The sequence below is a fragment of the Chlorocebus sabaeus genome, chromosome 13, assembly GCF_047675955.1.
Source record: "Chlorocebus sabaeus isolate Y175 chromosome 13, mChlSab1.0.hap1, whole genome shotgun sequence".
NCBI lineage: Eukaryota > Metazoa > Chordata > Mammalia > Primates > Cercopithecidae > Chlorocebus > Chlorocebus sabaeus.
The window spans coordinates 46,950,851-47,022,939 of record NC_132916.1 but is presented as its reverse complement, the minus strand read 5'-3'; the positions used below and the strand labels follow the sequence as shown (position 1 = coordinate 47,022,939).

Below are 72,089 nucleotides of genomic sequence, written 5' to 3'. Positions count from 1 at the left end.
TCTTAGATCACTGGATCCCACCCCCAGAGTAGATGAGGGTGCAGTCTGAGAATTGCATGTCCAACAAGTCCCCAGGTGATGCCGATTATGCTAGTCCAGGAACCACACTTTGAGAACCACTGCTCCAAAACACGCTCTTCTCTTCCTTCTGTGTTCCCAATCTTAGTTGGAAAACCACCACTATCTATCTAGGCACCTAAGCAAAAACCCAGATCATCCTTGACTCCTCACTATCTCTCACCCCCATATTAATCAACCACCAAGTCTAATCAAGTTTGCCTTATCCGCATCTTGGAAATATAATTCCTCTTTACTGTCCTCATTGCCCATGAATTAGTTCAGGCCAGGGTTTTCACACTTTCCACATAAAAGGGAAATTATTTTCATTTTAGAAAATAATTATATTCTGTAAGTATAGGCTATGGGGGTAAAAGATTTTTTTTTTTTTCTAGACAGAGTCTCGCTGTGTTGCCCAGGCTGGAGTGCAGTGGCATGATCTCGGCTCACTGAAACCTCTGCCTCCTAGGTTCAAGCTATTTTCCGCCTCAGCCTCCCAAGTAGCTGGGATTACAGGCACCTGCCACCACATCTGGCTATTTTTTTGTATTTTAGTAGAGATGAGGTATTGCCATGTTGGTCAGGCTGCTCTCGAACTTCTGACCTCAGGTGATCCACCTGCCTCAGTCCCCCAAAGTGGCTGGGGTTACAGGTGTGAGCCACCGAGCCTGGCCAAAAAGATCTGATTGTATAAGTTACTGGAAACAAGACTCAGACGCCTTCAACCATCCCGAGGTGTGAGGGGTCCATATTCCTGTACAGCTATTCTCCATTCATTCAGTAGGGAACCCTTGACTTAGGCCCTCATCATCACCTGTCTAGGCATTCTACAGATTCTAGATCTAGCACTTCACTCTTTCTACCAAAGTTATTTTTTTAATTACTGTATAAGATAACCAAATAGTCTAAGAACAAACATGTTATTTCTCCTCGTGCACCTCAAAAATGAAATTCAAATTCATTTATCTTTGCACACACTGTGTATCAGTCACTAATTCCAACAGGATACAGATGTCATACTTAAAATATGATAATTCAAGGAAGGTTTATTTACAAAGGTGAGAGTGGAGGGCAGTGCTTCTCAAGGAACAGTGATTTTACTCTTGGGACATTTGTTGATGTCTGGAGACATTATTAAGACTGAGGGTGGTTGAGCGTACCCCTGGCATCTAGTGAGTGAATGCCAGGAATATTGCTAAACATCCTACAATGTGCAGGACAGCACAGCATAGCACAGCATAGAATTAGACAACAAAATGTCAAGGCAAAATGTCAAGAGTGCCAAGGTTGAGAAACCTTGCTACAGAGTAAGGTCTTGTTAAATGCTTGTCAAACTGAATTAAATGAGAAGCGCAAGCAAAGTTCCCAGGTGCAACTAACTCTGCTTGAGTCAACTGAAGAGGAATCATGATGGGTAACCTGTGTGGAAAGGTGGAAACTCCACCTCACATTGGGCCCTTGTATTAGTCAGGGATCTCCAGAAAAACAGAACCAATAGGATGGATATAAATTCTATATTAGAGCAGATACATTATGGGAATTGACTCAGAAATTATGAAGGTCCAGAAGTCCCATAATCTAACATCTGCAACTGGAGACCCTGGCATGACGGTTAATATTTGGTGTCACCTTGACTGGATTGAGGGATGCCTAGATGGCTGGTAAAGTATTGTTTCTGGGTGTGTCTGTGAGGGTGTTGTCAGAGGAGACTGACATTTGAGTCAGTGGACTGGGAAAGGAAGAACTGTTCTCAATGTGGGTGGCCACCATCCAATCGGCTGCCAGCACTGCTAGAACAAAGCAGGTGGAAGAAGGTGGGGTAAGTTTGGCTACTAAGTCTCCTGGCTCTCTTTGTTCTTCTTGTGCCAGATGCTTGCTTTCACTCCCCCTGTCCTCTGAGATCAGATTCCAGGTTCTTTGGTCTTTGAACTCTAAGACTTGCACCAGCAGATTCCTGGGGACTTTTAGGCCTTTGGCCACAGACTGAAGGCTGCATTGTCAGCTTCCTTGGTTTTGAGGCTTTCAGACTTAGATTGAGCCTCTACCAACTTCTCTATTTCCCCAGCTTGCAGACAGCCTAACATGGGACTTCACCATGTAAACGTGTGAGCTAAATCTCCATAATAAACTTCCTTTTATATATACATATATCCTATTGATTCTGTCCCTTGGGAGAAGTCTGACTAATAACACCAGGAAACTGAGTGGCAGAACTCCCAGTCTAAAAACCAGGGAAGCGGAAATGAGGGTGGTGGTGTAAGCCCCAGAGTCCAGGAACTCTGCCGTCCAAGAGCAGGAGAAGATGGGTGTCCCAATTCAATGGGAAATAGAGAGAGAATTTGCCCTTCCTCCACTTTTGTATTCTATCTTGGCATTCAATGGATTGAACGATGCCTGCCCACATTAGTAAAGAGGATCTTCTTTACTTAATTCACTGATTCAAATACTGATGTCTTCCAGAAACTCCCCGACAAGCACCCCTATAAAAACCAAAAAACAATGTTTTACCAGCTATCTGGGCATTCCTTAACCCAGTCAGGTCGACATATAAAATTAACTATCATGACCCTGTTTTCTGGATTAAATTCACCCTTTTGAAGGTATTGATCAGCCACAATTAGTGTCTTTTCTGTGGCTGAGGTCTTTCAAGACTTGCCTGAGGTGTTCTGTGATCCCAGAGTGTCAACATTTGGCTACAAGGAAAGATCTCAGCAGTAAGTTTAGGTATGTGATATGGTTTGGATTTGTGTCCTCGCCCAAATCTCATGTCAAATTGTAACTCCAGTGTTGGAGAAGGAAACTGGTGGGAGGTAACTGGATCATGGGGGCAGATTACCCCTTTGCTTTTCTCTTGATAGTGAGTGAGTTCTCAAGAGATCTGGTTGTTTAAAACTGTGTAGCACCTACTGCTTTGCTCTCTTCCTCCTTCTCTGGCCATGTAAAATGTTCTCTTCATCTTCTGCCATGATTGTACGTTTCCTGCCCCCACCCCCCGCCCCCAGCCATGCTTCCTGTACAGCCTGTGGAAGTGTGAGTTAATTAAACCTCTTTTCTTTATAAATTACCCAGTCTCAGGTATTTCTTTATAGCAGTGTAAGAATGGACTAATACAGTATCCATTCAAGGTTGAAAATAGAAAAGTCACTTAAGGCATTCACAAATTGTTTATTGAAAGCCTACTATATTCCAAATATCATTTGAGTAAACTTGAAAATACAATTCAATATAATCTAAAGAAGGTTTACCTCTGATGTTCCAGGTAGAGCTTTTCTTAACTTCCAGTTTAAAAAAGTATGATTTTTTTTTCTTCTAGATTTCCCCTTATATAGGAAAGACAGCTGATAAACCCTATAACATGAAAAAGAGAGAGAAGAGATTTCCTTTGCCTGTGGCCAACACCCTCCAATATATCAAATGAAGCCACTGTTAAGAGAAAAATTTGGGGTTGTAATGTTCCCCCCTTTCAAACTGGGAAGGTACCAAGAGACCAAAGAATGGCTCACACAAGTCCAGATTGAAGAGTAGATGAGTTTATTTTGACTTACATACAGGGCACTCCTGGATGGCGGCATGCTTTTAAGCTAGTTTTTTGGCTCTTTGCTGGCTGTGTTTGAGCAATGAGACTGTTTTTCTTGGTATGTTTTCAGATATTCTCTAGGTTGTTAAGTTTCTCAGGGACACCTGGTTTGGGTGCCATGGCCTTGGCTCACTGCCCAGCCTTCAGGGTTCAGGTGGCAGACATATGCCCTTAGGTAGCCTGGTGAGGGACCTGACACATTACAATCACCTATGATTTGCATAAGGAGATGTTCTATTTTCTAACCACATTGTACTAGAAAAAAATCCAACATGAATTTGTGTTCTTAACTAATTTGGGGCTGGGAATATATGTTTATGAGCTATTCTACAGAAATAACTAGCTAATACCTTTCTCAATAAAAGCAAAATGGTTGATAGTCTATATTGTGTTGTTTATATATCACTTGCCCCAAATATATCCATTTATTGTTTTACACCAAAACAGGCAGCATAACACATGGTACAGTTATCTCTATTCTCCTTCCTGCTTCCGCAACAGAAATAAGTAATCAGTCATAGCACTCTTTCCCTGGGCATGGCCTCAGATTTCTTCTATATATAGCACTTCAGGAAGCCACTATTAATGGAAAAGAATTGACAGTTCAGGTAAAATCTATTTATGTTTGGTTGGCAAGAATATTGAGTTGGGTAGGCCTTATTAACAAATAAATACGTACCTGGAAACAGTGACTCAGTGACACTATTACCTCATTTTATTTAGTCTATCTCCTTAGTGACACCTGATAAGATAGAATGTGTAGCAATTTAGTTCTGATAAGAGGGATGAGGCCATTGGGAAGAAATTTTCCAAAGCAATATGTGATTAAATGTATATAACAAACATGTATCTCTGATCTGGATCTCTTTCCTGATCACCAAACACATATATCTAAATGCCTACATGACATCAGTACTTGCATGTTCAACAGACACATCCGCAAATTAAAATGCCCTAAGAGTTTCTGCTTTCTACCAATTTGGAATAACAGAAATTGGATTTAACCACCACCTGCAGCATCCTACTGTATCAGACAACATATATGAAACAATAATTTTCAGCCATTGCACACTGGTAGTATGCACAGTGATTCCCCAAGAGAAGAAAAAAAAAAAAAACGAGTAAGGTGAGCCCTATCCTTACCATCAGCTTACTGCCTGGACAGATTCCAGACTGTAGAGGAGACAGAAGAAACCCAGAGCCAAGTTATCTCACTGAGTAGAGAAGAAGAGATCTGAGTTGAGAAAGGCCAAAGCCCCTAGAAATCTGTGAGGCAGAGAGGAGGGAGCTACACAGAAAGGATTCAAGAACTGCAGAGGAGCACCTCAAGTCATTGTCTGAGTACTGACTGATGTGAGCATACATGACAGAAAACTATCTGAAACTGGAGAAGACCCCTTTAAAGATCAGCAGGCAGAAAAATTCTAAATACACAGGGTGGAAAATAGTCAGTGTTTCCACCTGCCAAAAGAGAAAGACCTTGAAATAGGTGGAGCATAGGGTAAAATCCTCAAAGGAGTGTCCGCTTAGTTTTGGAGACAAGTTAAATTTGAACCAAAAAGTGCCCTGGATTAACCCTAAGAAAGCTTAAGGCAGGCCTCAGAAGGATCAAACTGAATCCAAGCAGCTTAACTAACTGCATGCCAGAACAATGTTCAGCACTATTTAAAAGAATATAACAAAATACAGCCCCTGACAACACAAAGTGTATGTCTGTCTTCAAATTAAAAATAACAGACATCAAGCCAGATGCAGTGGCTCATGCCTGTAATCCCAGCACTTTGGGAGGCCAAGGCGCTCGTATCACTTGGGGTCAGGAGTTCAAGACCAGCCTGGTCAACATGGTGAAACCGCATCTCTACTAAAAATACAAAAATTAGCCAGGTGTGTGTGTGGTGGTACATGCCTGTAGTCCCAGCTACTTGGGAGGCTGAGACAGGAGAATGGTTTGAACCCGGGAGGCAGAGGTTGCAGTGAGTGGAGATCATGCCATTGCACTCCAGCCTGGGTAAGACAGTGAGACTCTGTCTCAAAAATAATGACAATAATTTTAAAAACAATAATAATAACAGACATCAAAGAAGGAGGATACATGACCTATAACCAGGAAGAAAGCCACTCAACAGCAGCAGAACCAGATTTACAGAGATGAGGAAATTAGCAGACAGAAAATTTCAAATTCTATAATTATACTCCATACACTCAGGGAAGTGGGAGAAAATATTAACATTATGAGGGAAGAAGTGGTAGATATATTATAAAAATTACACATAGTTTGCAGAGATAAAATATAATATCAGAGATTAAAAATATAATGGAAAAGATTAACAACAGATTAAACTCTACAAAATTGAACTTAAAAATATTAAACTTAAAGCAATAGAAAATGTCCAAAATAAAGCACAGAGAAAAAAAAAAGACTTTTTAAAAAATGAACAAAGCATCATGACCTTGTCAATGATATTATTTGACACTATCAAGCAATCTAACAGCATATAGTTGAAGACTCAGTAAAGGGAATTGACAGAAGAAAAAAAAAAACCCTTAAAAAATAATGATAAAAAATGTTCTTAATTTGATGAAAACATATACCCACATATCCCAGAACCTCTAAGAACCCCAAACAGAAGAAAGAACAAACAGAAACAAAGAAAACCACACCAGGGGCACATGTTCTCAGGCCCCCCCTGAAGCTTTGTCACAGACTACATGTATATATGCACACATATATATGTGCATAATGTATATGTGTGTATATAATTTTTAAAAAGAAAGAAAACACTGGGTTCCAGTGATAAGCCCTATAAAATGGAAAGGAGAGAAAAAACATTTCCTTTGCCTATTGGCAATACCCTCCAGCATATCAAGTAAAACTACTGCTATGAGAAAAACTTAGGACTATAACATTCTCTCCCGTAAACTAGGAAGGTGCTGACAGACCAGAGAATGACTTAGACGAGTCCAGCTTGACAACTAGATAAGTCTATTAGGACTTACATACAGGACGCCATACCAAGGCATACCATAATCAAATTGCTGAAAACATGACGAAGCGAAAAGTCTAAGCTTGACCAGGAAATAAAAGCATATTAAATTCAGAGGACAAAGATCAGTATGACAACAGAATTCTTGTCAGAAATTATAAAAGTCAGCAGACACTGAAGCAACCAAACTTATGGATTGGGGTAGGGGTAGGAGGTTGGGGGAGGCAGGAACTGCTGACCCAGAATTCCGTATTCAGTGAAAATATCATTCAAAATTGAAAGTGAAATGAAGATGTTTTCAGAAAATGCTGAGGGGATTAGTCACCAGCAGATGTGGACTAAAAGAAATGTTAAAGGAAGTTCTTCTGATAGAAGGAAAATTATACCAGATGCTAATTTGGATCTACAAGAGGGAAGGAACAGCACTATAAGTAATCAATACATAAATAAATAGGAATATTAACGCGCTCTAAACTGAGCTCCTCGTCTTCTTCTGAGAATCTGCTTCTCACTGAGCCTTTTCTTATCACATTTAACGGCCACTCCATTTGTTCATGTTCAGGTAGAATATTTGGGGTGAACATTGATGTGTGTCTTTCCCACACCTCCTACATCACATCATCAGCAAAGGCTCTAACTTCAGGATGTGCGCAGGGTCTCGCCTCACACCTGTCTCCTCAGTCCTCACAGCCATTGTTTTGTCTCAGTTACTGCAATGGCCTCATGCTAGGCCTCTCTACTTCCACCATGGTCCCCACTCCAGCGTATTCGCAATGCAGCAGTCAGAGGACTCTAAAAGCTTCCGAAAGTTAGTGTCATACCTCTACTCACGAAAGGCCAGTGGTCCCCATATCCAGAGAAAAACCAAACTCTTGCTCCAGCCCACAGGCCCCACTGGTCCTTCGCCTCTCTGCCTTTGCATGGCTCCGTGCTTGTCTCTATTCTCCGCATCTCACTAAGCTCAGAGCACAGTGACCTCTTTACCATTCCTCAGAACCAGCAGATGCCCTCTTGATCCTTGGCATCTTCACATTTCCGCTGCCCAGGCCTTGCTTCTCCTAGCACCAACACGGCTTATGCCCTCACTTCCTTTAAGTCTTTTCTCAAACATCTTATTTCCAGAGAGGCCAAATTAGAAACACATGATTTAAAGTTGCAGGTCTCCAGCCACATATGCCTGTCCCTTCTCTGATTTATCATCTCCATAGCTTTATGTGTTATTTAATGTGTTTGACAGAGATACTGCGTTGCTTTTCTACTACTGAAACTCCAGTGTCTAGAAGGGGGCTGGCATAGTGTAGATCTCAATAAATATTTGTCAGCTGAATGAATACAGAGGGAGGAGCATGCTTAGGCCAAATTCTGTAGCTGTAGTGGATAATCCTTGTCACCAGGGGGCAGCACAACAGCATTAAGGGTTTGATGAAAGCTGGGGAAGCTGTTACAACCCAGGTGCACACAGAGATGGGTTTTCCAAACTCAGACAGTGAAGAAGAGCCTACATGGAAGAGGAAATCAGGGGTAGCAGAATCAACCTCTGTTTTGCTATGCGACTTCACTCTCTGGACCTTGGTTTCAGCATATTTTAATTCAAGGGAGTATTAGTCAAGGTTCTCTACAGGGACAGAACTAATGGAATATATATATAAAGGGGAGTTTATTAAATATTAACTCACATGATCACGATGTCCCACAATAGGCTGTCTGTAGGTTGAGGAGAAAGGAAAGCCAGTCGGAGTTTCAAAACTGAAGAATTTGGAGTCCAATATTCGAGGGCAGAAAGCATCCAGCACGGGAGAAAGATGTACGCTGGGAGGCTAGGCCAGGCTCTCTTTTCACATTTTTCTGCCTGCTTATATTCTAGCCATGCTGGCAGCTGATTAGAGTGAGCCCACCCAGTTGAAGGGTGGATCTGCCTTTCCCAGCCCACTGACTCAAATGTGAATCTCCTTTGGCAACACCCTCACAGACACACCTGGAAGCAATATTTTGTATTCTTCAACCCAATCAAGTTGACACTCGGTATTAACCATCACAAAGGGCTAGCACTTAGTTTGTTAGCTCTCATTTACTTCTGGTTCTACCATTCCATGATTCTAAAACAAACAGAAATCACACTGAAGTACAAAGCCCTCAAACACCAGAAAGCAAAAACACAGCAGAAACTACAAAGCAAACACCTAACGATGTTGTGATAGAATCGAAATCTCATGTATCAATATTAAACTCGAATGTAAATGGTCTAACCGCCCCACTTAAACAGGACACCCTCTCAACTTCTCCTGCCTGTTTTAATTTCACATTCAGGTCGGAAGAAAGGGACAATGAATTTCCCATAAAGTTGTATTTAAGCTACTGGAATTCAGTTAACTACCCACAAGTTCAATAGAAAGGCCCTTTTGTGTGAAGTAAAACTATATCAGAGAGTGACTTTGACTTGATTTAGTTATTCCCATATCTACTTTTTTAATGAGAATAAGTAATATTTCCAGAAAGAGAAGAAAAGTTAGCACCACTCAGGAGATCCCAGGGCTCTAAGATAGCATCAACTAAATGCTATAGTTTCTTCTTATTACTTTTGGGGAGAAGCTAATGTATAGCAATATGAAACATAGGTGATATTGCATCCTAGAAAGAAGCCATTTGACTTTATCCATGGGATGAAAAGGCTAAATTTTCTTTTCTTAGTACTATCATTTTCTCCAACAGAAGCAGTATTTCCACAACAGATCAGGGGAGGGCAGTAAAGAGTTGCTGTCTGGTCAATAAAGTATTTGTACGACAGAGAAAAATTATAGTTTAAACTAATTTATTTTTATGTTGTATTGCCCCTAATAAAATTCACTCACCATTTTGTTGGCTTGAATTAAAGTGTCATCAAAGGGTTTGTGGAGATTAGTTTGGGAATTGACTTAACATGGCATCTAAAAATAAATACTCCTCAAATTGCATTTTACCATTGCATATGAAGCCTGCAACCACAGAAAATCATAGTGATTTTATCAGGATCAGGTATTTAAATGACTTTAACTAAATCCGTGTCTTGTATGGGGTTAATGATTTCTATTTTAGGGCAATTATTTTTCTTAATCCAAATATTTGACTTATTTCAGAATGTCTAATTCACATCCCTGTTTCACAGAATTTTACTTAAAGTAAAAATCAACCTAGGAGTTTTGTGTCTTTGTCCTAACTCTATGGACGTGTGTGGGTGTCTCTGGTTGGAATTGTACAGGGCTGCTAGAGAGACGGAGAAAGAAAGCATCCACACTGTGCATCTGAAGAGCACTATATAAACTCATCTGTCTTTCTGTCTAATGTTCTAAGCAATATCAGATAGGGTATCTGGAATGAATCAAACTGTTAGCAGTGGTGAGTATCCGAGTTACAAGCAGCGAATCCATAAGGGTCTGCAGCCACCTCAATTCTTGTCTTCTCAAAAGAAAAAAATCAACTGAGGGGCATAAGGCAGAAGAAGAGATTGAGGCAAGTTTTAGAGCACGAGTGAAAGTTGATTTAAAATTTTAGAGCAGGGGCCTGGCTCAGTGGCTTATGCCTGTAATCTCAGCACATTGGGAGGCTGAGGCGGGTGGATCATCTGAGCTCAGGAGTTTGAGACCAGCCTGGGCAACATAGTAAACCTCATCTCTACAAAAAACAACAACAACATCAAAAAAAATTACTCAGGAGGCTGAGGTGGGAGGATTGCTTGAGCCTGGAAGGTGGATGGTGCAGTGAGCCAACATCACGCTATTAAACTCCAGGCTCAGTGACAGCGTGAGACCCTGTCTTAAAAAAAAAAAAAAAAAAAAGAGAGAGAGAGAGAAAGAAAAAAGAAAGAAAGAAAAGGAAAGGAAAAAAAAAAAAAAGCTTCAGAGAAGGAACAAAAGGAAAAAAGTACACTTGGAAGAGGCCCAAGCAAGCGACTGGAAGGACAAGTACAGGGTTTGACCTTTTGACTTGGGTTTTTGCTTTTGTTTTTGTTTTGTTTGTTTTTTGTTTTTGTTTTTGTTTTGGTGACGGAGTCTCGCTCTGGGTAACTGATAGCCAAGCACAGAGTTGAAAGAACTGTCCCCTGAAGAGCGCAGAAGAGACTTCCAGACACGGGAGCAGCTCATGAAAAAGTCCTGCACAAGAGTTTGGCAGATTCAAAAGGCCAGTGAGGCCAGAAGGAATTGTTGAAGGAAGGCATGGCCATCCCTCTATGCCATTCCTTTCAATGAAAACCAAAGAAAAGTAGCTTGAAAAGAACAACCCAAGAAGTCCAGTAATAGAACAATCATTTAATAACAAACACAAAGGAACCTGCCCTAGCCATCCAAACCCATGGTGTTCAACAGTCTTAGCTTCTGATTTTGCAACATGATGTAAAGCTTAGGGAAAGATTCCTTCTGTAAAGCTAATTTGAGTATCAAGAGAAAAAATTGCTCAGGCAGGATAAGTTCAACTGGGCAAGGACTCTTGAAAGGTAACACTTGTTCATTAATGCACTATTTAACAAATATTGAATGGCTTCTAGTGTCAGACATTGTTCTTAATAGTACTGGGGACACAACAGTGAACAAAATAGAAAAAAAACACCTGTCCTCACGGAGCTTATGTATTAGTGGGGAGAGATAGCCAAAAATAAAAATAAAAATTTCACAAAGGACTAGATCACGCTTGTCCAACCCATGGCCCATGGGCTGTGTGCAGCCCAGGATGTCTTTGAATGTGGCTGAACACAAATTCCTAAACTTTGTTAAAACATTATGAGATCTCTTTTGCATTTTTTAAGCTTCTCAGCTATCATTAGTGTTAGTGTATTTTACATGTGACCCAAGACAATTCTTTTTCCCAGGTGGCCCAGAGAAGCCAAAGATTGAACACCCCTGAATTAGATCATTTCAGCTGTAACAAGTACTGAAAAAGAAAAGTGCCAAAATCAACTTGGATAGTTGGATGCTTTCCTTTTAGCAAATAACCTGTCAGCCAATCAATCATTTAATATTAAGAGGGGTTCCCTTTATGTAACAGAATAATGGAATGATTTTTCTCCATTATGTTTTCTGCATTTTCTAATTTTTTTTACAGTGACAATGCTACTTCACTTATCAAATAAAAAATTTATTAAATAAAACACATAAAGATATTCTTAACATTTCAGACATTAAAGACAAAGTGAAGGCTTCCTTTGCCAAAGGAAAGGTGACAGGTATAAACTCACATAATCAATCAGCTTTGTTAAAAGTGACAGAAAGATTTGAAGTGTGTGATTTGGTGCCTCTGCTTCATAACTGGAATAAATTTTCTCGGAAAGTTCTCTCTCTTCCCAGAAGAATAAGAAAATATACTTCATTATTTTTTAACACAAATTTCTCTTTCCTTTATTTTTAACACAAATTCCTCTTTCCTTTAATTTGTGAAAACAAGTAGTATCAGGAGGGGTACCATGGTTAGTCCCATGTGATCAAACAAATAATTTGCAATTCTCTTGTAGATAAGTAGCAAGAAATGCTTTAGGGTTTGGTTCACGTGTTCATATGGAGAAGTTAGTGGACCTCAGTAGAACCAGGCTCTTATTTTAAAAACCTCCTTGATGAGATGTTCAAACTGAGGGTCAAAACACTGTTGATTGCCATGAAACCTATTGTGAAAACGGCTTATCGATACCAACTAAAATTGCTTCCACAAGGCATATGGAATGTCCATGGTACAGTCCTCAGATAACAACACTGGTAAACCAATGTGTCACATTACTTTCAGATAAGCCTCCCCTGAACAATATGTGATATTGATGAGACATATGGGGACTAGCCTACTATATTTTTGAAGAATACAGTCTGTTTTAAGCAATGAAGTCTGAGGGAGAATAACCAGAACAGAAAGATAACAGAAGAAATATTCTCATTATGTTGATGCACCTTCCTCCCAACTGAAAGAAGTATTATTTTCTGCCTCTGCTCTGTTATTGTACATATTTCTAGATAAAAGTTAATATAACCATTACAAAAACCTAGGAACAAGTTGGGGCAGGGGGAAATTAATAAAGTACCAAAACAGATAAAACTGATATACCGCACCTGAGTTTCAATATACTATAAATTATTTCTTCCCCAAGATTCTATCCTTCTTCATTCCTCTCCTCCATTACAGAACTTCAATTTAAAAGAAAAAATGTGTTTTATAATAAATAGCATTTAGTAATTGTCAAAGAAAGGCAGGCGTATCTTGAGTCTCTTGCTCTTTTCCCAGGCTTTCTTATCTTTCCTTGAAAGATAAAAAAAAAAAAAAAAAAGAAAGAAAGAAAGGGCACCAAGAAAAGACTGTTTGGCACTGCCCGGTTCACCATCATGCGATGCTGACGTAATGGGCTGGGGCACACTGACTGGCTGCCTCGGAACTGGTCACTCTCTCTTTCCCTTCACATATGGAGCAGCAATCAGCTTACAACTAAATCACATCTGAGCACAAGCTGTCTCCACAAAGCCAACCAAAAAGGCAGCATTCACAGGCTGACAAAGCATCCCTAAAGCAGGAAAGAAAAGGAACCCCTGAGGCTGCTGCCGGGAGAAGGCTTTCAAAATTCATACCAGTCTTTAGGGCATTGTGCAGACCACAGAGGGAGAGTAACTGATGGAATACTCTCTGAAGTTCACACTTGGGTGAAGCTGCATGTTTAACATCAGGAGTGGGAGGAAAGTGCCAAGATGCAAAATAAACAAATAAAAAGACAGAGATATAAAAATAAGAAGGAAATGCAGGGTCAGTGTCGTAACGCCAGGGACTGGTGATGTCTGTTGCATTTTAATCTTCTGGTGAACTGTTAATTATTTCCAAGCAGAATTTTTGTGAATTTATAGTTTACATATAGTTTGCATGTCATTTATTTTTTAATGTAAGCAGTAGGAAGAGTCATTTCTTGGAAGTACAAATGACTTGTTTGGAAACACTTTAAAAACTCTAACACTGATGAAAGATGATCAAATGATATCTAAAATACAGATTAACTGTAATACATCTGTTCTCCCTGGGCAGATGATTAGTTAATCCTTTATAAATTAATTACAATAACATCATTGGTGATCTCACAAATGGATTGTACCAGAAGAAATATACCATCTCTGACTTAATGAGGCCCTGAGATCTGAGCCTTTTCTCTTTACTTATCTGTTAACCTCATCTCTACACTTGCTCCCCATCCCTACCTATGTATCTTTCTACCCATTCAGCACTCAACAAGGAGCAAGGAGCTCACTAACTTCTTCACTGTATTTACCTCTTTGTCATCACCTCCCTCCTCTTAAAAGACTTCAACAATACCAAGTCACATCCTTTTATGATACTCTTTCAAAAGGACACTTTTGGTAGATCCATATATGGAAGCTGCTGAACTCCAAGTTGATAGCATACAAATACCAATTTCCTTCTAACTGAGTAAACAAAATAATGAAAACATTGCCAGGCGTGGTGGCTCATGCCTATAATCCCAGCACTTTGGGAGGCTGAGGCAGGCAGATCACGAGGTCAGGAGATCGAGACTATCCTGGCTAACATGGTGAAACCCCGTCTCTACTAAAAATACAAAAAAAAAAATAGCAAGGCATGGGGCATGAGCCTGTAATCCCAGCTACTCGGGAGGCTGAGGCAGGAGAATCGCTTGAATCCGGGAAGTGGAGGTTGCAGTGAGCTGAGATCACGCCACTGCACTCTAGCCTGGGCAACAGAGCAAGACCCATCTCGAATAATAATAATAATAAACACTTTAAGCCTATCGTAATTTGAATGTGAGATATACATGTGAGATGTTTTAGAATGACACTTAGAATTTTAAAAGGTAAGAGATTAGTTTACATTTGCGCAGAGTTCACTTCATTTATTTAATAATGTAATTTATAGTTAGGTAGTACTCACTTTTTGTCAGATAACAATTTTATGGGTAAGGAAACTGAAGCCAAGAAAACTGCCAAATTCCTACAGGTAACTAGTAGTAAAGATGAGATTTAAACTGTAGCTGTCTAGATCTAGAAGTTGAGTTCTTAACCTCTGTGTCAGACAATGTATTATGCCATTTTGTATTAAAGTACATTTAAGATTTTCTATCAGTCCCTTTCAAGATGTTTTAACTCCTGAGGGTTTTTGTTTGTTTGTTTGTTTGTTTGTTTGGAGACAGAGTCTCGCTCTGTCGCCCAGACTGGAGTGTAGTGGCCGGATCTCAGCTCACTGCAAGCTCCGCCTCCCGGGTTTACGCCATTCTCCCGCCTCAGCCTCCCAAGTAGCTGGGACTACAGGCGCCCGCCACTTCGCCCGGCTAGTTTTTTTTGTTGTTGTTGTATTTTTTAGTAGAGACAGGGTTTCACCATGTTAGCCAGGATGGTCTCGATCTTCTGACCTTGTGATCCGCCCGTCTCGGCCTCTCAAAATGCTGGGATTACAGGTTTGAGCCACGGCGCCCGGCCTGTTTGTTTGTTTTTTAATTAAAAGGCTCCTATAACAAAGACAGATTAGATATACATTTATTTAATCCTTTTTTATGAGCTGGGACCTTCTGAAGCAAAGGCTCAATGAAACAGGTGAAACTGTGTGTTTCTTATGGTAGCTATGATGAAATGGATAGTTGAGAAGTATGATCAGACAAAGTAGGTATCATCTAATGGTTAACTACTGGGGGAAACCTAGTGAGACTTGTTTGCTCAGATTCTTCTCTGTGTCCCTGTGCCTTCAGAGATAAGGAAGTTCTTTCTTCTGGGCATGGGCAGGGCCCTTCTAGAATGAAGGTCCAGTGACCTGCTTCAGGGTAGAAAGGTGGAGGAAGGTCAGAGATTGACCTTTCTAGGTTTTATGACTTGCTTCAGAGAAGGGCAAGAGGAAGGTGAGAGTGATCTTCTGGCTTCCACCATTTTCTCAAATGTCAAGGTGCCATATTTTGGGGGTAACATGTTGTAAACCCCATCAGCATTTTAAAATAAATCTGTGAAAAACTCTTTAAAAGTATGATCACTCTACTGTGTCCATGAGATTAGGCCAAACTATTTTTTCTAGAATTCTCCTTACCGTATGTTTCTGGTAAGGGTGGCCACACAAGAAAACCTTGTGCGAAGTTGCAGGATAGAAGCGGTGGCCACTTTGTAGCTCATATATTTTGTTGCTTATCTGCCTGCTCACCTTGTTGGCATGGATCAGCTGCTTGATCTTCAACTGCTCTACCTGTCCCTGGATCTTCCTTCAGGTTCTCTAACTACTGGAACAAATGTGTGTATAGCTCTTTGATGAAGAGCACCAGCCTCTCTGCAGCATCTCCACATCATTACGGTTGGGGGCAGTAAGAACCAATGTGGATCCCAGTCTGTTCTTGATTAAGCTCATGCTTAAGGGATTCAACTTGTTCTAATTCTCTCTGACTTTACATTCAGTTCCCCTTCCAGACTGTCTGCCTTGTAGACTTGAAGCTTCAGCATCAGATGCAGAAGCTACCACCTTACAGAGATTGTTTAACCAGCTCCCAAAATTGCGTAAAATCAAATCTTTGTAACAAATCCTTTCTTTTACAAAAATAGATACATTGATTAACCAATTAATCAATTAGATAGATAGATAGATAGATAGATACCCCCCTAATGGTTTTGCATCTCTGATTGAAACCTAAGCACCATAGCAAAATGACGCCCACCATTACAGATCTTAAAAATACACCATCTAGACCGAGTGTGTTGGCTTACGCCTTTAATCCCAGCACTTTGGGAGGTCGAGGCGGGCAGATCACTTGAGGACAGGAGTTCAAGACTGGCCTGGCCAGCATGATGAAACCCTGTCTCTTAGTTACTAAAATAAAAAATTAGCCAGGTGTGGTGGTGAGTGCCTGAAATCCAAGCTACTCAGGAGGCTGAGCCAGGAAAATCACTTAAAAAGCACAGGAGACGGAAATTGCAGTGAGCCGAGATCATGTCACTGCACTCAAGCCTGGGCAACAAAGCAAGACTGTGTCTCAAAAATAAAAATAAAAATAAATATGTCATCTATTTTTTTCTTAATACTTTTCCATTTCTTGTATTCACATGCTTATTGCATTTTAATTCAAATGAGTTACATTTTTTATTTTACCCAAATGTGACCACCCATTAATATTTCTCTTCAACAAAAATAGGTACCTAAAATAATTTGTTAATTGTCTGTGGCCATAATGCTGTAAGACATGTAATAAAATATGTCTTATGGATTTTATTCTTATTTTTGTTATTAATAGTAAGCAAGTGATCAAAATTACAAGAATAATACATTGTTAACTATTAAATATCTATGTGAGTTAGCAATTGCTGCTACCCAAAACTCAATAGATTCAGTTTACTAGTTATTATTCTAATTTATGTGTCTGTAGGGCAGAGAGGAGTTAGCTCTCCTCTGGCTGGTTTCGGCTGGGGCAGATCATCTGGGCTAATTCTACTTCACCTGTCTCTCATCCTCTGTTTCCACAAGCTGCCTAGCCTGGTCACTTCTTTGCCACAGCTCTGGCAGATACATGAGGAAGAAAGCAGAAACATGTGAGGTCTGTTGAGCACTGTACCCAGAACTGGCACACTGTCTCTTCCGGCCAATTCTATTAGCTAAAGCAAGTCGCAAAGTCAAACCCAGAAGCGAGGAATTGGGAAACTGTAATATGGTAATTTATACTAAGAGGCATATACTTAGTCTTCATCCCAGTTCCTGGCAAAGGCTTCTAAAACCCTTGGAATTTTCCAAGTGATAAAGGTGAAATGACCATTTTTTGTTATTCATAGCGAGCCTCTTCAACCACACCTGAGTTTATGTTAATGAAGTGACTTTTGGAAAGCCCCTAAGCTTGGGGACTGGTTGCTAGAGGAACCATCCAAGTGATTAGAGGGCTAGAAATTTCAGCCCCACCCTCCTACTCCTTCTTTCAGAGAGGGAAAAAGGACTAGAGATTCACTTAATCATCAATGGTTGATGGTTTAATCAATTATGCCTATGTAATGAACCTCCATAAAAACCTAAAAGAATGCGGTTTAGAGAGCTTTCAGGCTGGTGGACACATTGAGATGCTAACAGGGTGGCAAGCCTGGAGACCTGGAGACGGTGTGGAAGCTGTGCCTCTTCCCATAGGCTTTACCCTATCCATCTCTTCCAGCTGGCTATTCTAGAGTCGCATCCTTTAACAATAAATTCTAATCTACCAAGTAAACTGTTTTCTTGAGTTCTGTGCGCTGTTCTAGCAAATGACCTAACCCGAGGAAGGGACAATGGGAACCTCTACTTTATAGGGGATCACTCAGAAGTGACAACATGGACTTGTGATTGACATCAGAAGAGGGGCCTTTCTTGTGGGACCTAAACTGTGGATCTAACGCTGTCTCCAGGTAGACACCATCAGCATTTAATTAAATTAAAGAAAACTCTGCTGGTATCAAAGAACTGGTCTGTGTAGGAAAAAAGCAATACATCTGGTGTCAGAAATGATGCATTGAGAACATTGTAAGAGTATAATAAAAGGAGATTTTCCTACTCAGAAACATAATCTGCTACTTTTGTGAAGAAAACTGCAAAGTTTCAAGGCAAAGAATGGAAAAAGTAAAGAATCAAGGCCAATAACATAGTTTACCATGGCATCTGTTAAGGATATTGATGGTACTGTAGGATTTTTTTCTTTCCAGTAAGCTTACATATTGTAGATATGTCATATTTCTAGAATAAGTCAGATGTGAGAATTTATTTTCTCCCTTAAATTTTTTTTTCGTGGATATACATGTTGAAAAACATTTACATAAATAATAATTGAGGTAAGTATATTAGTACTGAAATATCAATCTATTCTTTGCTTTTCTTGTTTTTTGAGACAGCGTCCTGCTCTGTCACCCTAGCTCAGGTAATCCTCCCACCTCAGCCTCCTGAGTAGCTGGGACTACAGGTGCATGCCACCACATCTGGCTAATTTTTAAATTATCCAAATGAGGTCTCCTCATATTGCCCCGGCTGGTCTTAAACTCCTGGGCTCAAGCAATCTGCCTACCTCAGCCTCTCCAAAATGTTGGGATATAGGCATGAGCATGCGGCCAATCCATTATTTGAATTGTTTCCAAGTTAATTGCAAACTCCTATAGTGATCAATCATCAAAATTATTTTAAATAATCTATCTGTATCATTAGAAGTCACCTGGCTTTCAAAAGGATTTGCTTACCAGTTATTAGAGTATTCACCTTCTCAACACTGTAATATTTCTAGTGTCCCTTTATTTTGTATCTGAGAAATTTTTACATGATGGGATCATCAGTCATATAAAGATACTAAATAGATAAGTAGAAAGGCTTTCTATGTAAAATGGGAGGAAAAAAATGGTTATGAATGGGGCAGAGAAACAGAATCATCCTTGTGCTTTCAATCCTAAGTGCTTCCTTAGGCATATAAATTTTAGAAAGTGTGCCCCTGAAAAATTCTTGCCATAATTACCTGGGCATGAAACTCTACTGTTTATAAGCTTTAATTGCTATGTTCACGTAATCCTAAAGATAGAATAAATATTAGGAATTTCATCAAGCACTTTCATCTATAATCAGGCAAACAAACACAAATAATGCTACATATGCAAAACAAAACAAAAACAAAAAAAGAAACACTTCTTGGATTTTCGAGCAAGGTGACAACTTATTAAGGTTTTTAGGTGATTACTCCTACCCCAAAAAAATTTCTTCATTTGCAACAAAAGCCAAATGTTTAAACCTTTCCTCTTCCAAATATAATAGTGTAAACCACTATAGTAGCCCCCACTTATCTGCAGTTTTGCTTTCTGTGGTTTCATTTACCCAACAGCAGTTCAAAAATATTAAATGCAAAATTCCAAAAATAAATAATTCGTAAGTTTTAAATTATGCACCATTCTGAATAAAGTGAAGAAATTTCATGCTGTCCTGCCTGGGAGATGGATTATCCCTTTGTCCAGCAGATCCACACGATATGCACTATTCATCCATTAGTCACTCAATAGCCATCTTAGTTATCAGATTGATTGTCTTGCTATGGCAGTGCTATGTTCCAGTAACTCTTATTTTAATTAATAAAGTGCAAGGGTAGTGATGCTGACAACTTGAATATACCAAAAGAAACCCAAGCATATGCCAAAGAGAAGTTGTTAATCTCTTACTGTTTCTAATTTATAAATTAAACTTTTTCATAGGTATGTATACATAGGAAAAACATAATATATATAGGATTCAGTATCTGTGGTTTCAGGTATCCACTTAAGAGTCTTGGAACTTATACCATGGATAAGGGAGGACTACATTATTTAATTATCAATTCAAAATACTTCAAAGAGAAATACAACCAAAGAGAAACATGCTTGTAGTAACTATGATAGTAAAAGAGACACAGTAGGACAATGTCTGCCTTATAACAAAATCCCCTGCGGCTAAAAGGCACTTTTCATTTAATGACGACTTAATAGCAGGAAGAAGCACCAGAAAATGATGACAATCCCAGGTCACTGATATTATGAAAATCCAGTTGACTCAAACAACACAGCCATCACCGATCCCTGTGCAGTTGAAAATCTGTGTATAAGTTTTGACTCTGCCAAAACTTACGTACTAATAGCTTATTGTTGACTGGAAGCCTTACTGATAACATAAACAGTTGATTAACACATATTTTGTAGGTTATATGTAGTGTATGTTCTATTTTTACAATAAAGTAAGTTAGAGAAAAATAAAATGCTATTAAGAAAATTATAAGGAAGAGAAAACATATTTACTATTCATTAAGTGCAAATGGATCGTCATAAGATCTTCATCCTCATCATCTTCATGCTGAGTAACCTGAGGAGGGATGGTCTTGCTGTCTTAGGAGTGGCAGAGGCAGAAGAAAACATGTGTATAAATGGACCCATATGTCCAGACGTGGTAGCTCACACCTGTAATCCCAGCACTTTGGGAAGCCAAGGTGGGTGGATCACCTGAGATCAGCAGTTTAAGACCAGCCTGGTCAACATGGTGAAACCCCGTCTATACTAAAAATACAAAAAAAATTAACCAGATGTGGTGGTGGGCGCCTGTAGTCTCAGCTACCCAGGAGGCTAAGGCAAGAGAATCACTTGAACCTGGGAGGTGGGGGTTGCAGTGAGCTGAGATCACACCACTGCCCTCCAGCCTGGGCAACAAGAGTGAAACTCCGTCTCAAAATAAATAAATAAATAAATAAATAAACAAACAAACAAAAAAATAAACCCATACAGTTCAAACCCATGTTGTTCACAGACGCCAAGGGGCAGCTGTGCTCTGTACAAGTGCTGAGTAAGCTTTTTCATTATAAACTGCCATTTTGTAACTTTGAAAATTTTGAAAGTATAAATTAATATATTTAATTGATTTTGCATAAGACAGTAGGTCATCACAACCACATACACAAAATAGAGCTTTATAGTTTTCTCTTCTAAGCTTCCAAGGTAAGCTAAGAGAAGCAGTCTCTTTTCTGCAAGGAAAATGTAACTTACCATTATACAGACTACTCATTGCAAAATTAATATATGAAAGAAAGAAATATTTTCTTCTAGACGATTTCTACAGAGGGACCAGAATCCCTTAAAGAGATGTTGAAAATGGAAAGCAGACATGTTAAGCAAGGTTGTCCATTTACAGGCTCAGGAAGAAGCTGAAAATGGCTGTGGGAAAGTAGCAACAACGATTTATACAAATCTTGAACTTGGCTTTTAGGAAAACGAATATATTCTGCTCTGTGTTTACAGCATCTAATCCCAATCACCTCTGCAAGAAAGCCTGTAATGAAAGCCGATTACCTCACAACATGCCACTAGAAAGAATGATCCATCTAATTTCCATTATTTACTGAGTTACAAGGGTTACCATGGTTCAGGAGGCCTCATTACAAGCGATGCTAAATATGCAGAGTGTGAATGTAGATTACATAAAGGCACCAGGGATAGGGCTGTATAAAATCTAATGGTTCCTTGTTTTACAGCAACAAAAGTTTGCTTAAATGGTGAATATAGCAAGAGAGAGAAAAATCTTCAAGAAAACATAATTAAGTTGCATTCTATATGAAATTTTGTAAGCTACCTAAAACAAGAAGTAGTTTATGACACTAAAACAAAAACAAAAAGGTATTTCAGAGAGCTCGCCACAGCAGAAGGATTGTAAATAAAATAAGTCTCACAAATTTTGTTCCTCATCTTTATAACTTGGTTGAATTATTTCATTATTTCCAAGACACAGACAGGAGGAATGACAACTATTGTAGTCTTAATAATTTTTGTTCCCTTTTGCTTTGCTTTGTTTTATTTTTTAGGTACAATGTTTTTCTTGAATTAACTTTTTCATATTTTATATTTCAACTTTTTTATTTTAATGCATATATATTTGTATATGTATATGTACATGTATATGCAAACATGTATTTGTATATCCATAAACTAGTTTTATCAAATTCAGGATACTTAACATTAATGTAATATTATACTACACACAGTTGATTTTCAATTTTCACCAATTATCCCAATAACATCCTTTATGAAATTTTTTGTGTCAATCCAAAAAAGATCATGCTTTTTTTGTGTCAATCCAAGATCATGCTTTGTATTTACTTGTCAGGTCTCTTTAGTCTCTCTTGACCGGAAATGATTCCTCCGTCTTTTTTTCTTTTTCTTTCATGACATTGACCCTTATGAAGATTACGGGCCGGTTGTTTTGTAGAATGCCCCTCAATGTGAATTTGTCTGATGTTTCCTTAATTGTATGTTCATTTTACGTATTTTAGGCAGGAATGGTATATCATTCGTGCATCGCAACAGGAGGATCAGCTATTTGTCCCATTATTAGTAAGTTAACTATGAATACTTGGTTAAGGTGTCATCTGCCAGGTTTCTTTACTGGAAAGTCACTGTTTCAATTTTTGTAATTGGTTTGTGAGCTGTAGAAAGAGATTTTGAGATAATACAATATACTGTTCCTATTCAGATTTTCACTCTATAGTTTTAGCAAACATTGATGATACATGCTTGAAATAATTATTACTCTGTAGGTTGAAAAATCATTTTAATATCTTTTGAAAAAGCTATATTAGTAGAAACTAAGAAAAGAGTTTTGGGTTGTGTCATTTCTCACTTTTATGCCTTTAGATATGTATTGAGAGATACTTGGGCAATTTGATCAAACATAAAATTTAATTGACTTTTTGCGAAATATAGAAATATTTCTTTCCCACTCACATATCTTTGAGTGAAAAGTCTTTCCTCTTGTAAGAGTACCTTAGTGTGTGTTTAAGTATATGTGTGTGTGTGCAGCAGTTATTATTCATTGTTCTTCTATTCAGAGAAAGTTCTGGGGCATGATATAAACCATATATCAGTGTGTTTTTCCTAATATAATTATTGTTCTTGACATGCAATTGTAGGTTTTTTTTTTTTTCTTTTCTTAATGAAGAGATTGGTGGATGGGTGTCCAAGGTCTAAAATCAGACGCTCTGGGGACTTTGATAATCCAGTATCAGTACAGAAACTTGAAAACCATTCCATAGACTGGAGCAATCGAGCTTGTAGGAACTAACTGTGGGCCTTCCTTAAAATGGATGCTTACTAGACCATGTTAAATGTGTAACTGACTGAGCCTCATTAAATATGTAATGGGCTGTTAGAGGATAAAAGAAAGCTTTCTAACAATATATTTGAGAGTCATTATGCATTTAATATATGAAAATCAAGATTGAAAAAATCTAAAACTTGAAAAGATAGATTTTACCTTCTCTGAGGCAATGGAAAAAGGATGGGCTCTTTCTTGTATGCTTCCTAAATTATATCTTGGTCAGAAGGAAAAGGAAACCAAAATATAAAATGGGAGCTTCAATGCAACAGAAGCTGATCAAGAAATATCATGTGGCCTTAGTATCGGTTGTGTTTTCAACTCACTGATAACAACAAAATGAGTATGTCCTCATAAGGAGGCCTGTAGCATCAGAAGAGTGTTTGATACTGAGCACTCAAAACAAGCAGACACAAACAGGTCAAAGAAGCAAGAGGCTTACTGAATACACACAGCATTTGGAACTACTGACAGGCAATCTTGGAAAAAATCCATGGCCTAATTCAATTGTGAAAAAAAACAACTGAAATTGTTTTAGTAGAAGAGTTTATTATCTGTTGCCCTGTGAATTTAATGAATTATTCATCAACATGGAAAGTGCTAGAAACTTCATATTTGACTAGTATAATGGAATTATCACTGAACTTGAAGTCAAAAGACTTGGGTTTGAGTTTCAGCTTCTTAATTAGGAATATCTCTTAAGCAGTTTACTTCATCTTTCTGAGCCAACTCTGCCCATAAATAATGTGGTGGATGGACTGAAATGCTTCTGAAACATTAAAATACTAAACGAGTTGTGTTAAAAGTCCATGTAGAAGATATATAAAATGCTGTGCAGCTTTATTTAATAATTTAAATTTCCTTAATGAGTAATTTATGGATATGAGAAAACGTCAAACTGATTACCCTAATATTTAATATTCACTAGATATGCCAAAGTGTTTGGGCTTCAGTGTCAAATGACATCTATCTAGCAGCTCTTCTTATTGCTACTCCATGAATTCACAGAATAAGATGAAAAGGCAAAACAAGAATTTAAGCTTTATAAAGGCAGGCATATTTTATCTGTGTTCTCAGTGCCTAAAATAGCACCTTGTATGTAGGAAAAATTCTATAAACATTTGATGAAAGAGTAAGTTAACTAACCAGGACTAAGAGTTTTATTGTTGCCAGAATCTGAAAAGAATTACAACTGACAGTTGGGTGGGAAGACAATTACTGACCCCTGCACAATATATGCTCAAGCAATGAAAATTTGCTGCCTTGAAAGAAAAAGAAAATGCTTTGTCTTTACCCCTCTATCTGCTACTGGCACAGAAGTACAAGGCATTTATGATACCAGCTAGAAATCAAGGAATATACCTCTCACCAGACAGAGTGCAGAAACCTATGTGTTAGTCTCCCTGCAGCCTCAGTAAGTCTATCTCTTTCTATGTAAAATTAGGGACTAAAATCCCTAGAAAATAACTAGGCAAGAATTATGGAGGAGAAATGTTTGTTGAACTCTGGGAGATGTAGTCTCCTTAAATAAAATTTTATGTATGTATGGAGTCAAGATGAGCCCAAATACTACTGCCTGTGGGAAATTATGGATTTTCCCATAATTCTGATGTTTTAGCTTCTCAGAAAACCAACGAGTAGAGACAAAAGAAGATACCAACTCAAATCTAGGGGCGGTTTCACTGTAATCCAAATTTCACATTTGGGAGTGGTCGCGTAATTTACCATCAAGAATGCAGGGCCCACAGGCAGTCAGTGAGAGCTCTAATCAGGAACTGTTACTCTTTGCTAATTAGCATATTGGATCTCAGAAATGGGTTTTTATAGGTGGATATAATGGCCAGTAGATTAGCATGTAGTATGATGAAACTCTCAATGATGAAATTTAAAATACTTGAAGTATGTAGTTTTGGGTTTTTTGGGTTGTTTGTTTTACAGAGACACTGACTCCTCCTAATATGCATGACAAAGTAGAAGAACCCTGAAAGGCCAAAAATCTTGCCTTTAGGGTTAATCCCTTGGACTAAATCTCTACCTCTTCCTACCTCCAGAGGTGAACTAGTGAGGGATCTGAGCAATGCCCCATCAAGGCATGCTAGAATCTGAGTTCACAAAGAAAAGAAGCGTGCCCCTATATACATTTACAAAAATATTCTCCCATATTTTGAACTAAGTGAAACAAGTTAATAACATCTCTACGGTAAAAGAACGTGGCTATATATAAAGCTCCATGTTATCTGCTGTGATGCCCAAGGGGAAGTCATTGTCAATTCATGCCATTGTCAACCCCTATAAAGCCATTTGGCAGCCCCAGAACCATTGGTTACTTGTATATAACTTCTCTTGTTGCACAGCCACCCAGAGACATAAAGCAAACAGCCTCCCATTATGTAACATTTTGATATTTTCTTTATGATTTTTTTTTGAATTTTTTTTTTTTCAATCCTGCCTTAAAATACCCTCCTGGTAGGGTGCAGTGGCTCGTGCCTGTAATCCCAGAACTTTGGGAGGCTGAGGCAGGTGGATCACTTGAGGCCAGGAGTTTGAAACAAGTTTTGGCAATATGGTGAAGCTGTGTCTCTACTAAAAATACAAAAATTAGCTAGTATCATAACGCAGTCTCTAAATAAATAAATTCTTTTTTTAAAAGAATTATTTTTAAAAATATTACTACTCTTGATTACTGAGTTTTTGGCACCTCCTTAAATTTTGCACCTGTGATAAGTGCCTCACTATCCTGATTCTGAGCATCTGAGTCTACAAAGCTGAAATGTCTTGTCTCTAGAATGTGAGCATTTGGTTCTAGCAAATTTTTCATTCAGGGTAGAGATCAAAGCACTTCATGGCTGGAGAACTGGAGCTATCCAGAAACTATAAAATGAGTTGTACAAAATATTTGTTTTAATTTTTGTTTTATATGTTCTCTTACTAATCAATATTTAGTTAATAAATGTCTGTATATGTGGTATAATTTGGCTGAAGTTTGTTTTCACTTTTACTTGAAACCCAAGAATTTTGGGGTGGCTACCATTTCTACCGAAAAGAAAGAGTAAGTTGACTTAAGTCAACCACAACAAGCAAGTAGACAATGACTAGAATGGAGAATAAGGTATATTTTATTTTATTTATTTTATTTTACTACATTTTGCAACACTTACTACGTGCCGGACATTGTTATGCTTTTAAATAATTAACTCTAATTGTCACAACACCACTCTATGTGAAGTACTATTACTATTTCTACTTCACAAGTGAAAAACACTCTTTTCTTTCTCGTGGTAAAATACAGAAATAAGTGTACATCATTTGAAGCTGACTGACAGAAAAGGTCCACCATGAATATTATAGAAAACTAACAACAAAAGGAAAGAAAACACTACCCTTAAGACTCACAGGGGTATTACATTTCTAAAATAATTCATCGTGAGAACCAAAAATAAATTAAGGAAACTTATTAAAAGCCTCAATTGAGTGCAGAAAACTATAAATCAAAACTACAGAAAACCACAACTCAAAACTACAAAGAACTGGGCAAAATGTGCCAGCTCAATCAACAAAATTTCTCTACTATATATTCTTTTTATTTGTCTACTTATGTATTTATCTTCCCTTTTGTTTCATATTTAATTATCTTTGTACTCCATACCTAGCTCAGGCCCTGCACATAACAGGCTCCAAGAAAATGCTTGATGAGTAAATGTATGAGCCCACTCCTCCCTTTTACGAAAATAGTTGTTGAACATAGGAGTGACTTAAATAAACATATTTGTAGCCTCTAAACAAAGAAACCCCAAATTTAATTATCTGTGGCTTACAGATACCCGTTGAAGAAGATAAATATAATCTTAAATGTGCACTTATTGAAGTAATATTGTTTTGCTTCCAAAGCACAAAAATTTCAAATGAAAGATTTTGGTTCTTTCTGGTGAAACAAACATATTGATTAAAATATAAATAATTAGTAAATGGCATTTTGAATTTTTAAAGTCATTTTTTATATTCAAGGGATTTAATATTTATATATTCTAAAATAGTTGCTACCAACCCTTCCCTAACAAAAGCTTATAAAAAACTACATACATTTCAGCTAAAGATTCTATTTAGATTCGAAGGGAAATTGTGATTAATGAATTTTCAGGTGAATAGAAACTACCTCCTGTTGTTGCTATGGTTCTTTGACACCACTTGGCAGCAATTTAAGGGCTTAACAGGAAAGAAGACAACTGAACACTGTAGGAAAATGCTCCACATAACACTAGTCATTGTTCCAAACACAATTCCATTTGCAGTCTGAGTGATCTGAGAATAAATGCTTTGAAGGAACATCCATAAAAAGGGATTTTGTAAGTATCAGAAAGGTACCTCAACACTGATCAGCAAAATAATAAAATCTGCCAATGAAAGTAATCAGAAAATAGATTTTTCTTCCATATTATGATAATCATTTCCATGTTTATATAATTACATGGCTTTAGACAAAGTAGTTATTTTAGTAACTTTTCATCGTTCTTCCCAAATATTTAAAACTCAAGTGGACATCTTTGTAATATAGTTGACAGTATTTCCAGCATTTTTGTTTTGTGCCTTGACAATCACAACCTCTATAAATTAGTGCTCTGGGAATGGAGTCCATTACACTGAAAGTGACCCTGTAAGAAGACATTAATTATTAAATCAATTTTGTTATGTGTGGTGTGTTCAAAGACAATCAGTGTTACTTCGAATCTGTACACAAGCAGACACACAGACACACACACATGCACAGATGTTGTGCTAGAGCAAACTCTACCCGAGCAGGAATCTTTGTCTATTATGCTTAGTGCCGTATCACTAATACCTCATTTGAGCATTTAATAATATTAAAAATAGTATCAATATTTCTAATTTCTTATAATGCTAACTATGTCCAGAAGCTGGAATGTGCACTATACGTTTTTATTTAACCACCACCACAAAGTTGTAAATTAGGTGATATTATAACCTTCATTTATTTGATGAGGCAGATTGAATTACAGATAGGTAAATAACTTGGCTGCAATTGAAAAAATTGGAGGAGCTGGGATCAGTCTCATATGCCTCTAACTAGAAGTTCTGGCCATCATTGCTTTATTATATCACCTCCAAATTACCTCCTAGTCACTCAGTCTTCATCACTATCAGAACATGAGAGAATATTTTGTCTTTTCTTTTCTAATAACTCAATATCCCCATCTTTCTCAGTTTGAATTCACTTTCCCCAACCCTCCAATGCCGGAATCCATCCTCTCTGTCTGAACTGGAACAAGGTGTACTCAGTCATGTAGAATGGTGACTAATCAACTCATTACACTTTAGAGTAAATGATTTTCAATAAATTGCCTCACCCAAAGATTTCTGTCTTAAAGCATTCATCTCTGCTGCTCAAAGTTTATCTATTTCTAAAGGAATTCAGACATCTGCAAGTAATTGAGAAAAACATTTCTGAAAATAAGAATAATGTCATTCATTCAATACTTTTTATTACAAAGTTTACTGTTATGCAGTGAAATTTGCCCCCTTGAAAATTCATATGCTGAGGCCCTAACCCGTAATGTGACTCCATTTACAGATAGGGTCTTTAAGGAAGTAATTAAGGTTAAATGAGGCTATAATACTGGGGTCCAATTTGATTGGACTAGTGTCCTTATAAGAAGAGAAAAAGACCAGAGCTCACTCACTTCTGGGCTTACGTGCTGTCTCTCTGAGAGCACACAGAGGAAAGGCCATGTGGGGACACCAAGAGAAGGCAGCTGTCTGCAGGCCAAGAAGAGAGGCCCCAGCAGAAACTGACCCTGGTGGAGCCTTGATCTTGGCGTGTCCAGAACTGTGAGAAATTTGTCTTGTTTAAACCACCCAGTCCGTGGATTTTATTGTGGTGCCAGGCAGACTAATACACTTCCTTACCTATTTGTCAAGCACTGTGTTAGACAGTAGGGATACAAAGTCGAGTAAAGCAGAGACCTTATTTGCTCAGAAGTAATGGCGGTGAGGAAAATAGAGAAAAGGAAGTGTAATCAGTGGCACTCCTGATTGTAAGTAAAGTGCTGCGATGGCCTCAAGAAGAAAAGATTAATTATACCTAAAAACATTAGATAAGTCTTAACGACAGAGGTAAATTTTATGTTGGGTCTTCTAGAAAAAATAATAGTTTTGGAGAGGAAGAAATAGGGTAGTTTAGACTGGAAAAGGAATAATATGAGAAAAGGTAAAGATAGGGATATTGCATTTGTGTTTAGAAACTGACTATCTGTTTTAATTAATTAGAATATGGCTGGTGATGGGAGATGTAGCAGTCTGCATTGAGAATGGAAAAAAAAGCTACAGAAACCAATAGAGCCATATCAATCCCTGGTCTTGTATGAAAAGGAGTCCTCCAGGCCTATAAGGCAATGGTCAGGGGATATTCTCAGCCATCTTCCTAAATCATTAGTTCTTAAAAGTTTGAGGACACCAAACTTTCCAACGGAAATGCATTATGTATAGAACAGAATGCAGACAATCTGGAGTTTTATAATAAAAGATAAAAAGTTTATACTGCTTTAAATTTTTTAAATTAAAAAGCAAATACATATTATAGAAAGAAATTCATTCTATTAATGAGTAAGGATGCTGAATCATGCTGATGTTTAATAAGGATAATTTTGTATAATAGGAACTTTAGGTATGTCTTCAAAAATTGAAGTCATAGAATAGACATGATCCTTATCTTTTCATTGTTTTGTCCAGTGTTCCATGGAGTGATTACCCACATTATGCTAATCCATATAATTGCTCCAAGGAGAACTAATCCAAGTAGGGGATTCTAAATGAGAAGGGAACCCATTCTCCACCAAAAAAATTAGATAGCTCATCAATAATTTAATTAAAACTATTTCTAGCAAGGTGTAGTGGTATGCACCTGTAGTCCCAGCTATTCAGCAGGCTGAGGTGGGAGGATCACTGGAGTCCAGGAGTTCAAGAGAACACCCTCTCTTTCTATAGGTACATAAAATTTAATAACATATAGTTATATATTATTAATATAATACTTATTACAAGTTATATATAAACCCCCCTGTATATATATATTATATATATATAGAACTACCCATAAATATAAATTTTATATATAGAAAAATATATATGTGTATCTTTGTAATACAGAAATATATCAATATATAATATATATAATACATGTGTAGAGAGAGAGGTTTTATATATATATACACACATATATAGAGAGAAAGAGGGGAGTTATAGCTATAAAATATATGTTTATATATATAAAACCTCTCATTATATATATTCATATATAAAACTTCTCTATAGATACACACATATATTTATAGAGAGAGTGCCTCTATATAATATATAAATATATATAAATATTTATAAATATATAAAAATCTACAGGGGCCCTCTATATATAATAAATATGTTTATATATTTAATATGAACATTCAACATAACTATATAATAAATATATAATATTTAATATGTTTATTCTATTTAAATTTATAATAAATATATAATACATATTTTATGTATAATTTCAGGTCCTTTGCGCATATATATATACACACACACACACATATATACACACACAGAGAGAGATTTTTATTCATATATATAAAACCCTTGTACACTGTTGATGGGAATGTAAATTAGTACAGCCACTATGGAGAACAGTATGGAGGTTTCTAAAACAAAACAAAAAAACCCTACAAATAGAACTACCATATGATCCAGCAATCCCACTGCTAGGTATATAACCAAAAGAAAGAAAATAGATGCATCAAAGAGATACCTGTACTCCCATGTTTATTACAGCACTATTCATGGTAGCCAAGATAGGAAATCACACTGTTTCTCAAGGATGAATGGATAAGGAAAATGTGATACGTATAAACAATGGAATATTATTCAACCATAAAAATAGGAAATCTTGTGATTTGCAACAACATAGAAGAATGTGGAGGACATTATGTGAAGTGAAATAAGTCAGGCAGAGAAAGACAAATACAGCATGTTCCCACTCATATGTGGGAAGTAAACGAATCTGAATTCATAGAGATGGAGAGCAGAATGATGGTTACCAGAGGCTGGGAAGTGTAGTCAGCGGGGTGGGACAGAATGAAGAGGGGATAGTTAATGGGTACAAAAATACAGTTGGATAGAAGAAATGAGATTTAGTGTTTGGTAGCAAAATAGGACAACTATAGTTGATAATAGTTTATTGTGTATTTCCAAATAACTAAAAGAGTAGAATTGGAATTTCCTAACACAAAGAAATAATACCTGCTTAAGGTGATGGGTATCCCAATTACCCTGATTTGATCATTACACATTGTCTGCTTGTATTACAATATCACATGCACTCTATAACTATTAGGTATCCATAATAATTAAAATTAAAACAAATTTTTAAAACACAAAGCATCTTATCTGTCCTTTCCTTTATCTCCTCAACATTTGTCTAGCGTGGTTTAGGCATTACCAGAAGGGACGGGGCAGAAAATACACTTCTAGAAGTAAGTCATGTTTATCTGTAACAATTTTTTTTTTTTTCTCTTTTTTGAGAGGGAGTCTCTCTCTTGTTGCCCAGGCTGGAGTGGAGTGGCGCAATCTCGGTTCACTGCAGCCTCCACCTTCTGGGTTCAAGCGATTCTCCTGCTTCAGTCTCCTGAGTAGCTGGAATTACAGGCACCCGCCACCATGCCCAGCTAATTCTTGTATTTTTAGTAGAGACGGGATTTCACCATGTAGGCGAGGCTAGTCTCAAACTCCTGACCTCAGGTAATCCACCCGCCTTGGCCTCCCAAAGTGCTGGGATTACAGGTGTGAGCCACTGCGCTGGGCGTGAGGCATCGCTCTCGGTTCCCCTTTTTCCCTACCAATATATGATTAATGTTCATTTAAAACCATTTTCAAAGTAGCAGTGTCTATATCTAAACAGGATACAGTTTATGAATTTGCCAAAGCACCACCAATAAACAGAGGCAAATTAAGATAAGTTTTACTGTGGACATAATAAAATTCATAATTTATCTGAACATAATCTGAAATAAACCACAATAAATAATTGTAACATGCTCTGGTTTTACAATGGAAAGATCAATTTAACTGTTGATAATGTCCCTAAATGTCACTCAGATTTTAAAATCATTTATTTCTATTTCAAGAGGAAAGTAAACTGAATACAAAAATGTGTAATTAAAAATGTAAAAACTCTAGAATAAAGTAGGATAGACCCTAAATATTCACTGCACCAAACCCCCAACAGATGCAGAAATTTTCTCCACAATAACCCTGCAAATATTTCCGGTGCTGGGGCTCATTTTCCAAGTCAGCTAAAACCATATTTGTTTTTCACTGTTTCTAAATTTTCCTACATATTGCAAACTTGTTTTCTTAGAACCTCTGTCCATAAGTATGAGAATATGTGAATATCGTATATTTCTAAATAACAAAAATAGTATAATTGGATTGTTTGTAACACAAAGGATAAATGCTTGAGGGTATAGATACCCCATTTTCCATGATGTGATTATTACTCATTGCATGCCTGTATTAAAATATCTCATGTACCCCATAGATATATACACTTACTATGTACTCATAAAAATTAAAAATTAAAAAAAGTATGAATACACAATCTAGTCATTTGAATATACCAACTTTAAATATAATTGCAGGCATGAAGTTTTCTAAATGATGTGACTATTTTATAACACATTTTTGCTTTGTTTCAGCATTTTCACTTTTAAAATATACTAATTTATGTGTTAAAACCTAAAAACTAAAAATTTTAAAAGAAAGTTTACCTAATGAATCATGATTGTTTCTTAGATATGATATCTTTGTTTTATAATACTTATTTTATTAGCTCTCTGGAAGTCAGGATAATTTGGTTTCATTATTATGCAGTGTTACATCTAAAAGACATTTTAATATACGAAGTCAACCCAGTCATAAGGATGATGAGTTCCATTCTCCTCAATCTAAGGTTGTTCATTTTATGTCTTGACAAAGACTCTCTCTTTTGACTAAAACTTCAGTCAGGCTCCTCCAATTCCTCTGCTTGACTAGGCCAACACTGGGCTTCCTTCTTTTTTCTTGCAGGATCATTTGAGCAAGAATCCTGTTAAGTTGGCTCAGGGAGAATGCCCCACCCTTGGTATCTGACCACCCTTGATACCCTATCACGCTGGCCTGCCTTCAGCAATAATCCTATCAAGTTGGTATAGCCAGAAACCTCTTACCTTTGATGTTTTTTCCTCCTGGTAGTTTTCCATTCACTGATCCCCGCCCTGCTCCTTGGTTATAAATCCCCACTCAGCCTTGTTGAAGTCAGAACTGAGTCCACTGTCTCTCCCTCACTGTGGGATTCCATTGCAGTGGTCCCTATACCTATCACTGGGGTCTACCTTGGATAACGTCTGCCTTAACATCTTTAACAAGTGTCATGATGAGTTTTTTTTTCTTTAACAGTCTTCTCCAGTATGCCAAAAAATTGGGATATACAATCTTCTCTTCCTTTAAATCCCCCAGTCCCTCCCACTCTCCCCTCCATTTCTACTTTAATTCTCCTACTTAACCTGAAAGCAGAAAACAGCTTGAGCCATTGGAGAGTCCTAAAAACAATCCCATTAAATAAAAGGCTCATTTTTGTCCTGTCTTGGAATACTGTGACAAAGAAAATGCCACCACTGCAATCTAGGATGTTTCTTTGAAAAATACTCATAGCTTTCAATTCATTTCAACAATTATTTACTAGGTACCAGGCACTAGACTAGGACCAGGCCTTATGTTAGTACTACAGTTGCAATAAGCATGTGTGACATTCTCATCCTTAAAAGTTAGCAATGCCAAAGACTCACAGAATGAAGAAAGCTAGGCAATACATGCCCTGTGATGTTTCAGCATGGTCCTAATGATCATGGTATTTTCCCAAGAGTAGATAGTGCATGTAAACAGTGGTAACCTCTGTATACATATGAGAGGTAAACAGCTTGGACCTCAGTTAACACACAGATTTTAACCAAAATTATCATGTTAAGAAAACTTCATCGTATTTAGAGATAAAGAATTTGCTTTATTGTATAAATGACAATTTCAACAAGGGTATAAATTAGGTATAATTATATAAACTGAATATTTACATACAATTTACATCCATTGTTCTATTAATGAGCAGCTTTAATATATAATACAATTCAGAATGATAAAGATATCTACATTTAGGTATCAAAAAAAAAAAAAAAAAAAGAAAGAAAGAAAGCAAAGACAAGAAGTCTACTTGCCCACTCAGTAAATAACAAAGACTTATGTAAAATTCCCACAAATTGATCTCAGAATCAGAGCAGCATTTTCTATTAACAAAAACTGTGAAATACTAGTAACTGTGCTTTATATAAAGCTGTTTGAGGCAATCTACATAGGAAATATTATCAAGATTCATAATTGCACAAATCTGAAAGGCCTTACATGTCTTATCACATATTACGCTGCTGTCATAACTCACAAAGAAGTAATTGTAGTATTTTATAAACTGCTTACTGTCTATGATTGCAAATTGTTTAGCTAATCCGTATAAACTTTCCGGCTGCAAATCTTCAATGTCATAGGTCTGGGTCAGGATATACTCCATCTTCCAGATGGACTCTCCCTTTAGATTCGCCTCTGTCAGATTCAAGTAATACTGCAACATATCCTGCAGTTAAGAACAGTAATGAAACCTGGTTCACTTTTTGGCACATAAGGCATTGTACAACAAGAAGCGTTCATGTTTAAATTTCTGTGACATTTCAGGCTGGGTGCTGTGGCTCATGCCTATAATCCCAGCACTTTGAGGGGCTGTGGCGGGTGGGTTACCTGAGGTCAGGAGTTTGAGACCAGCTTGACCAACATGGTGAAACCCCATCTCTACTAAAAATACACACACACACACACACACACACAAATTAGCTGGGCATGGTGGTGGGTGCCTGTAATCCCAGCTACTCAGGAGGCTGGGGCAGAAGAATTGCTGGAATCCGGGAGGCAGAGGTGGTGGTAAACCGAGATTATGATATTGCGCCACTGTACTCCAGCCTGGGTGACAGAGCAAGACTTCGAAGAAGGAGAGGAGAAAAGGAGAGGAGAAAAGGAGAGGAGAAAAGGAGAGGAGAAAAGGAGAGGAAAAAAGGAGAGGAATAAAGGAGAGGAAAAAGGAGAGGAAAAAGGAAAGGAAATCTGTGGCTACTTTGGTAGCTTGAAATTGTCCATGATGTGAGTATTTCTGTCATGGATATTGGCAAACACTACAAATTAAGGCACTTTTCCTCTCAGTGAACCAGTTGTTAAACATCTGTCAGTACTCCAGTATATGTGTGGTAATCTAGGCTTTATATCTAAACAAAGATAAATATTTGGAATGTGCATACTTACATTTTTGGCTTTTTCAAAAAAATGGAGTCTTACTATATACATAGTTGTATTTTAAGAAATTATTTAGAAATTATACAAGAAATTATTTTTATATTTTTAGAAATTATTTAGTGCTATATCAGGAGAATATTCCCACATGTGTACATATGTACCTATGTGGGAAGATTCTCCTCATATAGCACTAAATAATTTCTAAATTATTTATTATACAGCGGGGTCTGAACCTCAGATGCTGTGTATTAGATACATAAACATATATATAGATGGATATATACATGTGTGTGTGGATGTATATATCTGAGGTTCAGATCCAAAATTAGGCAACTGAAAGTTGTAGAAAAAATTCTTTTGGACTAATTTATCACACAATTGTTTCATTTCCCCAGACCAGATTTCTGCCACTGTACCTCTTCCCTCTGTTATTCCAAGGAATAACAGAACCATCACCTATTTAAATTCATCTAGAAAAAAAAAAAAGCAGTTATACCAATAATGGCTTTAACTGAAGTGAATTATTTTGAAATTATGTTTCTAGAAAGGGGAAGTTACCCAAACTGAAGTACCCATAAGCTAAATGGCCAGTCTTTTGTGCTAAATTGTTCTAAAGCAGGGAGCCATGAAGCTGCTCTAAAGAGCTTTTGTCCTAAATATCCAATTCAATTTTTTTTCCTTTAAAAGAATTTTTTGGGTGGGCCCAGTGGCTCACATCTGTAATACCAGCAATTTGGAAGGTCAGTGTGGGAAGATCACTTGAGCCCAAGAGTTCGAGACCAGCCTGGGCAACACAGGGAGACCCCCATCTCTACAATACGAATATAAAAATCAGCTGGGCGTGGTGGTGCATGACTGTAGTCCTGCCTACGTGGGAAGCTGAGGTGGCAGGATCACTTGAGCCCAGGAGTTTGAGGCTGCGATAAGCTATGATCACACTACTACACTTCAGCCTGGGTAACAGAACAAGAACTTGAAAATAAAATCTTGTTTGTTAACATTTATTAAGCATTTAGTATGAGCCAAACCTGGGTTACAAAACAAGAACAAGAAAATAAAATCTTGTTTAACATGTATTAAGCATTTAGTATGAGCCAAGCATTTTTCTAAGTGCTTTACATAGATCTGTTCATGCAATCCTCATAGTAACTTAGTGAATTAAACAATATTTTAATTCCCATTTCATGGGTAAATACACTGGGACACAGAGAAGTTTAGAAATAATGGTTCATGAGAGGGAATGGTAAAAGAGCGTACACTCTTCTTGATACTTATATTCCGGAGAAGAAGAATGAACATGGTTTAGTGAAACAGTATGTATACAAGTCCACAAACATGGCACTAACCAATGAAAGCATCTAAATAAATGTGAAGTCCTTAGAAGAATAGAAACAGCCTTCCAAAGACTAACTTCATCAGCTCACACTTAGTAAGTCCTGGTAACATTGAAGTATAAAAAAGAAGAAGGATGCAAGGAGATTTCAACATAAAATACGTCTCACATGACTGTCCTGAGAAAAATTCAACTAAACTAATGAAAACTACAAAGATACGTATAAACATGGGGTCAGCTCTGAAATCTGCCAACTTACCAATAATTTATAATCACGAGGATCATACTGAAATAGTCTGATACCAGGATTGTTGGTCTGTTTTTCTAAAACACTCTTCACTGGTGTAACAGCAGGAGCCACAAACAAAGAATTTACTGGACTTCCTGAACAAAACATATGCACATAAACAAACATTTTTAAACAACAGAGTTTAATTATATTAAAAATATAAACAGGTTCCAGATTAAGAGATCAACAGACATAGCCAAGTGATATGTGATCATTGATGGATACTGACTTGAAACAACTATAAAGAGACAATTTTGAGAAAATAGGGGTATTTTTGTTATTGATACCAGATAATTATTGTTGATTTTGTTAAGTCAGTTTGTGGTTATGTAAATTATCTGTATATTTTAGCAATGAATATAGAATATGTAGTGCTGAAATAGATCCAGTGTTTGAGATTCACTTTCAAATACTCCAGCAAGAAAATTAAAAGAATATAAGGCCAGGTGCGGTAGCTCAGGCCTGTAATCCCAGCACTTTGGGAGGCCGAGGCGGGCAGATCACTAGGTCAAGAGATCGAGACCTTCCTGGCCAATACGATGAAATTAGCTGGGCATGGTGACACACATGTAGTCCCAGCTACTCAGGAGGCTGAGGCAGGATAATCGCTTGAACCAGGGAGGCGGAGGTTGCAATGAGCCGAGATCGCAGGGTGCATTCCAGCCTGGCAACAGAGCAAGACTCCGTCTCAAAAAAGAAAAGTGAAAAATCTTGATAGATGTTGAATTTGAGTGATGAGTACATGGGGGTTTGTTTGTATCATTCTCTCTGCTTATATATGTATCAATAAGAACTTGCAAGTAAGAGCTTAATATATTTTATTTTAAGCTGTTGTGTAAATTGTGCTTTGCTTTCTAAATTCTGAGAAATAAAACAAGTAACATCAAAAGAAACTTGAGTGTAGCAGTTAAAATAGAGTGATATTTCTTTAAATTCGAAGATTCAAAAGAAAATTTGAGTGAGCTGAGGGTTTCTGTGGCTTTTGTGTTGACCCCAAATAAATAACGCTGGCCCCGTGGAGCTAACAGGAGCTTATGTTGAAGAAATCCAGCTGCAGGCCTAATATTATGATTTGGACACTCATCATACAACCATTGAGGATAATTCAGGAAAGGCTTGTGCTGGCAGATTTTTAAATAAAATGTTTAATTTACTAAATCAGCAAATTGACTAGATATTCACCGCTTTGCTCTAGACTCTTAGACTGGGGAGATGCAAACACAGCATTACCTTTGTTATCTGAAAGAACCATAATGCTGTCTCTGTGAGTGTGTCCATAAAATTGTCCTGCAATGACGTCACTGTATTTTCGAAAAATATCTATCAATTTCTCATTATAGTATTCTCTGATTGCTGTGATGTTCTTTGAATAGGGCAGATACCCCACTGGAACATGTGCTATGATGTACACCTGGAAAAAGAAACACAAGGAGGCCTCATGAGAATCTTTCTGCACATTCGTCACAACCAAATGACATTTGGATACCCAAGATTGAAGGTATATTAATTAAAATTTACAAAGCAAATATGTCGTCTCTTCTATTTATAACAAAAAGACAAAATTATAAAACTATTAACGTCACTATATCTGCACACTCTTGATGATATAAGGCAACTGTGACTTCAGTCACAATGTTTTGAACTGGGCTCTTTTTATACCAGCAGATGTCCACTAATCCTAAAAGCAGTAAAAGCAAGACAAAATAAAACTTGCAATGCAAGGTGACTCAGGCCTGTAATCCCAGCACTTTGGGATGCCAAAGCAGAGTTCGAGCCGCCCAGAGTTTCAGACCAGCCTGAGCAACATGGTGAAATCTTGTCTCTACAAAAAATAACAGAAAAAAAAATTAGCTTAGTGTAGTGGCGTGCACCTGTAGTCCCACCTACTCAGGATACTGAGGTGGAAGAAACACTGGAGCCCAGGAGGCTGAAGGCAGTGAGCCATGATCGCACCACTGCACTCTAGCCTGGACAACAGAGTGAGACCCCTGTCTCTTAAAAAAAAAAAAAAAAAATTAAAACTAAAATGAGTTGGCCAGGCATAGTGGCTCACACTTGTAATCCCAGCACTTTGGAAGGCCAAGATGAGGGGATCACCTAGGTCAGTAGTTCAAGACCAATCTGGCCAACATGGTAAAACCCCGTCTCTACTAAAAATACAAAAATTAGCCAGACGTGGTAGTGGGTGCCTGTAATCTCAGCTACTAGGAAGGCTGAGGCAGGAGAATCACTTGCACCTGGGAGGCAGAGGTTGCAGTGAGCCAAGACCACGCCATTACACTCCAGCCTGGGCAACAGAGTGAGACTCCATCTCGAAATAAAAAAAAAAGAAAGAAAGAAGGAAAATCTATGAGTTACAAAGTGTTTATGAAAAAAAAAATCTTCAAATTCTAATACTTTTATTGATACTGGAGTCCACCCCAAGTTTAATAAACACACAAATTTTGCCTTCCGTTTATTCCCAGATGGTTTTGGTCTATGGGATCTACCTTCTCCTTATTCCACCGAGAGCTGTTCAGTGTACTTTCTAGCCATTCAAACTGGTTGGCTGGGTCGGTCTTGTTCAGTGTCATTATATTTGGGCTGTAGTACAAGTTTGTGTTTAGACTGATGATCCTAAGGTTTGGATTAGTTGTAACTTTCTGTGAATAAAAACCGCCTATAAAAACAATTTTAAAACACATTTAGGAAGACATACACATACACACAAACATTGTGAAAGCAAATTCCTGAGGTTTACAATCCAGTCAGGAGGTTGGTGCTTATTTCTCATTGTTTAGTTTGCACATAGATAGGCTGTCATTAGATAAGGATCAGATTTAACAAGCATTTACTGAAAACCTGGTAGGTGCCAGGCCCCGTGCTGTCACTTCCAACATATTGAGATAACAACAGTTGTATCCAATATTCACATGAAAAGATAAATAAGTGTTTGGGCAGTAAGCAATGAGACTGAATTTTATGAAAGAAAGATTTACACATCAACTTCTACTTTTGTGATTAGGGGTTTAAGATGAAAGACATTGTGAAATATAAAATCCAAAAAATGGTAACACATATGGAGCTTGCTAGAGACTACTTGGAAAAAAAAGTCAGACAAACCACAGCTGCTACAATCTCGGGGGAGAAGAGGTTTAAAGGCATCACTCCACCCATGCCTCTGCACCACGGGTGATGGGACACCCAAGGGTCTGCCGCAATGGCACTTTCAGAGCTAGGCACTAAGATCTGGCTCAGCTTTCTTTGCCCTGAGCCTACTCACTATGCACGGCTTTCCCTAGTTTTCAATCATGATTGATCACTGCCCCTTTAATTTTCTCTATTCTTTCTCGGAGTCATAACACCTTATTATTTTTACTATGGTATTAGCAGGGCAGTTGGGTTTGAATTTGTCAGAGGTTATTTTTGAGAAGCTGCCTTTCATGTCCTAGGAGGAGAAAATGACAACAGGTCTCACTAGGGCCTCTGGGATGACAAAGTTTGAGGCCCCTTATGTAGGACATCTCTGCTCCAAATCACTTTTGCCTTTAAGACTTTCTCAGGATGCCTTCTATGACTTTTAACTTAATATTATACTCCAGTGTTTAACTGGAGTTTTGAGGGCTATCATTGGAATGGATATTATGATGAAACTCATATGGTTTTTCCTTAGGGCCTGCATTCCACTTCTCAGTTTTTTTCTGCCTCCCCTGCTTTATGCTGAGTCTTCTTAGAAGGCAGAGCATTTCTTTAGGAATCTTGATCATTCTTTATGGCTGTCCCTTCAACCTGCACAAGCTCTCCGTGTGTCTTGTAGGATGTGAAGTATAAGACTAGACATAGGCCGGGCATGGTGGCTCATGCCTATAATCCCAGCACTTTGGGAGGCCAAGGTAGGTGGATCTCCTGAGGTCAGAAGTTCGAGACCAGCCTGATCAACATAGTGAAACCCTATCTCTACTAAAAATACAAAAATTAGCCAGGTGTGGTGGTGGGTGCCTGTAATCCCAGCTACTCAGGAGGCTGCGGCAGGAGAATCACTTGAACTCAGGAGGCAGAGGTTGCAGTGAGCCAAGACCGCACCATTGCACTCTAGCCTGGGCAATGAGCGAAACTCCATCTCAAAAAAAAAAAAAAAAAAAAAAAAAAAAGACTAGATATAGTTCCCTAGACTAATCAGAACCATAGTCTAATTCTAATCTATCATGTCTCAAATTCATAAATACTATGATTTGCTGCATGCTAGCAAAACAATAAAAAAAATAGTGGCAAAAGCCAAAGGGTTAACAAAAATACTGAAAGAAGTGCTTTAACCCAGAGAAATCTAGCCATTAACTTAATATTGTCTCAACATTCTAAAAACACCAAAGTCTTAGTTTAACAGCTGGGCACCTCAGTTAAGCTCACAAAATGTCATGGATTTACATAACAATGTGTCAAGAGCCACTGAAGCAGAGGGCCTTTAGACATGACCCAGGGAAGGCCTTACTATGCACTAATTATGCATTACTTTCCCAAGCACCTCAAAGTCCATGTTAGAAGCTTAATTATCCTCACTTTACCAGCTGTTTGTTTTATACAACTGTGCTGCTTTGTTAGAAGTTAGTGTCCATTCTCTTTTCTCAATCAATTTTCCAATTAGAAACATATACTTTTATTTACATTGAAATCCCAAGTTCAGCTTTTGCTCCACCGGGAACATACCTACCTAATTAAAAGCAGCAGAAGAAAAAAGAGTAGAAGAAGAACAGGAAGAGCTCCCTGCAAGATAAACAGGTTCGTGACCTGTGTCACAGGCAGCATTACTACTCACTGTCCTCCACAAAAACTGGGGGCTGCGCTCCAGAATTGGCACACTCAAGCAAACATTAATAATTTAAGTCTAAATAACATGAATAAAAACTGAGGCAAAATAGGAATAAGTAAGTCTTTCACTTACCTTTCCTTAAAGTACTAATACCTTCTTCATCTAGCCATGGTTTCCAGAGGTTTGCTACTGCGTTGTACACTTTACTGGTGACTACAGGCAGTTGATCCTGGCCACAAACAATATAATCCACCATTGAAATTTAAAGATACACAGTTGAATTAATGTAAACACTACTTGAGCACTGACTACTATGTTAGGCATCCAGAGATGCAAGGATGATTATTAGATAGATTTCATCTCCAAGGAATTATAACTTAGTTGGAGACTGGGGGACAAAATGTAACCACTTAACTATAAGACAATGTGCTGGGCACTACCCAGAGGTCTGGGAGCCTAGAAGCAAGAACAATCAAGTGTAGCCAAGGGCCAGGTGCAGTGGCTCATGCCTATAATCCCAGCACTTTGGGAGGCCGAGGCAGGCAGATCACTTGAGGTCAGAAGTTCAAGAAGTGCCTGGCCAATATGGTGAAACCCCATCTCTACTACAAATACAAAAATTAGCCAGGCATGGTGGTGAGCACCCATAATCACAGCTACTCAGGAGGCTTAGGCAGGAAAATCACTGGAACTCACGAGGCGAAGGTTGCAGTGAGCCAAGATCTCACCACTGCACTTCAGCTTGGGCAAATCACTGAGGTTCTGGCTCAAACAAACAAACAAACGAACAAACAAACAAACAAAAAAAACAAAAGTGTAGTCCAGGGAATTAGAGTAGAGAGTGAAGAAGCCATTTAAACCAGGCCTTAAATAAGGATTTTATCAACTTAACAAAAGGGCATCAAAGCAAATGCAGTGGCCCAGATACAAACACAGGCATAGGCACAGGCACAGGCACGGAGTCCCATAGGTGTGTACCATGTACAGAGAAAAGCTCAGGCTTTAGCATAGCTAGGATATAGGAAGGATGTGGGAGCGGGCTCAATAAAGAGACGCCAAAGGCAGGTTTGAGCCTGTACGTGCACTGCCTGATGCAGCATGCTGAGGGAACAGGAAAACACCATGTTTTAGAATTTAACGAAGTCTTCTGAACTGTTCAAACTATTATAAGCGTCTTAACTTTTTGAAGAAAGATTTACAACCACGTGCTTTTGATGTGGATAAGTCTCTTTATGGCAGCATAAATTATATCAAAATATTTTGATTTTTTAAATAATACATTTTAAGTATAAAACATTTTTATTATCATAAAATGTCTTCAGGATGACATAGGCTCTAGTGTAGAAGTAAATGGGGACCTTCGCCTGGGGGAAAACAAACAAAACTTTAAGAAAGTAAATACTGAAGCAGGGAATGGTGATTCATGCCTGTATTCCTAGCACTTTGAGAGGCTGAGGGAGGAGGATAGCTTGAGCCCCAGAGGTCGAGGCTGCATTTATCTATGCTTGTGCCACTGAACTGCACTCCAGCCTGGGTGACAGAAAAAGAGGTAAATACTGAACAAAAACCCAGAAATCATTTGTAAATCGGATAACTGCTTTTAATTTTGTTTTTAAAAAAGTATGTTAAATGACTGAAGCTCTTTCTTCACTCTCTTCATTTACTTCTGTACATTGGTAAAATAGACCTATTTCTGAGAGCAGTTTATCAAAAGTTATTTTTCAAGAAGATGCCCAAGTCACAGTAGTTCTTGATACATGCATCTAATACATGATGAATGTATAGACACATCCAGGGCAAGTAATAACCAACAGACTTGTTTTAATTGGACTAAACATGTATTTTCAGTTTGTATCCAAGATCAGGGTCGCCTGCCTGAGAATTACACAACAGCTTAGGCCAATCTAGATTCTCATTAAAAATTGGTAGGCATTATTATCATCATATAAAAAAGGCCATAAAGTCTTGTTTACTTTGGGATGGATGCCAAGTATGGTATGGTGATGGAAAAGCTTAGAATTATGGAAAAATCACTTTAGACTTTCTTCTCTATTTTAAAAATGAGAAATACAAGCACCAGAGAAGTTAGACGGCTAGTCCAGGTATAGGTGGTCAGTCTCAGGGTGGGTCTAAATCCCATGATCACTCTCACAGCCAGTTGTCTATTGCTACATGTTTCCTTCCCAATCCTTTTTGGCTGTGACATAACCACTGCTGAGAAATGAAGCCTAATGGAAAGTGACCCACCCACAAATTCAGTGGCACCAGTCTTGCCAGTGTAGGAGTAAATGGGGACTCTTCCTTGGGTGGCAACAGGAAGAATTCTCCAGGCTGTCCACACTGATACCTACTTCTGGTGTCATGGGTGGGGACATGCATCTGTGTATGTATATTATGTAGCTATGCTGCATGAACATGGGATTTCAGTGGGAAAATAGCACTTATGAAATGTATTTGTTTCTAACATTCTCCAGAGTTAGATCTCAGACATCAGCCTCTAGGAAAACTTGTTGTGGAGCTTTCATGTTACATTTGACGTTTCCAAAACTGTGAGGTGGAAAGATGGTAGTGGAATAACAGAAAGAACATTTTTATATACAAGACCATAAGCTAGAAAGAGAAAAAAAAAATTAACTGTTAAAGGTATGTAGGCTGCCCAATTTACCCTAGCTGTATATATTAATACAATAGGATATGTTATAGAAGTTAGGTAGCATTTCTGTCTTTGAATTTTAAGATTTGACTTGACAAAAAGAGGACAGACATAAAAATAAAATGAAACAAATCCTCAAAGGAGTTACAAACATGTATCCCCTGTCACCACTTAATGTGACAATCACCACAAGTCCACTTACTGAGGGCTTATGCTGTGGCAGATAGTAAGCTATGCCCTTTTCATATCACCAATGCTCACAAAAACTTTACAAGGTAGGTACTATGGCTTCTATTTACAAATGAGTGATCTCTGCATCAGCGATGTTAAGTGAATCACCCAAGTTGGCCAAGCTATTAAAAGCAGGGCTGGGAGGGAGGTGTGATGGTGGGAGGGAGGGGGTGGAAGGCAGGGCTGGTTAAAGATTTACATTCTAGTGACTATGACTCTAACCCCTGTGTTTTCCAATATTCCAGCCTTCCTGCCACCTAAGACATATAAACACAATGTGTGTGACCTTGGGCTGCTGGAACTCATTTGTTCCCAAGCCTCTGCACTGGGTGGTCTAATATCTCAACAGGAACAAAAGCTGTTTGTTTTTGCTGACTCAAAAAGACTCACATATTACTCATCTCAAGATAGTAGGCCAGGGCCAAGAAGTCACTTGAAACCTCAGCTTGTTCTAGAATACAACTCGTCAAAATTACTGTATTTAGGTTTGACTAACTAAAAATAATCAAAACCCCCATTCAGCATTCATTTGACATGAGATGGAAGATATTCTAAGCAAACAGAAAAATGTGGACACAGAGAGGCATGAAAGTACATGTGTTTGGGAAACATTACGTATGTTAGTCAGGCAAGAGCAAGAGATGTGCAAAAGGATGTTGTTTTAAGTGAACACAGATCTGAAGTAAAAAGATCTAGAGTTTGGGCTCTGCTCGCAATGGATTTTGAGCACTTGAACAAGTAATTCACATTTCTGAGCCTTCATTTTCTCACCTACAAAATGAAGGGTAGGTCTAGATCAGGGGTCAGCAAACTTTTTCTATCCCTTTCAACTGCTCTGTTCTGAAACATGAAACAATCAAATGCAATGTAGAATGAATGGAAACATAGTTGTGTTCCAATAAAACTTTATTTACAAAATCAAGCAACAGGCTGAATTTGTACCACAGGAGACAATTTCCAAGCCCTGGACTAAACAAAAATCGCTGGGTACAAATCTAAAATTTTACACTACTACAACAGGATGCTAAAACAGGACTGTTATCTGGCTGTTATGCACAGGTTGGTTCTCAAATAAAAACCTGTTGGAGCCAGGGGTATCTAGGCATTAAATGCTCTGAACACGGTCTCTGCCTTGAATCATGTCTTAATTAGATAAACTAGACTTGAACATAGACCTCCTTCCTCTTTGCTTCTTATGGTAATTTGTAATGTTTTTGTTTTTATTTATAGTCTAGCTTAGATCAGGGTATGCACATCTTTGCAGGCCTAATAAGAATTCTGGAAAAAGTAAATATTTATCAATATTAACCTTACTTGCTAACCTTGTCATGGACATGCAAATGAACATTCAAAAGAAAAGAGAAATTGAAGAAGATTAGAAGGAAAACATAAATTAATAATCCACAAACTGGATAATTTGTTTCTGAAAAGTCACTATTGGTATAACTTCTCATGACATATTAAAATAATCCTTATACAGTCCCCAAAGTACTTGTCTTTGCCTTTCTTGATGGTTAGGATTAAGACCACATTCTCCCCCTATAAGACCCACTCCCATGCCCTATCACTAGCTAGTTATTGTCACAATTTTGACACTACTAATAGGAACAATTATTTAAGCACTTCTGAAAGTTTATTAAATTTACCTGTGGCCAATAGTCATGATTACCCAGTGCAGGGAAAACCTGGAGATTTGGAAAGAGACTCTGGATGGTGATTGTCATATTAGCGATCACATTTATAACAGTGTCTGTTGAGAGTTCAGGTACAGGAACATGAGGTGGGCTATCCCTGAAAAAGAGACAGATTGTAAAGAACAAAATCAGTTTCATAAAGAGTTACTAGACTTATGCATGATGCCTTGCTATACCTATTATTGCACACTTCCATTTTAAAACAGCAGATTACAGCTAAAGAGTTGATAGACTACTCTTCACCTACCTCTTCCCTACAGAGAATCCTATAAAAGAAAATTAACAAAATAAAATACAAAAAATAAGCTGGGAATCCCAGTCTATTTCACTACCTGACTGAAGATTTATAAGAGGCTAAAAACTGCAATAATTAAAAGCAGATGCCAGTTGAACCAGAGCCCAAATGCCTATTTCAAATCCCATTTTTGCCAATTACCCACTGCATATACTCGGGTAGCTTACTTAGATGTTCAGTGCCTTCATTTCCTCATCTGTAAAATGGGAATAATAATACCCATTGTAAAAATTAAATAAGTTACAATGTATAAGTTAATTAAAACAGTGCCAAGCCCTAAGTAAATACTCTACAAATATTAGCTACGGTCATTATTCCAGGTAAAGAAATATGGGCCTCTTCACTCTATAATGATGAAAGGAACCAGTTAGTTATACTGCCAGAAGATGATGCTTTACAAAATTTTTTGTCATGACAGGTAAACTTCCATTATTGTCTTTCGTCTTTGATAATTTCATGAAGACCTAGTATCAACATCTCAAGACATTGATGCAAGTATGCTGTTTATGGATTCATCTCTTAGTTAACACTGACATATTTCTGAAATCCGTATTCCAGAAAAAAAAAAAATACTTCTAAAATTGTTCTTACCTCTAATAATGTTGATTAGTTTGACCTAGAGTTTTTTAACTCAAATAACTCTTAAAATGTAACTAATCTTCTTATGGAATTCAGCATTCTTATGAAGCTTAGGACACTGTAAATAAATATTGAGTGATTAATGGTACTTATATAATCACTTACCCTGTCCATATCATGAAAGACGCTTCTTGTCCAGAATTTTTAATAAAATCAAATGCTGACAAAATAAGTTGATATGGAGAATCACACAGAACATCTCCAAAAGGGCCAGGGTTGGAGGCATTTGCACCTTTAGATGAAGCACACACTTTTGTGTGGTCATCTGTGATGTGGTAAGTAGGGTCTAAGTGTAAGTCAGTCACATGCCAAAACTGTCCTGTTGATTAGACAAAAAACGCAGATAAATCTACTTGTTCTCTTTTGGAATTCTCATATAAATATTTATAATAAGACTAGAGACGGTTGTTCCTCCCTGTGATGGAGGAAAGTTTTGGTAATTTAAATGTTCATAAGCCTTGAAGTTAAATACAATCCTTCTCTGTAAGAAGATGAGCTTCAAGGAACTGTAGGAACAATTTACTACTTAAGTGTGTCAGAACTGATGAGCTCAGGCCAGGCGAGGTTTCTCATGCCTGTAATCCCAGCACTTTGGGAGGCTGAAGCAGGCCGATTACTTGAGGTCAGGAGTTCGAGACCAGCCTGGCCAACATGGGGAAACCCTATCTCTACCAAAAATATTAAAAAATTAGTCGAGTGTGGTGGTACACACCTGTAATCCCAGCTACTCAGGAGGCTGAGGTGGGAGAATCGCTTAAACCCGGGAGGCAGAAGTTGTGGTGAGCTGAGATCGTGCCACTGCACTCCAGCCTGGGAGACAGAGTAAGACTCGGTTTAAAAAAAAAAAAGAATGGATGAGCTCAGTATTAGTATCAGCATGATAACTGAACAAAGAGCATTTAGCAAAGCTATGTTTCCATAATAAAATGTATGAAAGTATCCTTTGGAGAGGCCAATGATGACATCATCTTGTGTCTTGAGTGTGTCTCCTTTAAGAATTTAAGATTTCACAAATTATTTACATTCTTCTTGTAGAAAAATTGACATATAAATATGTTGTCGTTTGTTAGGGTTACACAGTGAGTAAGCAGACTGCAGAACCAGGAACTATCTATCACTCTTACTTTCTTGTAAACCTTGCCTCTGAACATTAATTCAAAGAACATAAATCTCTAATACAAGCTTTAAGCCAAAAATAGGAATTCCCAAAGGTTCTTAAAAGCTATTTAATAGAGGTACATCTTCTATTATACACTCATATAAAATGTTAATAAGGGAAGCAACTGTTAAATAGGATGCTTCCATTGGGTTTTTAGGAAGCAGCCAGGCCCATTTAATAGCATCCTTACTTGGAAATCATCTTAAGAAAGTTTTCTTTTTTTTTTTTTTTTTTTTTTGAGATGGAGTTTCCTACTGTCTCCTGGGCTGGAGTGCAATGGCGCAGTCTTGGTTCACTGCCACCTCCACCTCCTGGGTTCAAGCTATTCTTCCGCCTCAGCCTCCTGAGTAGCTGGGATTACAGGTGTGTGCTACCACACCCAGCTATTTTTTTGTATTTTTAGTAGAGACGGGGTTTCACCGTGTTAGCCAGGATGGTCTCGATTTCCTGACCTCGTGATCTGCCTGCTTTGGATTCCCAAAGTGCTGGGATTACAGGCGTGAGCCACCGCGCCCGGCCAAGAAAGTTTCCTTTATTAAAGGTAATACTAGAACAAATAATCACAGTGGTATCTCTCTTTATTAAGTAGTTGCTATGTGCCAGGCACTGTGATAAGCAATTTAAATATATTATGTCATTTGATTCTCAAAACTACTCTCTGAACTGGGACTTCTGGTTCTCATTTTAGAATTGAAAAACCAGTGCTGGGTCAAATAGAAAATTTGTTAAAGTATACACAGCTAATAAACCTGAACTCCCATACTGACGGGCCTCCAAGTTTGTTTATACATCGTTTACATATATACTCAATGATCCTTATAGACCATGTTTAAATTGTTCTAATAAAGAGATTTTTTTCCACACTTTTGAGTTTTTGAGTTTACTCTGATTATGACTAGAAACACATCAGAAGTGACAAAGTAGCATGTACTGCACCAGAAGCACTGAGCAAACAGGTAGGATGCAAACTTTAAAGTATACCAATATGATACAACTGAATTAAACCCAAAGCTGTGATAATAAGGTAAAACAGTTGATATGTTAAGGTGAAAGGGGTGAGTTATCTTTTGGTTGTTGTTTCTTCTCAACATAATTGTCATTATAATTTTATAACACATTTATGTTCACAACTAAGAAATGGTAGACAAAAGATCCAGAAGAAAGTAGTAGTATGGTCAATTACTTGGTACTTAGTCACTATTTGAAAATATCTTCCAAAAGCGATTTTATTTTATTCCATAATGCAGAAAATACCCCAATCTTTATTTCCATCTTATATATACTTTATCTAGCACAAAAAGTAAAGATGGAAAATAGCTCAGAGTGTTCCCAGAGAATCGTTTTAATGTGAACATGTATTTGTATTATTTCGAGAATGTAAGGGTATAGTAAATGAACATGAAACAATACAGTGCCGTGGTTAAGAGTGGAGACCAGAGTCAGACTGTTTGACTTCCAACCCAAGCTCCACCACCCACTAATCTAGCTATGTGATCTTGGCCTATTTCATTGATGAAATGGGAATAATAATAGTGCCTACTGTGAGAGTTAAGTGACTTAGCAGAAGTAAAGCCCTTAGAAGGTATATGGCACCAAGTAAGCTCAATGTTAGTTTTACTGTTTTTGTTTGTTTGTTTTAACTTCAAACCCGATTTCCAAGTAATACTTAAAATTCAAGTACTTATTACATGTTTAGTACTATTTTTTATGCTTCACATGTATGAACTCATTATTATGCATACTCCATTTTACAGAAAAGAAACTGAAGCACACAGAGATTAAATTCAAGTTACATGCATCATCTTCAACAGAGCTAAACTACGAATTCAGAAAATCTGACTCCAGAGTCCACATTGCCCTTATCCACATACTATTTCTCTCTGTGTTTTCATATTCAAATATCTCCAGTCTCACTTGCCTCACATGAAAACAGATAATGATGCCGGGCACTCATGCCTGTAATCTCAGCACTTTGGAAGGCTGAGGCAGGAGGATCGCTTGAGTTCAGGATTTTGAGACCAGCCTGGACAACATGGTGAAACCTCATGCCTACAAAAAATACAAAAATTAGGAAGGATCTCTTGAGCCAGGAAGATTGAGGCTGCAGTGAGCCAAGATTGGACCACAGCACTCCAACCTGGGTGACAGAGACCCTGTCTCAAAAAAAAAAAAAAAAAAAAAAAAAAGGAAGAAGAAGAAGAAAGAAAACCAATAATGACAATATCTACACACCAGATACTGTGAAGATTAGGGGAAAAAAAGACTATAAAAATATTCAGTATCTGTTTCACTAAACCCAAACCTGAAATGCATTAAGAGGACACCCCTCTGATATAATTTAGTACCTAGATTTATATTTCTAGCACCTAGAATATGCAATGACTTATAGTAGCCCTTCAACAAACATTCTTTAATTTATATATGATGACATTTAGGCAAAGGCAAATTTCGTAATATCCTCAAGATCATATGATGACTCAGTAATGAAAGCTTAACTGGAACCAGTCTCTCCAGACTTCCGGTCTAGTGATCTTTCTACTGCATGGCATTGCCAGACAGATAAATTAGGGGATAATCATTTAAATTCACTGAAAGATGTCTTTAAATAGAAGCCAAGAACAGAGATCTGACAGGTTCTTAACCTGGGACTCATGAATAATGAACATCTGGAAGTCTCATCTCCCTCCCCTAACGAAACTGTATAAAAAAATGGGTGTGCATGTGTGTTTCCACTGTCTGGCCTGTGGCAGAGCTCACACTCCAAACCATGTTTCTAGTTCAAAGTCCAAAGTTCTTTTTACTACACCACGTTTTCCTGTCCTGCAAACCATCTTTAAAACGATTTCCAAAAATATGTGTGTTCAACATATCTAGAAAAACTTCCAAAATTATACCAGAAAATCTTTTAATCTAAAGAAAATGTTATAACTTCTCCTCAAGAACCCAATAAACCATAGTTCAGACATAATTCAGCTCGCCTTATTCCTTATTTGAACAGTTTGAACACTCAGCAGTATATGAATGGTTGAAGTATGGCTGCTGGGATTGGCCAAACTTAGCTATTGTTACCAGTGAATACTCTTAAGTTAGGTTTTCAGTCTCATCTGACTATTAAGCTAGGCTACAGTTCATTCACAAGGATTCAAATATAGAAGTAAGGAATCCTTCTCAGGCCGTATTTAGTTTGCTTTAACACTACCAATCAAGCCAGTCCCAGTCTACTAAATCTAAAGAACTGTAGCCAAAAACACACATGTGAAGCTTCCTAGGACTTTTGTCCTCCGACCACCAGGACTTGAGAGGACAGAAAGCTAAGACTGGGAACTTAAAAGCAAAAACACATAACAAGCAAGCCGTAGCCAGACAGGGTGTTGAAAGGAAGTCTGAGCATTTGGGGCTGAGAGGAGGCGGCAGGGGAGTTGTCACATCAAGTGCAAAATATGCAAAATACTACAAACAAGGAGAATTGTGAAACTGCTGAGTGAATACTTCAGACCTTTGAACTCCAGTGATTCCAGTAACACTTCAGACCTTTGAACTCCAGTAATCCCTCTTCCTTCCCCTTCAGTATGTGGGGATTCAACCTTGCAGCTTCCCATCCAAAACGGAGGTGTGAAGACTCACATAGTCCCCAGAAAGCGCTCCTTGAGGCCTCCTTAAAACACAGGTGAATTTGCCATTGTGTGGCCTCAAGCAACCGGAGACGTTTTATTTCAAAATCCTAACCGGTCACATAATTAAAGTAACACAAGCTAAGCTGTAATAAAAGCAGAAACCAGTACACATAAACATTTTGGGGAAATTTCTTGTAATGACTGACATTTGCCACAGTTGGGAAACCAGATTTACAATTTTTGCTTCAGACCTCCTGACAGCTGAGTCATGAGGACTTGGCCTTCGAAGAGAAGATATTTGCCCTACAGTGCTCCCAAGTCCTGAGAAAGCACAGAGGGAGCAAAGTGAGAGGTTTCAGCACTAGTTGCTGCCACCGAGTCTCAGGGACAACTCTCCCCCCAAAGAAAACAGAACTCCACTTCTCTAATTTTGTTTTTCCTCCAACAGTGCAATTATTTTTAAAGGGAGTTGAGGAGGTGTGAGCACCTTGATTTTTGAAACTGGAGGCTCAGATGGCATTGTACAATCTCCCATCAAAATGTATCTATTCTGGACCAGTGAGTCACAAACTTAGCCGAACGGAAGGAATCATGCGGAGGGTTAAACAGCTACTGTGGGACCCCAACGTCGGCGGTTCAGATTCAGTAGGTCTGGGATGGGCTAGAAATTTGCAATGCTAACAAGCTCAGGTGCGGCGGGTGCTGCCACCGGTCCAGGGCCACACTTAAGAGAATCACTACTGTAACAGGCACTGTGTTAAGAGTTGGGAGTGAATAAAATGGGTCCCGGCCGCAGGTGGACATCCAGGTGAAATGAAGTCCCCGTGAGTTCCACGGTTGACTAAGGGGCGAGTCTACACCGAGGGTGCTTTCGCGCTCTAGCTGGGTGAGTGGCCCAAAAAGCCACCGATCTCGGTCGAGCAAGACATAAGATAGTCTGAGTCACGCTGAAATTTACATCCCTGAGCTGAGGGGGAAACTACAGTCCCCGTCTATTCAGGACTGATTCGGGGCCTCCTGCAGTGCTGGACATCGGACTCCCAGCTTCCTCTTCCCTTGAGTCCCGGAGCTTTTCCTTCCTTCCCCAAGGAGCAAACCAACTGAGACGCAGGATGTAAACAAAAGCCAGGCTGTTGAAATCTGGCCGACGCGCCCTTGGAGCGCCCCCACCGGCGCTGGCATTTCCCCCCGCCCAGCCCCGGTCTTCCGGCTGGACGCCCTAACGCTCTAGTCCCTTGGTCGCCCGCCCAGCGCCCAGCAGCCGCAGTGAACGCCGGATGCGTCAGGGCCCCGGCTAGCCCGAGCCTCTGCCGGGGGCAGCTGCCCTCCCGCACTTTCTCCGGCTGTGCGCAGGCGCCGTCGCTCCCCGCTCTCAGCCCTGGCTGGGAAGAGAAGGGTAGCGGACAACTCACCTACAGCTGGAGGAGAATTCCTGCCGCCTGCAGGCGCCACGGGCAGCCCGAGGCCGGAGCGGCAGTGCCAAGCAGTCAGCAGGCAGCAGACAAGCGCGTGCAGCAGCGCCATGGAGGACCGCGGGGCTGACCCGGAGGCTCGGGCTGTCCCGCAGCTCCACTCGGACCGTCAGGCCTGAGGGTGAGGAGGAGTCAGAAGACGGCTGCGGGTATAGACGCCCGGCTGATCACGTGCAAAGACAGATTCCACAGCGAGTCAGTTCGCCTGGCCTTCAGCTGCTGTTTAGCGATGATCTGTTCTCGTATTTCTTAGCGTCGGTGTTTGGCCTAGGAAGGAATGTTCTTGTAGAGAAGCTCAAATTCAGGCTCGTGTATCAGTGGTGCAGTTGATGTCAAACACTGACACACTGGTGCTTGGGGATAGAGGAAGACATTCAACTTGATGAAAGCCAGAAGGAGGGAGAGCAAGATCTCTCAAATTCGTCTGTAAAAAGGAAAAAGTGGGGAGTTTTTATACTGCTAGAGAATAAGAGAGGGGGAGTTTCAAATAATCCAGGGGAAAAGTCTGTTTCTTCAGTCTCAGATAATACCTTGAGCAATTAGACGTCCAGGCATCCGCAGCTGGTTGCAAAGCCCTTCGAGGTATTCATCCCTTCTGCAAACATTTTTGTGACCCTGAAGTTACCTCGTTGTTCTTAACGAGGAAACAGTATATCAGCAGTTTGTAATTATATTATGGAAACAAGGAGAATATTGGGCAAAAAGCTAGTGGTTAAAATGTGCAAACAAGCAGGAGCCTGATCAGAATTTTCATTATTTCAGTCACTAAAAAAAATGCTGGGGTGCTGAAATCTCAACGATCCTGGTTCCCTTCTTGGGCCAACCTACCCCAGCTTTAACAGGGAGGGCTTCTCAGTAGAGGTGATGCAGAGAGAGCCCTGAAGTATCATGATTTACAGGAAATCAGCAAAAGTTCTGGATACCGCAGTGGATCTGGAATTGTTATGTCTGGACTGGGAACATCAGCACCACCTGGGAACTCTAGTTAGAAATGCAAATTCCCAGGCACCACCCTAGACCTGCTGATTCAGAAACTTGCTGGAGCCCAGCAGTTTGTGTTTTCACAAGCATTTCAAGTCGTGTTAAAGTGATTGTGATGTTTGAAAACCAATGCTCAAAGATACCCCTTTTGTTTTTTTTTGTTGTTGTTGTTTGTTTGTTTGTTTGTTTTTTAAACTGCCGGGAAGAGAAGGGTCTTAGAATTAGAACATGTCTGAAAATCATACTTTATGCATTCTAGAGATGCATGGAAATCATAAGTAGAAGTGGTTGATTTGATGCTTCCAAGCAACTTTTTTGAATATACTTCTGGCAAAGAAGTGTACAAAGGAGTAAGCAAAGATGATGAATAATCCCGAAACTGCTGGATTCTGTGTTCTATGTTCCTTCTCACCATTTATGAGGACGCTGATCACTTGGAGATGACAAGCTAATAATTTAAATTTATAGGGCGTGGAATTCCTTTGCAGAAGAAAATGCTTTCCATAATTACTAACCTCAAAAAAGATGTTGTAGAGTGTATTTCTTTCCCATCATAGAAAGCTTTGTTTTCTATCCCATGTAACTTAATGGGAGCGTGTCTCATGAAAGGGGTTTTGAAGTGGGAAGCAAGGTGCTTCCATTTTCTATTTTGTAAACCAAAAATAAAATTTGAAGGCCCCTCACAACCATCTGAATGGGCGACCATCTGAATGGACTCTCTCCCCAGCCAGGGCACCCTAAAATTTAACGTGAAAGACTGGTTCAGGCCATAAAAAGGGGGCTGGGGGGAGTTGGACATACCTAATTAACATCAACACAAACCTTAAGTCTGACAAGACACATTTAAGTTCTGTTTCTCTAAAGCTTGCTACCTGACGGCTTCATCTGTGTGATAAAATCTAGGTCTCACAACCTCTTATAACCCAGACAGCCTTTCTATTGATAATAACTTTTTCAATCAACCAGTTGACAATCAGGACATGTTTAAATCTCCCTATGATCTGGAAACACCCACCCCCCGCCCAGCTTCAAGTTGCCCTGCCCTTCTAGATCTAACCAATGTAAAATCTTACACGTACTGATTGCTGTATTATGTCTCCCTGAAATGTATGAAAGCAAGCTGTACCCTGACCAGCTTGGGCACATGTCATTACCTCCTGGGGCTGTGTCACTGGCCCATCCTTAACCTTGGCAAAGTAAACTTTCTAAATTGATTGAGACCTGTCTCAGGTACTTTCGGTTTACGGTTTCAAGTCTTGCCAGGGCAGCCCAAGTCCTGCTTCAGCTTTTGGTTGATTCTAAAGTTTGCAAGAACCGGAGTGCATTCCAGTGGTGGACAAGATGGTCCTTGGAGTTTCTCAGTTCACAACCTCTAGAGTATGGGAGAAAATGGAGCCAGAAAAAAATGGTGAGCTGGCGAGAGAAAACAACTGTAAGGATTAACAAAACGACTTAGAGGAGTTTTTAGTCCAAACATTTGAAAGCTAGGAAAAGGATAAATTATAAAAATAGCTCTTTTCACTCCTTTTTTTTCCCCCCCAATTTCAATTTTCTTTACTGGAAGTAAGTGGTTGCGAAATAGTTTTTCAGTAAGCATAAAACAAGGCATACACATTTTGAAACTTAAGAAATATTTGCAATCCTAGAAAGTACAGTATATTAAAATTAGTGGGTAGAAACACCATCCTTCTTCCTACTCACTCCACTTTCTTTTTTTTTTTTTTTTCTTAATACTCACTAAGAAGCAAAAAACTACAGTGCCCCAACATCTCTACAGGTACATCTCAACCATGGGCATATATTTGTAGGTCTCCATGTTCCAGGTGTACATACATGTCATTTTGAGTGTGTGTATCTGGGTGAGGGAAATCACATGAAAGAAGGGCAGAAGCTTCACAAAACAACCTTAGCTTAGTTTAGTTTGTATCATTGAGACCTTTGTATCATTTCAGAAATGTTCTTCCAGGGCCTGTTGGTCAAATTGCCTTTGGTCTTGGTCGTTTTTCCTTTCCTTTAATTATGTTTCTTAACTATGTTAAGGAACAAAACAAAGACGGCAAACCAGAAAAGTTAGTGCATTGACAGATTGACAGTGTGAAATAGAATTTGATTTGAAGAAAAATAATTTGCGACTACCCAGAAAAATTTAGGAAGCAAACATGTTAATTATATTCCCCCTTAAAATGCATTTGTTCTACCACTGCAACCCTTGATCTTTCAGACCATTGCATCTTTGTTTGCCATTTAGGCCACCCAAAACCCTTTTCATTCCTCACTCTGTGAGACAGCTGTTATGGAAACTGGTGCCAGTGTTATTTGGCTTCATTATAATGAACTAAAGATAAATCTCTGTCTTTGGTTTTGTATCTTTAATAAGAGAGAGGCCAGAATCTGAGCTTCTGGTAGAGCGTAGGCTGAAATCCCGATTTAAGCAGCCCTCCACCAGAAGCAGAGTCAGTGGCTGTCGGAACAGTTGGAACCAACACCCTGTTCGTGTTCTGTTTCATGCTTTTAAGCACAGGTAAACTGAGTACAGTGGTGTGTGCCAGTAGGCCTAGCTATTCAGGAGGCTAAAGTAGGAGGATTGCTTGAGCCCAGGAGTTTGAGACTATATTGGGCAACTAAGCAAGACCCCATCTCTTAGGGAAAAAAAAAAGAAAATTTTCTCATACTTATAGCTATAAGCTAATTCAACTTTTTTTTTTTCTTTTGAGACGGAGTCTTTCTCTGTCACCCAGGCCATAGTGTAGTGACACGGTCTTGGCTCACTGCAACCTCCACCACCCAGCTCAAGCGATTCTTATAACTCAGCCTCGTGAGTAGCTGGGATTACAGAAATGCACCATCGCACTTGGCTAATTTTTGTATTTTTAGTAGAGACAGGGTTTCGCCATGTTGGCCAGGCTGGTCTTGAACTCCTGGCCTCACGTGATCCACCTGCCTTGGCCTCCCAAAGTGCTGGTGCTAGGATTATAAGTGTGAGCCACCATGCCCGGCCAGTTAATTGAACTTTGAATTAATTTATAAAAACTTGCTGAAAACACTGGGCTGATTAAAAATAAATACCGTATTACATATAAGTGCTGAAATAAATTTACCTCCCTAGCCTCCCAAGAGGCTAACAAATAAAAGGAATGATCAGGGAGAATAAAATCTTGTGTTTTTGTTTCAGAAGAAAAGTTAGCTGAAATATTAGTTTTGGAGAGGAAAAAGAGGGAAATATTGCAAGATTTGCAGCTCTCAATATTATTTACTAGTCATGAGAACTTGGACGTGCAAATCTAACCTTCAATTTCCTTATTGGTAAAGTAAAAATAAATAATACCTGCCTTCTTGCTAAACATTGTACAGTTGAGAAAACGTATAAAAAGTATTTCGTAAATGATGAAATATGTAATAATATTTGTTTGTTTGTATTTCACAAATTCAGACCCTAGCCAGATACAAACAGGTACTTAATTTGGTTTGGTCAACTCAATCACCTTCCCTTTCTTCATCCCGCCCTGAAATTTTCAGTGTCTTTATGCACAACACTCCATTTGCACTCTCACTGACTTTATCCAACTCAGTTTAGTTGTCTGGAGAAACGTTTTTTATAATCCAGGATAAAATTCACTCCCTTTTTCTATTACCTTTCAATAAGAAATTTTGATTACACGATATTTTTATTATATTTACCGTTTAACAAGACATTTTTATATACATCATTTTGTTTCTTCAAACTGTTTCTTCTAAAGACAACACTTCCACCGGGCACAGTGGCTCATGCCTGTAATCCCAGCACTTGGGGAGGCCAAGGCAGGTGGATCACCTGAGGTCAGAAGTTCAAGACCAGCCCGGTCAACATGGTGAAACCCCATCTCTACTAAATATACAAAAATTGGTCATATGTGCTGGCAGGCACCTGTAATCCCAGCTACTCAGGAGGCTGAGGCAGGAGAATTGCTTGAATCCAGGAGGCAGAGGTTGCAGTGAGCCAAGATGGCGCTACTGCACTCCAGCCTGGGCTACAAGAGTGAAACTTCATCTCAAAAAAAAAAAAAGAAAAAGAAAAAAGACACCACTTCCAACCCACTGTACAAGGCGTCTCTGGGGCCTGGCCAAATGAATTTAATTATCACAGATTCTTCATAGAAGGTTCAACCAAAACTGTGGCATTTCCATATTTTCTAAGGCTTTTGTTTATTTTTTCAATTAATATTTTAAGCAAAGTGCTACCTTTTTCAGCCTTACTTTATGCTGTAAGAGTGACTATTGTACTTAAAATTGTCTTAATATAGAGTTCTTAGCCAGATTAATGATATTAAAAACAACAACAAAATTTCACATGTAAGATTTTTATTCAAATTTGATTTACATTCCAAAAGAAATTATAAAATATATTCGGTTGTTTATAAAAAAAGGGGAGGGATAAAACTTTAATTCAAATTATAAAACATGATAAATTTTCAGATTAAAATTGGGCTAGTTGCTTAGAGTAACAAGCTTTTAAATCATGATTTTCCACTTCCACACCAAGGATAACCTTCTGATTAATGATCAGCCGTGCTGTAATAGGATAGCACTGAGACTTGAGGAAAGAGAAAAACTGAAGAGCTCTTCCAAGCCCAGACCAGGAACTTTTTTATGCCTTCTCATAGTGGCGAACAGCAACCACATCACCAAAAGTAAGGGTCTGCAAGGTTCAAAAGATAATCAAATCTTTTTATACAGGAACATCAGTCACTGAATTTTAAAGATCATCATATATGTAATCTAAGTATCATGCGAAAGAATGACATTTACAAACATTAAATGCTGCATAAGCATTTTACATCTTGAAAAGAGACGCTATATTGATATATAGTTTATGTCTCTGAAATGAGAATGAAGCAAAAACTGAGATTAGCAATTTAGATTCAGGTCAAAAGAATTTCTTTAGCCTTAAATTATCAGGGTAATTGAGCAGATTAAGTGTGAGAAATGGAGTGTCTATATTCTTTTCTCAGCTACCTGATTTAAAAGTGAATGAGTTGTATAATAGGTTTACATAACAGTTTTCAATTCATAACCTAGATAAATTTTGAACAGTCATTAGAAAATCCAATCATTTGAGCTGATGGTATTTGGAATGACTTGTTCCAAACTCAAGAGGAAAATGTAAAGGTACAAATGTTCTTCTTGCTTTGGTTGTCATGGCTTAGCCTATGTGAACCCAGGTAGGTAGCTGGATAGGATGTGGAACATCAGCTCCATTACTCTAATGTCAAATCTAACTTGAAAAGTTGCTATAAAACCACTTTACAGAACTTAGGGGGTTTTAGTGTTCATTGTTTTCATGTATTGATGGGATGTTCAGGAGTATAGTGTATCCTTGTAGTCTATTGCTTTAATCTTCCTTTTTGAACTCAGTCTTGCCTGATCATAGTCATGCACGCCACGATTGAGCTATCTACTTTTCTGTGTTCAAGAAAAAAAAAAAATGGAGGTAAAAGCATAAAGGAGAACTTCAGAGCGAATCTTTTAGAAACGAGTCCTTTCTTTTGTCGATTGTTGCCAAAAAATGTGAGCAAATATCCTTTAACATGAAAGGAAAACTGTCCCTCTGCTCCCCACCTCCATCTCCACAGAAACATGAATATCTCAGTGTAGAACAGTGCTCATTGCAGTAGTCAAATGGAGAAGGAAACAGGAGTCCCCATTCTTAAACAACAAAACTTTCTCTGCTGTCATCTTACAAGGACTGTGTAAAGCATTCTCACACCTTCCTCCAAAATTGAATGAGCCTACCCACCTATGTCAGTATCATCAATATACCATTGCAGGTCACACAAAAAGTGTCTGAGGAGGGCTTGGTCAAGGCATAGTATTTCTTCTCGTTTGTGATATTACTCCATCATTAGAGAAATTATTTGTTAATTATTTTACGTTTGATCAATTTAGGACAAAAACAGACAGGGAAAAAGTCTTGTAAAGATGGAGTCAGAAATGGATCAGAGTGATACAACTGTAAGCCCAACAACCTCAAGGATTGCCAGGAGCCACCCAGGAAGTAGGAAGAAGCAAGGGAGGGGACCCGTAGAAGGACAGTGGCCCTAGGGTCGCCTTGATTTCAGGGATCTAGACTTCAGAACTGAGAAAATTCACTTTTGTTGTTTTAAGTCACCAAGTTTGTGATACTTTGTTGTGGCAGCCTTAGGACACTAATACATCCTCTTTTACAGATAATTCCTAGTAAGTAAGAAGAGGGTGATTGAAAAAGATATTTTTAATGACTACCTAGTATTAAATATATATGTTTAAAAGGCATATTATGCATTCGAGAAAAAACTGGAAAGAAGTAACAACAAAAAGGTTCTCTACGGGAGTCAGGAGCCTTGGCTCAGGCCTGTAATTCCAGCACTTTGGGAGGCCAAGGCAGGAGGCAGGAGCATCACTTTGAGCTCAAGAGTTGTAGACCAGCTTGGGCAACATGGCGAAACCCTGTCTCTATAAAAATATAAAAAAATCAGCCTGGTGCTGGTGGCTTGCACCTGTAGTCCCAGCTACTTGAGAGACTGAGGTTCTTGAATTGCTTGAGCCCATGAAATGGAGGTTGCAGTGAGCCGAGATTGCACCCCTACACTCCAGTCTGGGTGACAGAGCAAGACTTCATCTCAAAAAAAAAAAAAAAAAAAGGTTATCTCTGATGAGAAATTAGAGGGGATTTTAACTTTTTTGTTATACTTTTCTGTTATATTCTAAATTATCTGCACTGAACTTTTGTAACTTTATAAATTAAAATATAGACTAAATATCTCTTATTACAGGAGCTATAAAGTCATCTGTCTGAGATTCTCTTATAATAGCAATTATCTTTATATATTTCAGTTATTATGGGCTTTATATTTAACTTTTATTTGAGAGACATCCATCGTTATCCTACAAAAAAATCTTTTGACACAGTTTTAGGCAAATCAATGGCAACTTTTATTTTTTTAACTACACATGAAATGTTCTCTTTTTCTGCAATCAAAGTTGTTGAGCTGAAGAAGACAATTAGCTAGGATCTTTTTGTTTCCCCTGTTTTATATATAGTTAAAGAACCTTGCCAGTGATGTATTATTAAAGAAGGAAGGAAGGAGGAAGAATGGAAGGGGGAGGAAGGAAGAGGGAAGGAGGTGAGAGGTGTGGGGAGAGGAGTAAAAAACAAGGAAGAATGGAGAATTGTCATTACTTACCATAACCATTTTGCCATCCTTAATTTCTCTTACAAAATTTGTTTCTTTGCCATCCCATTTCTGTACATGAACAAGTTTGTCTCCATCCAGGCTAACAACAGACTGAGACCAACAATGAAATGCAAAACATAGCAATAAATACAATTCAGATTTCTGATAGGGAAGACAAATGATGTGATTTTTTAAAGAATTGTGTAATCGAATAAATCATGATCAATTAATTATCCTATTGTTATCTCTGTTACTTCTAGATTATTATTTAAATTTGAATAATTCATAATTTAAAAAGTATACATCTAAATACAAAAATTTAATATATTAAAAACAAAAATCCTAAACTAGTGCTTTGCAGCTAGTCGTCCTTCTAAAGAAAGTCTTAGAAAGAGGCAAACTGCCCATTTAGTCAATCTGAGGCAACCTGGGGAATTAAACAAAATGCACTCTCTCTTTCAAACAAACTTTATTAAATGTTTTCTGAAATACAAGCTTGATATAAAATGTGAACAGTATATGGTAAGAGACAAATACAATTGAGGTTTATGCTATAGCAAGTACCCATTGTTCAAAATATAACATATACACACTAAACTAACTTTGGTGTATTTCTCCTTGGATTGAAATATTGAAAATATTCTACACTTTCCAACATCTTAAAAAAAAAAACAAACCATGCATTGGGAATCTTTATCTTTATTCCCCCCTCCCCATCCCCACTCTGGAGAAGAAGCAGTTTCTCACCTTACAGTTTCTATCATCTGCAGTGGTTTCATCAAACTCTTCTCCCAGGTGGAAACTAATCTCCGTGTTCTTGAATGTGCTGAGAGTCCTGATGACCACTTTGTCTCCTTCCTGACTGATAATTACTGTTGGTTTGGTCACATTTCCCACCTGCCTAGTGGCAAAGCCCACGCCTAAAATAGCAAAGGGAACAGTACAGTCTGCAGCAACTTTCAAAATAACTCGCAAAGCAAGAATCTGCTTTCTGATTACGGAATCCAGGTTCTAAAGTGTAAGTTTCATTAGAACATGATTAGTCATTAATCATGTAAAACACTACTGTGATCATAAGTGCATGCAGAAGAAAACCAAAAAAGTCAGAGAAGCTTCACTTTCTCCACACAATAGCAGATGCTCTGTGTTTTTGGCCCTGGGTAAGAAGGCAAACAAGTGCCACATTAAAAACTCCATTCAGTGGAAAATGCATAGCCTAGCATCTGATCAGGACAATGTGATCTGTCTTTGCCTCTTGCTGACCTGATGAGTGAAAAATGAAATCTGCAAGTATCTAAAGCAGCACGATAAGAAGAGAACAGGCGTTCTTATTGTTACCTACCTAGAGCCTTCATGTACTCATCAAAGTTCTGACTGTCGGTCAGCTTCCAGGTAGCACAGAAAGCCTCCACCATCCTTGCCCTTTCCCCTCTTTAGAGACAGGAGCGAGGATCTTCTGGTCTAATTGCCACTGCAGCTCAGAAGACCTTTTACACATCAGCAAGCAGCTCCTGCCTTCTTATTTGGAAAGAGAGTGGGCAAAAATCCAATGATTTAAATTGCAAACACACCCCTCCAGTGTCCCTCTTTCCAAGAGGCTGTCACAGAGGGAGGAGAAGGGAAGGAGCGCTCCAGTGAAGCTCCAATCCTCTTTGTGATTGGCTCAGGCCACTGGGTTAGCGGAGTAGGTCGAGTTCCTCCCAATCGTCACACTACAGCCCTTATGCCTGAGAAAGCTCTGCAGGGATTCAATGGGGCTGGAGGCAGGGAACGGGAAAATGAGAGAAGGTCTTTCAAGTTCAGTGAGAAAAAACTTGGCAAAGGCAATCTCAGACTGCAAGGAAAGAAAGAAGATGCACAATGGGGCATTCAGATTGATTTCCGTTAATGGCAAAGCTGGTCACAAATGAGGACCCCCTTAAAGAAAACCACTGAAATGCCAGACTTTGCAGACAAAGGAGAGTGAATACTGTGTGTTATTTTCTCTCATCGTTACAGGGAGAGCACAATGCAAGCTAGAGTATGCCAAACTGAAAAAGAGGAGGGGGAGGAGGTGTAAATGCCTTCCCTAGATATATTGCTTGAAGGCTACTCTGACTGTCAATGAGGAAGCACACTAATTTGGGTCCTTTCCCAACACAAACTGAGAGAATTTAAAGATCCCGTTGTCCTTTCTAAAAATGTGAGAACAAGACTGAGTTGGAAAAGGGATCTAAGGAAGAGTATGGTTAGGACTTACTAATGAGGTACAAAAATAAAGAAAAGAATGCTCTTCCCCCACCTCCTTGAATAGATTATAGAATCCATGTGGAAAAACTGGACAGAAGATTATTTGGTAAGACTTTAAATTACCTGCATTCTAGGACCTTTTGATTTCCTGAGGCCACATCTACATAAATACAATCTGTGTACATTGTACATTTGTTGGGAGTTAGTGATGGGGAAGGGCAGGAACTGGAGGAGCAGTAGGAATCAGAAGAACTTTGTTTCAATTTGCCCTAACTCAGGGATCCCCAAGAATGGCAAATACCTTGAGGGTTCTAAGTAGAGTATTTAAAGGAAGTCTCTGAAACTCCCCTTCACCCAAAGAGATTCCTTCCTGCCTTACTGGTGCGGACCAGCAACGAAAGCAGTTTACCTGCCTCTCCTGGGGACAGAGCAGGAGAATCCCACTTGGTATTCCCTGCCCTTCTCTCTCCCCTGCCAATTAAACTGCAGCCCAGCACATTTCTACCCAATCCACACCAGATCCAACAGATAAGGACTGGAAGGCCTCCTACCCTAACTGGCACCTACATGCTGCTTCTTTGGTGTCTCAAGGGTGCTTGTTTAATAAAATCTGTAGTCTTCCTTCACAACTGCTTTTCTTCCAATTTTCACTTTATTTGTGACTGATACCACCATGCACCCAACTGTACAAGTCAGAGACCTCTGAATCATTTCTAATACTTTACCACTAAAATCAGACTTGATGTCAAGGCCTATCTCTTTTGCTTTGTTACCAGAAAAACCAAACTCTGTAAAACATTTTACAGAGGTTTACTCTGAACCAATGTGAGCAACTGAGGCCCGGGGAAAACACAAACCGGAGAAACCTTGAGACAGTAGTCCCAAGGCAGTCAGATTACAGTTTGGTTTTATACATTTTAGGGAGCCATGAAGTGCAGTCAAAAATATAAATCAATACATGGAAGGCATACATTGGTTCAGTTCAAAAAGCTGGGATATCTTGAAGCTGGAGGCTTATAGGTTATGGATGAGTTCAGAGATCATTTAATTTGCACTTGGTTAAAGGAGTAAGGCTCTGTCTAAAACTTGGAGTCCACATAAAGAAGTTTATTTTATTTTATTTTATTTATTTATTTATTTATTGAGACAGAGTCTTGCTCTGTCACCCAGGCTGGAGTGCAGCGGCATGGTCTCAGCTCACAGCATCCTCCACCCCTCAAGCAATCCTCCCACATCAGCCCTCTTGAGTAGCTGGGACAACAGATATGTACCACTATGCCTGGCTATTTTTTTGTATTTTTAGTAGAGTCAAGGTCTTGCCATGTTGCCCAGGCTGGACATAAAGAAATGTTTAAAATTAACATAAGGATGCTATGTAGCAAGATTAATGGCCTAATTCTTGCTTTGCATTACCTTAGATCTTGTTTATAGTTTGGTGTCTTATTGCCACAAAGAGTCTGTTTTGTCAGTTTCATAATCTCTATTTTAACATGAATCCCTGTCAGATGTGTCTGTATTCCAAAAAGTCAGAAGTATATCTGACTTCCCTTCCTTTTATGGCCAGGAATTCAGATTTTAAGGTTTTTTGGGGGGGAGGGGGTCCATTGGCCAAAAGGGGGTCTGCTCCGTATGTGGGAGTGCTTAGGATTTTATTTTCAGTTTACAGCTAAAATTCAGATGACTATTTCATCTATGCAAATTATTTCTCTAGTAAAGATTCTCAAACTGAGTTGTTTTGTTACACATTATTACTATATGTTTCATCTAATAAAACACGTTTATAGTGGTAGAATGTGTAAGTATTGTTCTAAAATATATCATTTCCTTTTTGTATTCTAAGAACATAAAATTGTTGAGAGCAGGAATCATGTATTATACATCTTTATCTTAGTCCTTTATAGATCACAAGTGAGTGCTGAAATATTTGTGCATACCCATTTATTTCTTCCACTCTCTAGATAAAGAATATGAGATGGTGACATATTTATTCGTAGAGCATATATTCCTGCAATTCTGATTCCTTTAAACCTTATCAAAAACACAAAAGCCCCACAATTTAGAGGCAGATTTCTTTTGGTTGCATATTAATCTTATAATAGGCAGAAAAGAATACATGTTGCCATACAGATATCTGTAATAGAAATTTTAGAAAAAGCCAATTGATTATTTTTAAATTAATCATTTATGGATACATAATAGTTGTGCATATTTATGAGGTACATATGATATTTGGATGCAAGCATACATGAGTAATGATTGAATCTGGGTAATTACGACATTTATCACCTCATTCATCATTTCTTTTTGTTGGGAACATTCTAAATATTCTTCTCTAGCTATTTTGAAAAATGCTATAAACTATTGTTAACTATAGTAAACCTGTTGTGGTATCAAAGGCTGGAACTTATTAATTCCACCTAACGGTGTTTTTGTACCCATTAACCATTCCCTCTTCATCCCATGTTCCTGACTACACTTCCCAGCCTCTTGTAACCACCGTTCTATTCACTACCTTCATGAGGTTAATTTTTTTAGCTCCCACATATAAGTTAAAACATGTGATATTTCTCTTTCTCTGCATGGCTTAGCTCGCTTAATATCCTCCAGCTCCATCCATGTTGTGGCAAATGACAACTTTCCTTCCTTTTTTGTGGCTGAATAATATTTCATTGTGTATATATGCCACATTTTCTTTATCTATTCATTCATTGATGAACACAGTTGATTCCAAATCTTGGCTATTGTAACTAGTGCTGTAATAAACATGGAAGCACAGATATCTCTTTTGATATACGGATTTTCTTTGTTTTGGATATATACACCGCAGTGGGATTATTGGATCATGTGTTTGTTCTATTTTAAGATTTTTGAGGAACCTCCGTATTGTTTTCCATAGTGGCTGATCTACATTCCCAACAACAGTGTATAAGCATTGCCCCTTTATCAACATTCTTATTGCCTTTTTGATAATAGCCTTTTTAACTGGGATGAGGTGATATCTCATTGTGGTTTTGATTTGTATTTCCCTAATAATTAGTGATGTTGAGTATTTTTCATATGTCTGTTGTCCATTTTTATCTCTTCTTTGAGAAATACCTGTTCAGATCTTTTGCCAATTTTCAATCAGATAATTTGATTTTTATTTTATTTTTTTGCTATTCAATCATTTGAATCCCTTACATCTTCCCTTGTTGGATGGATAGCTTCCAAATATTTTCTTCCATTCTGTAGGTTTTCTCTTCACTTTGTTTAGTGTTTGTTTGTTTTGTTTTTGTTGTACAGAGCTTTTCAACTTGATATAGTCCTATTTGTCAATTTTTGCTTTGGTTGCCTGTGTATTTGAGGTCTTACTAAAAAATCTGTATCAAACCAATGTCCTGAAGTCTTTTACCAATGTTTTCTGGTAGTAGTTTCATAGTTTCATGTCTTACATGTAAGTCTATGATTCATTTTAATTTGATTTTCATATACAGTGAGAAATAGGGGTCTAATTTCGTTATTCTGCATATGGTTATCAAGTTTTTCCAACACCATTTATTGAAGTGATCATTCTTCCCACAGTGTATATTCTTGGCACCTTTGTTGAAAATAAGTTAACTGTAAATACAAAAACTTATTTCTGGGTTCTCTATTCAGTTCCATTGGTCTATGTGTCTGTTTTTATGCCAGTACCATGCACTTTTTGTTATTATAGCTTTGTAGTATCTTTTGAAGTCAGGTAATGTGATGCTTCCATGTGTTCTTTTTACTTTGTTCATTTTACTTAGGATAGCTTTGACTATGTGGAGTCTTATGTAATTCTATATAAATTTTAGGATTTTTTTTTTCTGTGAAGAATGTCATTGGTATTTTAACAGAGAGTGCATTTGTAGATCATTTTGGGTAGTATGAACAATTTAACAATATTATTTTTCCAATTCATGCACATGCAATATATTTCCTTTTTTGTGTGTTTTTTTTTTTTCATTTTCTTTCATTAGTATTTTATAGTTTTCATTGTAGAGATCCTTCACTTTTTTGGTTAAGTGTATTCCTAGGTATTTGTTTATTGTAGCTGTTATAGATGGGATTGCCTTCTTGATATCTTTTTTAGATTGTTCATTGCTGGCATATAGAAATGCTACTGATTTTTGTATGTTGATTTCATATTCTACACTTTACTGAATTTATCAATTCTAACCTTTTTTTTTTTTTTTTTGAAGACTATTTAGGTTTTTCTAAATATGAGATCATGTCATCAGCAAACAAGAACAATTTGACTTCTTCCTTTACAGTTTGGATGCCCTTTATTTCTTTCTCTTGTCTAATTGCCCTGGCTAGGACTTCCAATACCATGTTGAATAAAAGCCACTTGACTGTTCTATAACTCCATATACTGACATATTTGACTTATTTTACATTATTCAGAATATAATGGTTATATACCTAGGAATGGTTGCTTTCAAATAGTAGCTTATTTGCTCTGATTATTGAAGAGTTCAATAGAAGATAAACTGAAAGGAGACTGTGCTGTGCTAAGGATTTAACATTTAACAAATAAATCTTTTTCCAAGCTTTCTTTTTCTTTCTCTTTTTCTTTTTCTTTCTTTCTTTCTTTTTTTTTTTTTTTTTATTTTTTTTAGACAGTCTATCTCTGTTGCCCAGGCTGGAATGCAGTGGCGTAATCTGGACTCACTGCAACCTCCACCTTCCAAGTTCAAGCAACTCTCCTGCCTCACACTTCTGAGTAGCTGGAATGACAGGCATGCACCACCATGCCCAACTAATTTTTGTAATTTTAATAGAGACAGGGTTTTACCATATTGGCTAGGCTGGTCTCAAACTCCCGATCATATGTGATCCACCCTCCTGGGCTTCCCAAAGTGCTGAGATTACAGGTGTGAGCTACCTCTCCTGGCTTTTTCCAAGCTTTCTAAACCTGGGAGCAATTTATGATTTTGCTGTGGCTTTTATCATACAAATGCATCTACAGTCTCATAAGGGAAAGATTATGACAGATTGACTCCTCACTCAGAGTTGTTACCTTTATTTATTAACTAAGGGCACTAATGGTAAAGAATTCATTATAAAGACCTGTTTAAAAAACAAAAAGTAGTGAAATAAAAGAAACAAAGAGAAGTTGCTTTAAGAGATCCTGGCAGAATCTTCGCATGAGGCTGAATCTCTTGGCCTTGCTTTACAACAATTTTTCCTTTTTAACAAAATAGAAGGTGTTAATAAAGTTTTAGCATTGTTTTGAGCAAAGTAAGCTAACCGAGGTTATGACATTATTTCTTGTAAGATATCCAAGGTTATGCAGCAACAAAAATTAAATAACATTCAAAGTACTTGCTCCCTGAGGTTCTCTCTTACCAAATTACAAAGAATAAAATAATAATTGAATATCTCTGTAGCTGGAAATGAAATGTAATTACACAATAAAAGGACCACTGGCCCACAGTCTCTCCCATAATAGGTAATGCTGGGCAAGGTGTCAGAACCCTGGCATTGGAAAGTGGTCAACTCAAGGGTTGGCAAAAAGAATTTACAGATGATAGTATGGATTTAAAAAGAAAAGTTTTATTAGATAGAAAGAATTCTCCAGAAGAGTGCAGTGGGCACCTCACTAAGAGGACTGAATGTGCAGCAGTGGATTTTTGCTTAGGAGTATTTATGGTCCTTAAAGGAGGAACCTAAGGGTAATTTAGATCATATCAGCCACTTAGGTCATGATAAATGATTACATTTGTAGACATTTTGGTGCCTTAATGTCAGCAAGGGTTGCACAATGAGTTTTGATTCACATGTAACCTGGAGATACATAGAAATTCTAGTTAGTTACAAATGTTTGGGAAAGAAACCTGCAACCAGATACCTGCTTTAGATAATAGGGAAGTCTACCTACTTCCGAATTCCTCTGATAAAAGAATTTTGCTTCTGCACAATCTGCTTGATGGCCACCAGGTGATCTTTGCTCTCCTCAGGAAGATCAGACAAACTGTTTTTGCTGAAGAAATGGTACAGACACTCCCTAGGGGCTTACCTGTCTGTTCATGGGTTACATTTTATCATGCCTGCCCTTACCAATCAACCAGCTAAGCCAGCTCCTGCCCAGGAAGGATGAGGATTCCAATCTTCAAGCAAGGGCTAAATGCAGTATCAGTAATGGAATTTGATGGTGTGAAGAGGTGTGGGGGTAGGAAAAAATGAGTGAATTTTCTGTCTCTTGGTGATATGTAACTTTTATCTTATTGCATTTTAGAAAGTGTAGACTTGGCCGGGCATGGTGGCTCATGCCCATAATCCCAGCACTTTGAGAGGCAGTGGTGGGCAGATCTGTTGAGCTCAGGAGTTCGAGACCAGCCTGGGCAACATGATGAAATCCCTTCTCTACTAAAAGTACAAAAATTAGTTGGAATGTTGTGGCACATGCCTGTAGTCCTAATTACTCAGGTAGTTGAGGCATTAGAATTTCTTGAACCCAGGAGGCGGAAGTTGCAGTGAGCTGATTGTGCCACTGCAGTCCAGCCTGAGCAATATAGACTAGGTCAGGGGGAGATACATCTCCAGGGATGGCATGCCCTTTGAAAGAAGCATTTTGGAGAAATGTCCTTCTCATTTCTCTACTATTTTCTGCAGTTTTTTTCTCCTTTTACCTCCCATTATTTAAATATTCCATTCTTAGCCTGCTTCTAGATCTGACATAGTGACTGACAAGAGAACTTTTGCATATTCCAGGTTTATTATTAAAAAGTCCTAGGACCTTCCTTCTATTCGGGTCACTCATATGCCACAACTCTGCTAAGAAAACTCTTCTCTCCAGCCTCCTGGTTAATTTCACTTTTAGGGTTTAGTTCAGTTAATATTTCCTCAAGGAAGGCTGGGTCAAAACTCTATGGTTATGTCATCCTATGATTTCATTTATGTATTACACATATATCATAATTTCTGTTACTTTTATAATCAGTTGTTTGGTATCTTTCTCCCACCTTAAGAACACAAGTGCCTTGAAGCATCAATTTTATTCTGCATTGTGCTCTATGACTATTGTCTAGCATAGTATCAAGTCCACTTGATATGTGCTCCACAAATGCCAAACATATGAACAAATATAGAAATACACAGAAAACCAGAAAGGGTCAAAAAATAAGCATTTAAACTCGAGTTCATATGATCTTTTCTAAGTTTTCAGCCAAACCTTTCTTCTCTTTGCAACATATATGATCCCCAAAGAAAGAGATCTAAGCTTCTTCTTTAATCCTATCGTGTTAATGTTTAAGAGGAAATTAAGGCTCACTGTTTTCAGTTTTTTTTTTTGTTTGTTTGTTTTTTGGAATGAAAGCACATAGAATAGTTTTAGTAAGCGTTCAAATGCATGATGGATTTAATAATACAAGAGTAGGAGAGTTTTGTGCCATCCCATATGTGGAAGCCTGATGCCAATAAGTATGAATAGTAATTGTCCTTTCTATAGATCCTCTGGTCTATTTACTATGGGTTATTATCACTTGTAAATCAATCTTTTTTTTTTTTTTTTTTTTTTTTTTTGAGATGGAGTCACCTCTGTCACCCAGGCTGGAGTACAGTGGCGTGATCTCGGCTCACTGCAAGCTCTGCCTCCCGGGTTCACGCCATTCTCCTGCCTCAGCCTCCCGAGTAGCTGGGACTACAGGTGCCTGCCACCACGCCCGGCTAGTTTTTTGTATTTTTAGTAGAGATGGGGTTTCACCATGATAGCCAGGATGGTCTTGATCTCCTGATCTCGTGATCCGCCCTCCTCGGCCTCCCAAAGTGCTGGGATTACAGGCGTGAGCCACCGGGCCCGGCCAGATTTTTTTGTTCTTATATTCCTTGAAGATCTTTTTTGTTTACTGATCTCTGTTGATTACTCTGTACATTGAGTAATGATTACTAGGTAGGTAACTATAAAAG

At 38.2% G+C, this 72,089-nt stretch overlaps 2 protein-coding genes across 4 annotated transcripts; both read right to left on the bottom strand.

Moving 5' to 3' along the window:
• Nucleotides 1-34,267: 34,267 nt before the first annotated feature.
• Nucleotides 34,268-53,919, bottom strand: SMPDL3A (sphingomyelin phosphodiesterase acid like 3A). 2 transcript variants are annotated; one of them, XM_008007180.3, is made up of 8 exons: nucleotides 53,719-53,919; nucleotides 47,639-47,852; nucleotides 46,552-46,696; nucleotides 42,154-42,250; nucleotides 39,725-39,894; nucleotides 38,466-38,646; nucleotides 37,206-37,330; nucleotides 34,268-34,906 (listed from the first exon to the last, which is right to left on the bottom strand). In XM_008007180.3, the coding sequence occupies exons 1-8, from the start codon at nucleotides 53,828-53,830 to the stop codon at nucleotides 34,589-34,591; spliced, it is 1,362 nt and encodes a 453-aa protein (XP_008005371.3). In that variant the 5' UTR covers nucleotides 53,831-53,919; the 3' UTR covers nucleotides 34,268-34,588. The 2 variants fall into 2 exon arrangements, with proteins under 2 accessions (XP_008005371.3, XP_008005372.3); XM_008007181.3 differs by lacking the exon at nucleotides 47,639-47,852.
• A 5,161-nt stretch (nucleotides 53,920-59,080) lies between these two features.
• FABP7 (fatty acid binding protein 7) lies at nucleotides 59,081-63,668 on the bottom strand. 2 transcript variants are annotated; one of them, XM_008007184.3, is made up of 4 exons: nucleotides 63,292-63,639; nucleotides 62,697-62,869; nucleotides 61,959-62,060; nucleotides 59,081-59,434 (listed from the first exon to the last, which is right to left on the bottom strand). In XM_008007184.3, exons 1-4 carry the CDS (start codon nucleotides 63,362-63,364, stop codon nucleotides 59,384-59,386), a joined length of 399 nt encoding a protein of 132 aa, XP_008005375.1. In that variant the 5' UTR covers nucleotides 63,365-63,639; the 3' UTR covers nucleotides 59,081-59,383. The 2 variants fall into 2 exon arrangements, with proteins under 2 accessions (XP_008005375.1, XP_008005373.1); XM_008007182.3 differs by lacking the exon at nucleotides 59,081-59,434 and having other exon boundaries at nucleotides 61,422-62,060; nucleotides 63,292-63,668.
• Nucleotides 63,669-72,089: the final 8,421 nt, after the last annotated feature.

What these genes read in the sequence shown, in the direction of transcription:
- SMPDL3A (XM_008007180.3), bottom strand. Translation starts at nt 53,830, where the DNA reads ATGGCGCTGCTGCACGCGCTTGTCTGCTGCCTGCTGACTGCTTGGCAC. An exon ending in ATCATGACTATTGGCCACAG is followed by an intron (nt 42,251 to 46,551) that starts GTAAATTTAATA and finishes GTTTGTGGCCAG; the next exon opens with GATCAACTGCCTGTAGTCAC. An exon ending in TATTAGTACTTTAAGGAAAG is followed by an intron (nt 39,895 to 42,153) that starts GTAAGTGAAAGA and finishes TTGTTTTTATAG; the next exon opens with GCGGTTTTTATTCACAGAAA.
- FABP7 (XM_008007182.3), bottom strand. Translation starts at nt 63,364, where the DNA reads ATGGTGGAGGCTTTCTGTGCTACCTGGAAGCTGACCGACAGTCAGAAC. An exon ending in TGAGTACATGAAGGCTCTAG is followed by an intron (nt 62,870 to 63,291) that starts GTAGGTAACAAT and finishes TTGCTATTTTAG; the next exon opens with GCGTGGGCTTTGCCACTAGG. An exon ending in CAGATGATAGAAACTGTAAG is followed by an intron (nt 62,061 to 62,696) that starts GTGAGAAACTGC and finishes TGTTGGTCTCAG; the next exon opens with TCTGTTGTTAGCCTGGATGG.